General features: G+C 43.0%; 4 protein-coding genes, 1 non-coding gene and 3 pseudogenes across 5 annotated transcripts in view; 2 read left to right on the top strand and 6 right to left on the bottom strand.

The window, feature by feature from the left end:
• Positions 1 to 7,103: 7,103 nt before the first annotated feature.
• Positions 7,104 to 8,637, bottom strand: LOC110061446 (uncharacterized; annotated as a pseudogene).
• A 16,360-nt stretch (positions 8,638 to 24,997) lies between these two features.
• Positions 24,998 to 26,089, top strand: LOC149105737 (uncharacterized). The gene is made up of 2 exons (XM_089272381.1): positions 24,998 to 25,729; positions 25,880 to 26,089. Exons 1-2 carry the CDS (start codon positions 24,998 to 25,000, stop codon positions 26,087 to 26,089), a joined length of 942 nt encoding a protein of 313 aa, XP_089128507.1.
• Positions 26,090 to 26,216: 127 nt separating this feature from the next.
• Positions 26,217 to 29,497, bottom strand: LOC149105736 (uncharacterized; annotated as a pseudogene).
• Positions 26,217 to 31,688, bottom strand: LOC149105735 (uncharacterized; annotated as a pseudogene).
• On the bottom strand, positions 26,217 to 34,404 carry LOC149105734 (uncharacterized protein F54H12.2-like). Its single transcript, XM_089270519.1, has one exon. The coding sequence runs from the start codon at positions 34,299 to 34,301 to the stop codon at positions 32,913 to 32,915; it is 1,389 nt and encodes a 462-aa protein (XP_089126645.1). The 5' UTR covers positions 34,302 to 34,404; the 3' UTR covers positions 26,217 to 32,912.
• Positions 34,405 to 38,983: 4,579 nt separating this feature from the next.
• Positions 38,984 to 40,268, bottom strand: LOC149105733 (uncharacterized). The gene has a single exon (XM_089271203.1). The coding sequence runs from the start codon at positions 40,264 to 40,266 to the stop codon at positions 39,445 to 39,447; it is 822 nt and encodes a 273-aa protein (XP_089127329.1). The 5' UTR covers positions 40,267 to 40,268; the 3' UTR covers positions 38,984 to 39,444.
• Positions 40,269 to 42,323: 2,055 nt separating this feature from the next.
• Trnah-gug (transfer RNA histidin (anticodon GUG)) lies at positions 42,324 to 42,395 on the top strand. Its single transcript has one exon. It is a non-coding gene; the product is annotated as a tRNA-His (tRNA).
• A 28,116-nt stretch (positions 42,396 to 70,511) lies between these two features.
• The window catches only part of LOC110066942 (neurochondrin-like), a 25,175-nt gene continuing 23,597 nt past the window's right edge, over positions 70,512 to 72,089 (bottom strand). Inside the window, exon 3 of the mRNA XM_089271202.1 lies at positions 70,512 to 72,089. This exon is cut by the window's right edge and continues 10,089 nt beyond it. The gene's annotated coding sequence lies outside the window, so the exon portion shown is untranslated.

Below are 72,089 nucleotides of genomic sequence, written 5' to 3'. Positions count from 1 at the left end.
TTCAAATCAGAATGGCTCAAAAACTATACCCTTTGGTGCCGATTATACCTATATAGCCTATATGAGGGAATACCCCGGGTCACGTGGACACCAAACTGACAGTAAGTATTGGGTTATTCAAGGTTGCTATGTTGAATGGGAAATGATAGACAGCCACGATAGGTTGTCGAATAGAAGCAAAGATAGTTGTAGTCGTAAACCTCTCATTGGTGCCCATGATTGTGTACTCCAACTTGCCTTTTGTCCATTTGTGGTAGAAAGGCTGCATCTCTCCTGGCGCCCTTTCATTTTCCATGCTTATGATCAAGGAAGCATACAGTGACCGCTTAAAGATGGAGTACTTTGCCAAATCGTTTTGTAAAGATGAAGTCAAGTCATGGCTGGAGGCAAACGGGTTTTCAACAGCAACCATCGAAAGGATATCAGGTTAGTAGTACTTGAGTCGACATGCTTTCGCATTTACAACTGAACCGGAGTTGAAGCCCATGTCATTTCCTGTGCTCTTGTTCAATTAGTCATTTTTTTTAGATGATTTACTTGATGGAGGTGATATAGTTGCAGTATGCGAGGATGACAAAGAATGTTGTTTCTATTTCCCGGAGTTCAAGGAACAATCAAGATTCAAGGGTCTTGTCAAGGCAGAAACAGAGGAAAATCAGGTAAGAACATTTCTAACCTTGTGATTCTCATTTTCCTACGAAAGAGTCTGGATACAAACTTACTTCACTCTCAGAAATCTTTGAGAGCACTCTTCCAAAACGTGCATGTCAAATCTTTAGGCGGGAGGCTTCCAACGGAAAATTTAGTCACTGTGCGAATTCTTAGATTGATTTTCATTAGCCTTGGGGATTTTACTGCAAAGGAAAGTCATTTTGTGGATAGCCGATTCCCTTGTCTTAATAATTGGCACCACTTGTATCTAAAACGAGACAATTGATTGCATTGCCGTTTTATAATTTACTACTTAAGCTTAAGCTTACTTGCGGATCGTTTAAACTTGTTACCACAAACATCTCGTTTGTAACATTCTTGTACATTTACTTTCAGGTGAGCCTTTCCATTGTAGGTTCGAATTCTACACGCAACATATCGCCCATATGTACCGAGGGGAGTGTAGCATCTAGATCTGATAGCAGTGCTGATGGTTCTTCTAACTCGGGATTATTGGTAAGCTACCAAACACTATGAGAAACACGCTTACTCTGAACCACCTCCTTTCAAACCCTTTTTTGTACCCCCGCATGTTACCATTATCCCCTTTCTTTTTCTGTGTTATAAATTCTGTTTCCTATCGGCTCTCCTTCACTTTCTATCATTCATCCGACGCGTACTCTCTCCACCCAAAGTACTCAACCATGGATTTAGTATTTATCGCAGAGCTCGATGGCTTCCAACATGGACCTGGACCATTTCACCTGAAACGCATCGTCCTCTTTTCGATCCAGAGAGAAAGCCCAGCGACATATACCTTTACGACTGACTTCCTGTTTGACGACCCGGACCACGCGCAAACGACCGACAGATATGCCACCCGTCACCTCCACGGCCTACCAATGGCCTTGCCTGGAATCCCCTACGAGAACTGGACTGATGTCCTAACGGCGTATTTCAAGACAAGGGCATATCACTTTTTGGGACACACGGGAGATTCTACCGGTACAGCGCCACGAATTCTGCTCCTAGTCAAAGGTCAACAAAAAGGAGACCTATTGCAGTCTGTTACCCCAAGAAAGAATTCTCACCAATCTCGAAATCCAAGACCTCGAGGACTATGGCTGCCCAAGAGCACACACGCTCGTGGGCTGCCGCTTATCCACTGGGGCCCTTGCGGCCATTTTTGCAGCCTGGCTTCACGGACGATATACAGATTCACTACCTTCACTCTTGACAACTCTACCGGTACAATTTGAATACATCAACATACTCAAGGTATTGACTCTGTCAGAACCATCATAGACGTGTCATTGCATTTTTTTTTCTAAGACCCCTGACATATGTTGTGTATACTCTGGCCACAGTCTAATATATACTGTCTATCCGTCAGTTGTACATAGCTGGTCACTATGCGTTAGCCACGCCTGGCTTTATGATTTAGCATTTCTGATTGTTGTTAGTTTTTCTTGCAACTTTTTTGAAAACCAGGAGGTTTTCATTTTTAAGGTGGGAGGTGTCACGATAGGAAAAGGCACTCATTGCTGAGATTTTACAAGATTATGAGCTAGACCTTGAAACAAACATAGTCTGTAAACAGTTGTCCAGATGTAAAATTGGATGACATTAAACCTCCTGGTTTCCAGTAAAAAGGGCTTACTTTACATGACATTTACCTGCTCTTTTGCACTGGTAGAATTGTTCATTGGTTCTGTAAGTCTTGATATTTTGAGCTTGCTCAGATTAATGATAGTTTCAGTGTAAAAAATGCAGTTTTGGAAAGTTTAGATTTCGTATTTTCAAAACTCAAATCATTCATACTTTTCAAATGCAAAATAGTAGTTATTGTTGAAAGTATATCTGTGTAAACAGCCATACGTTTTGAACAGAATATATGTTTATCTTGTCAGAAGATTTCAATAGAACGGATGTCAGTAATTTCAACGGAACACATGTTGCATATTGCTAGTTAAGTGAGATTTTGAATCAGTGATCCAAAGACCATATGCTCTGATACAACAATGTACAGTACACAACACATGCGCTTTCAAAAGATGAACTTAGACTTTTTACTAGAATTCAGGCAGATGTCAGCTTTGTTACTTTAAATGAAGATTGGGGATAACCAATTGGATGTTCTCTAGTTATCAGCCTGCACGTGTCTTAGTTGTTAAAGTCTTTGCACTCATTTGTATAAGCGAACATCTGTGTTTACCTTAGACGATATATAAGCAATGCAAAAAGTGTTGTAAATCGATTACCAGGATTACCAACGTTTACTCGTATGCGTGTATTAGCTGTGAAGTACCAATGAAGTTTACTCTACAGTGAAGTTGTTGCTGTATTCCAGAAATCTCAGTGTTAAATTCCATTTGTAAAACAATAAAAATGCAAGCAAGATATAAATTCCCAACCATATTTATTCGTTGTAATAATGGGTGAGAAGATAATGGTAATGTTTTAAGAAATACGTGTTGGGTCATTCGAAATATAATATTGGAATATTTTAGGTGTTTAAAGAATGTTGCCTTTCATATCGTTGTTGATGTGTACGAAGGTGCTGCGTTTCCTAGGAACTAGTTCTTTAGCGAGATATGTGTAAAATATTTGACTGTTGTTACACTGGAAATAGTGCCATGTAATCTAAATATTCTGAATGTAGTATCTTCTCAAATAATTTGTTGGCCGATTCTTGGCAGGATGCCTTGGTACATTCATGTTCGGCGAGCACTGTTGCTGCACTACATGTTTTCGGTTCAGCTGTGTTGTCCAGCAACTCGTTTGTTTACTCGCAGGTGTCGATCAAGAAAATGAAATAAAAATTGAAATCTAGATTTTGGAAGCACTCTTTTTGGAATTAGTCATGTTAGAACTTATTTAACTTATTTAACTTATTTTTAGTCTCCTGTCCAATTTTTCAGTCAAACCTTGCCCTTTTTACTAACCTTTTCAGGGAGTTTGATAGCGATGTTTAATTACTTTATTCCTAGTTCACGCTTTGACCCAAATAAAGAAAAGATTCCTTACAATAGCAGCATCACCTCGTTAGAGGATGTTTGTACCAAGAGCACGTTCAGTTAATGAGATGGATAGTTTTAACTGGAAATCCCGCACACGAAGCTGGGAGTTTGCAAACCTATTTCTTGTAACACTTATATTGTATGAAATATTTAACAACAACTTTTATCTTTTAACTTAGCGTTATCCTAAACTTTTAATCGGTAAGAACGAAGATTGTAACTTTTACATTGCTCACGTTATCTTATTTAGGTCAACCACTTAAGAATAGTCGGCTAAAATCAAGGTAGGAAATGTTTTAGTCAACCTCGATAACCTCGAAGGAAAAGATGCTAAGTTGCTTGGTGCGCAGTCGCAATAGAACCTTATTCGAACTGCGCATGGCATTACGTTGGCTTAATTGACAGATTGACATTGATTTGATGGATGACGTGGTTGTCCCTTTAAAAGGAATGTGACGAGTTAGCTCCTCATAGTTGTAGTAGTTGCTGTAACCAGTCAAGAGTAGCAATAAGAGAACGTTGTGAGTATTGTACCGAAGTCATCAATAGTGGAAATAAAAAGAGAAGCAACCAAACAAGGACTGTTGAAGTGATCGGCTAATTTCTCCAAAGGTCGCTTCAACAAGTTAGTGGAAGAATCCGCGGGTTTTGCCCGTGTACGGCAAAAGTGTCAATCCAGTTTTGTGCATGCGAGGCCGTGGCCACAGTTTAATTACCCACTACAGGCCAGCAGTACGGTTGCCGTCTTCCTTGCCGCGGGCTTTACAACTAGCGGCCTACATCGCTCAAGTTCGACGTCCACCCAGAACGAAACTGGTGGGAGGATAGAAGGATAGCTCTTTAATCTGTTTGGTCATACGCCACGCTATTCCTACTTTTTCAGATTGAACTGAACATTGCGGACATTTCCGCGAAGTAGAGGCAGACGTAGTACGTCATTATAAAGGTCAAGTCGTTTCGGTACGCCAAGCCAGGACAAGATTCATTGCGTGAACCAAGTCGCCCTCTAGGACATCCACTTTACACCAGGCAAGTCAGGAACAGTCGACCCAGTGATTGCTTTGCGTCCAACTACCCTGCAATGGAATGTAAGACTGTTGTTAATACGTGATTTTATTTCTTTAGCCTTACATATCATTATCTAGCATTTTTCCTTTATTTCCCATATATAAATATATCTATATAGTTATCTCGCCATTACTAGTACTTATTTCTTTATGCTATTGCTGTGTCAGAGAATCGTGCCTCTTGTTTGAAAATGCCAAAGGGAGTGATAGGAATATTGGAGGTTGAAATTTATGCCCCCTAAGCCTGAACCTGCTAAACGTATTGTAACTTGTTCACAATCCAAAGCTAAAACTCAGGTTCCACAAACCCAGACTGATGGCGAATTTTGTGTTCGTCTCGATCCAACACATACATTGCCTATCATGGATGAAGCCCAAAAAGAGGAATTTAAAGCTTTGTTCAAAGAATTTGTGACTGCAGTGAGGGGCAAAATCGAGAAAGGGTCGCACACACAGCACACTAAACTCGATTTAATGCAGGCTAATTTTAATAAAAAGTCCACAGCTCATGGGTTAAAACCAGATAATTTTTATGGGAATCCGGTCGCAGACGCGTTGGCATGGTTGGACAATTTTCATCGCATAGCCAAATTAAATAATTGGTCGGACGAGTTACAACTTAATGCTTTTCCACTCTATTTGCGTGGCATTTCCCACGCCTGGTTTCCTACCTTAGCTGATGAAACTACGGGCAATTTAACTGTTCTTTTTGATGCGTTTTGTGCACGTTTTGCCTCTGGGCCGCAGGATTGGATTCTAAGCCAACAGTTAAGTGCACGTAAACACGCTCCAAACGAGCCCATCGATGATTACATTACTGATATTACACGGCTGAGCAAATGATTACAATTGTCTGACGCAGAAACAGTGAGATATTTTATGAGGAATTACAGGGCAAATCTGCATGATTACCAATCATGTAATGGAAACTGTCTACAGCCAACACCATCACCGTTTGACCGCATGCAACCACACTTTAATGAGCCCGCCTTTGCTTCAGACATATGCTGATGCTATACGAAGGAAAGGAAGTGCTTTGCCGAATTGCTTTGGTTTCATGCATGGTACAGTAAGACCCATTTGCAGACCACAAGAAAACCAAAGAATTGTATACAACAGACACAAAAGAGTTCATGGTTTGAAATATCAATCCGTTTCATTGCCCTGTGGTATGATAGCCAACATGTATGGACCAGTAGGTAATGAAAAGTTTCTTTGAGTCAAGTTGTAAGACCTTATAACCATCTCTCTCACTGTAAAGCTAATCAGAGGGACAAAATTAATGGGCGAAAGAAGTTTTTTAGACTGGAAGATATAAAGCAGTACAGGTATAGAAAAGAGATATTTTTTTGGAAATTATAAAAGATCAATATGTTCATTCTCTTCCAGAGGGCTGCAAACATGATGCTGGAATGCTAGCTGACTCTGGCCTTTTGCGAGACCTTGAACGGCATGCCTTTTCACCCACTGGTAACCCCATGGCCTTATATGGTGATCCGGCTTACCTCTTAAGAGTTCACCTTGTTGTGCCATATCGTGGGGCAGGTATCATTCTGTGGATGGAAGATTTTAACAACTCATTGAGTAGTGTCCGCACTTCAGTAGAGTGGCTTTTTGGAGATATTATTATTATTATTTTAAGTTTGTTGATTTTAAGAAAACTCAAAAGATATCATTGAGTGCAGTGGGAAAGATGTTCATTGTATGTGCAATTTTAAGGAGTGCCATGACTTGTTTGTATGGCAATTACACTTCAGATTTCTTTGACATTGACCCACCTACACTTCAAGATTATTTTGCACAGCAATGTAAATAAATTGTACCCAAAATTGAATTGAGTAATTAATTGATGTCAAGATAAACAAGGAATGAACAAGATGTAACAGTCTGTATCTGCTGCCTGTCAATAAACTGAATTGGTACTTATTTTTGTTTTTACGCTCTGTATAACAACTATAACTCTTTTATATCTCTGTATAACAACAACAATTTAGGATGAGGGTTCAAGATCAAAAGGATACAAGGTTATAAATCCTGAAGGGGTGGGGGTACTCCTATATGAAACAGACAGGGATGCTTGTCATCTTAGGGGTGTAGATTTTGAATGCTTGGTCTCGCTTAGCATATTTCGGCAAAACCCAATGTTTAAGTTGTTAGGGTCTCGTTTAGGGTTAATTGCAGAAAGAGATAAAAGCATATTTTTAGTAATTTTGGTATCTTTAAAGGGTCACAAGAAGCCTGAGCCTCGCTTAAACTAATCTTCTTTAGGGGTTTATTTGAAAATTTCCAGCGATCAGCCCTGTCTGTTTCGTAAGGGAGTCTCCCAGGGGTATCAGCATACCAAGGTAGAGCAGGGGAGAGGGACATCCCGAAAAAATACAAAGAAAATTTTAAAATTGTCCTGACAACCCCCACCCCACCCCAACCTATAAACCTTTTTTAATCATACAGAAACAAGGTCTAAAATCCTTGAACCTAACCAACTCAGGGTAAAACCTTTTCAGCTGCATTCAGCTAAATGATATTTTACTTAGTTTGTTTCTCTAAAAGCTTCAAAATGACTTGTGTTTGCTGTTGTTACATGGCAGCAAACATTTGAAATTGTTGTTACTGCTGGGCCATTATTTGGATCATTGCTTGCTGTTGCGTTTGAAACTCATCTTGCTTTGTACTCTCAACTTCAAGGCACTGCTTGTGCAATTCCAATTCTTCAGCTTTCCATTTCTGAACCATATCATTCTTCTCACGTAGGTATGCTACTGTGTCCCCACCACTCCTTCTTGTGATTTTTGGCTTGGGTGCATTCTCTGCATCCTTGTCTTCATTACCCTGCTTCCTTTTCTGTGTCGAACGCATGCTCTCCATTGCTCTACTCCTCATCTCAACAACTTTGACATTATCCACTCTTTTCCTGTCAGTTGCTAGGGTGTTTTCAGCATCAGCTTCCTTTTCTAGTATTTCTTCCAATGCTCTCTCAACATCATTCATGTCAGTCTCAATGCCACTGGCTTTCTCCTCTTCTTTTAACTTTTTCTTTAATTTTTCAATGAGTAGTGTGTAACACTCTCACCGAGCGCTTGGTAACTTTAAATCTTGGAATTTCCAAGGAGTTAAGATTACTGGCAATCTGATCCCTGATTTGCCCTCTTGCAATACTGCCCTTTTTAGCTTTGAAGGGTTCTAAAGCCAGAATTTCTTGACAGAGAGAGTGGTCAGGATCTTCTTTGAGAAAATAAAACATGGATGTTTTAAAAAGCATGGATCGAGGGAGGAAAAGAGAACAGTGAAACTTTTTTGGTACAAGGACTTGATGCTCCTTTATCTGTTTGTTGATTCTTAGTTGGACTATATTGATGAATTGTATGTGGATCACAATCATGGTTGTTTGATTATGAGTGATGTGTGATATGTAAAAAGAAATCTTATGTTTGCGATAAAGGGATGTAAAGAATTATTTTGATTTTTCTTTTCAAAAGAGTTATGGACAGGTCAGATATCCGATGCTATGTAGGGGGCCCCCCAGGGAGCTGATGTCACTCAGCTCTCTTTTAGTCGCACATGCCTGAACACTGACAGTCCACCACCTGAGTGAAGTGTGGAGCCATGGAAGAATATTCCACAACAGTAGCGGAAACCATGGGGAGTATTATGAAAGAGGAACATGGTTGCTCTGTTTGGTTTTCCTGGGGGAGACAAAAGAAGGGGCACTTGACCCAATAATAAAGATTTTAGAACATGAATTGCAGATATTAAAGAATTCAGAAACTGAATTGCAGCATAGAATAGACGGTAAAGAGTAGAAGGCTTTGCATAATTGAAGACCTCCTTGATTTTTGATAGAAAAAAATGGACCAATTCAACGTATGCAAGCAAAGTAGACCCTGCTGCTACCAGCCACTAAACACACTCACGGTAGACAAACACGAAAAAGTGGTTTGCCCTCTCAAAGGAGAAGTCCGAGAAAAATGGGGACTCAGTAGCGTGTGGTAGACTTGTTGTGGTCCCATTTATGCCAATCACTTTTATGAAGAAACCCTCAAATATGACCCAGTGTATTTCGAAGAACAAGCCCTGCAAACCTAACAAAGAAATCATGTGAAGCAAATAATAAAGGACCCTCTTCATTAGCGGGCAAAAAAATGTTTTTCAGTATCTGATCTACTGCATCATTTGTTGAGGAAGAAGAACAAGATGTTCCTGTGGAAAAGTTTTGCACAGCAGATGTTTGCAACAGGAGTTACAATACTCAGATAAGTGTGAACATTGCAAAACCTCAAATCCTTGGCGAATGAAGATGAGGAACAACTTTTACCTTGGGAGGGGAGTGGAACGCGAGAGGATTACCAATGCAACGAATGCCATCAATAGGTATTGGTGAGAGGGACGGCCTTATCATATGCACAATTGTGATATTGTTTTGTGGAGGACCTTGCCGTACCATGTGGATCTTTCCATCTGGTTTGAATTTTATACAAGACTCGCCATCTTCGTGTAGCAAAGGCGAAACGCTACCCGGTACATCCATGCTCACGTCAACTTGTCATGGATGACCATTACTCGGTCAATAAGACAGACAGTGTATGGAATGTTCAGTAGAAACATCCCCACGGAAGTAATGCTCTGTGTACGTGAAGTAAAGTTTAGGTTATTGTTCCTGTTATGGCTGCACTACGACGATAAGGATGAAGTGATGATTATCAGCAGATTGACTCTTCAATCATCTTTTTCACCCCCCATTTACCCTGAAGACATAGCTTGGGTGTAACATGTAACTTTTATGGTAACTCAGAAAACACGTAGAAAAAAAAGTTGTCTACTCTCCTGAAGTCTTTAAAGTCAATGAAATTGAATGTCTTGAGTTTTTTTTGGCTTGCATGATCCTCTTCAATCAAAGCTTGCCACGCCATTTTACTTGTCCCAGATCCAATTCCCTTCGAAGGGGCCTACCAACCCCAACTGTGGCCTTTCCGTGCTGTCATTGACCAATCCTCCATTTCTCTTTAATTCTTCCTGATAAACGCGTTCTCATACCTGTTCTTTAGGGGTGCCATTTCTCAGTTTTTCAGAATACTGTCAGTCACTTTCTCTAAATTCTTTTGTCCTTTTTTTTCATCTCTTTCTCGAATTTCGGCCGTCTGCCTCTCGATTTCTTTTTGCAGGGGTTTGAACAATTCCCTAGGTCGTGGATACCCTTCTCTAACTCCCAGGAATCTACCCTCTTCCATCCAAGCTTAAGTTTTGGCTTGGGCTTCTTGACCCACCCTTTGGAAGAAATCACAATGTTTGGGACATTTTAGGACTAATCTCTCACGATTCTTCTCTGACTGAGACACGGACATGACCAAGGGGAGTTTGCAGTAACACTTCACGATGTGTACGGGTTTGGCCTGGTAGAAGTTGTAGAGTTGACGCTTGGCTGACCCTAAGTAATACTCTACATGGTCCATACCACAGCTGACATAACAATGTTGGATGGGGCGCACTTGTAGTACTCCCAATGGCTGTTCTGAATTTTGGTCTCTCTTTTGTGAAGTACCCTTTGGATGCACAGGGCAAGAGTACAGGATCTGGGTGTCACTTCGGGTGGGTGGTGACGGATTCTTGAAGGTTTCTGTAGAGGTTTGGGGAGTACTAGAAGGGTCTTGTTTCCATTGCTGTGCAAGCCCGTCCAAAAAGACGTCAGGGTCAAAGATCTCCCCTTCCTCCAGGACACCTCCACTATTCCCCATTCTCCACAACGGGCGGGACTCCGTGAAATATAGATTGCTCTTTTACTTCTGAAAGTGTTGTGTTATTAAGTTTTAGAAAAAACTGCTGTTTTGGTTAATTTACTTGTGCTAAATTACTTTGAAATTAGAAGACTTCTGCACTTGTCGCATTTCTAAGTGTTACATTTTGTCAGTAGTTAATTTAGTTTTTCTATCATTTTGCTAAATAAGTTCAGCACCGAACTCATGCTAGCTGCTACTTCAATAGGATTAATTAACAACCTGTTGGCTGTTGAGCCATCGCGTTTTAAGTAGGAATACAGTTGTTAACACATCTAGTTCTTAAATTATTGTTTAGTTACTTAATTTGTAAAAGGTGTGATCGGGCAACGGGAAAGCGCTAGTTGATGCTTCGAAATTTATTAGCTATTCACTAGTTTAATTTTGTTCGGTACTTTTTAATTTAGTGTAATTTTAGTTGGAATTTTTCCCAATAAATAACAAACACTTCAACAGTAAAACTCTGGAGTTAAGTTTGAATTTTATTAGGTTGTGCTATTCTCAAAAGACTTCATGTTCTGTTGTAATTTACTTTTGACATCCTAGAGTTAGCACACTTATTAAACTCAATTAACAATAGAGGCATGTAAAATCCATATATAAACAACCACATTTATGTCCTTTGATTACAAATTAAGTTGGAATAACCTCCTGTTGGAACCAAGCTGACTTGTTGCTGTTTCTGTCTGTCCAGTTTGTAGTTAGATCCCGGTACCCAAGAGTGTAATGGCTCTTCCCTGCCAGCGAGTGCCTAGTTCTAGTTTAATTTTCCCTGCAAGTATGGTCGCAGTTGTCTCGTTATCAAGCATCCAGTCTTCGCCCAGTAAACAACGGGAAATGAAGTGTGATTGTGAAAACACAGCTGCCGTTGTTTACCGGTTATCAGTTTCAGTTTGCACATTGGCAAGAAGATGGTGAAATGAATGAAATTAGAAAGGAAATGACTGGTGACATTTTGTTTGGCGATCATTTTAGAGAAGTAGACAATTCTCTCCACATTAGGGTTATCCCTGGCACTGTTGCCAGTTCCAGTTTTGGTGAAGACCTCGACTCTCCACCTGCCAGGTGGTTAAATCTCTTGTGACCAGAGGACTCACCCACCGCGGTACAAAAGTCCCTTGCTTTCGCCAGCTGGCTTGATGAACATCTGGCGTAAAAATGCAATTCTTGGTCTTCAAGTTGCCAAGGACGGCTTTCAACTAGGCTGCAGGTAAACCCGTTTCCAGTTTCAGTTTGTACCCTGGTCACCCTGTTCTCCCCAAAAGAATTCAATGTTTTCCACTCCACTATTTCACATTTCCAGCCCCCTCTTCCTTGACAAAAGCATCTTCAAATCATTGAATATGGCCTATAATGTTCTCAAGGCTGATTTCACTTATCCCCTAGAATCTGTTACTGGGGATATGAATAACTTGCAAACTGAGTCATCACATACTCAGGGGCACTCAATTCTCCTTTATTCTGCTGTTGCCCTTGCCATTTTCAATTTTACTGTTTAAGTGGTACTTTGTTGTGTTTCCTGCCAACAGCGTTCAACCCTTGTTTAGCAGGGTCTTTTCTTGCATTGAATACAGGTGTGAAACAACAGGTACGGTACAAGATTACATGAACGGAATATGGTGCTTACTAATAGACAGCAAAAACAAAAACACCAAAAAATGCTACCATGAAATAAAATTTGAGAGAAGATCATAAGGCTGAAAACTGAAAAGGAAAAAAACATCAATTGTAACAAAATCCCAAATAGTGGCCTATGGAGCCCAAAACGGTTCATAAACAATGAAATCCCTGGAGTGGCCCTTAAACAATATTGATCATAATAACTTCCCCAAACAAGGCCTTTAAGTCCACTTAACACCTAAAACGCTACAATACCGTGTGTGTATCCTTATAGCTCTACTAGTCTCTAGCTAAATGGATCTTTAGTGTTTTTGAAACGTGTTTTCTTTGGTGAGGTTTTAAGGTTAGCTTTAGGTAGGCTTGTTTACATAGAAATTACAACGTTCTTTAAATAGGCTCAATTTTTGCAGTGGAGCAATCACACAGACAGATTTACTTTCGCTGTTCCATGCAGACAAACAGTACCTTATTACAAATTGTCCACCCAAAAAGCCTCTTATTCATCTTGGTGGCCCCTATTATCTGTCTACTACCAAAAAACATTTAATGCTGACATCGGATAACAATGGCTCTACGTCCTTTGGGAATTTATCACATCTATGTCATTATTCCTTTCCTTTTCAAAGGACTCGTTTCAGCAGCTGTGTTTCTTTGTACCTTGGGTTTCCCTCCTTTTGCAAAATAACACTGCATCTCCCGTACCCAATTTTTTTATTCCTACCCCACTACGCATTGATAATTCGACCCTTCAGTCCTTCGATACCACTTATGATACCCTTGACCAAAATTTGACCCGTCGCTTACAAGAAGTACGACAGGTTATTAAGGACATTTATCAAGTTTCCCACACGAGTTTGTTTCATGTGCTAATTTACCGTTGTCTTGCTTTTACCATCTGCAACTTTATTGTTTTGGTCGTGTTTTATTGCATATTGTTCAAAAAGCCCTCAGGCTCTGCCCTGCCGACTTCCCCTCCTCACCCTGTGGAAAACCATTTCTCTAGCCTCTCAGTCAACCTCAACCTCTTAAGCTCTAAAAAAAAAATACTGCTTTACGTTCTTTTATTCATTTATTTCCTTTGCCCTCCTTTTATGTGTGGAAGTGTGCCTTATCAACGTGTTCATGCAGGTCGTAAAATTCTTATATCTACTCCCAAATTAAACTTTTCAGTGTCTTTGTTCAGCATCTGCTCCCCTATTCATGTGTATTGTATTCGTTTTCCCCTATTCATGCCCAAACCTTACTTCCCCCATAAAACTTGCGTTCATTTGAGACCTATGTCACTATCAATTTCTTCCTTCTCTACGCTGCTATTTCATCTGTTACTGTAATTCAACAATGTCAGCTCTGTCATTCGTCGTGGAATGTGACGGTTTCCAGCACAGAGATGAGGACTTCTCAGTGAAGTGCCTGGCAGTGTCTTGTAGTCCTGCGGACCATGTACTTTCGCCTCTTTGACACCACGTTGTTGCTGTCCAGAGGATCCGAAGCATTAAGGACGTTTTGGTATCAGACAAGGCACCATAGTTTAGCCCTGGCATCGGCAGGCCTCCCACAAGAAATGGCCCTTTCCGTCCTACTGCATGAGGTCCTGAAGGCGTTTATCAACCTGCCAGAATGAGATCTTGCACCAGCCCAGGTTCTCATCTCGGTAAAGGGTAAGGAAAAGACCACCCTCGTCACGAACATTGTCAACGTCCCTGGGTTGCCCTACCGTTTCCTCGTTCGGAAGTTAGAGGATGTGGCTTGCCCAACAGCCAAGCAGTTGGTGCCCACGGATCCTGGCCCGCTTCTCACCCAGGAGAAGGCTCGTCCTCTCAGTACTTGGCTGCTCAGTGAGGGGCTGGATTGCGATCACGTCGGCCGGATATCCCCCTAAGGAAAAGCACTGTTCTCCACAGGTAACCATCTACAAGAAACTTAGAACTCTTAATTCTGTTCTTGACCTCACCCAGAGGTCTCGAGAGGTGGGAGAAATGCTACGAAGCAATAGGCGAAGTAGTCCCAACCGTTCTTTACCACGACCGTATTGTTATTGTCTTAAGTGTTTTTATGGAAATATTATGAATTGCTCGTTTCCGCCTTTAAAATCTATTTTGGTTTAGTAATAGGGAACTCACTGTTCCTAGTTTTGTTCACCAATATATTCATTGTTAGGATTTAGAATACATGTAATTACTTTCAGGTAGTATTATTATAACCGACCAAGAAAATATAGAAAAGCCAACAGGAGTTCCTTTACAGTTAACAACTAGAAATCTTAAGTTACTATTCTTCTTTGTACATTGCCGATTCTTTGTACACCTGAGCATGTGCAATGCCGTTTCGCTAACTTTCATTTAGAAGAAAAAAAGGTTGTTATAAGGTCATTAGAGTTTCTTTTCATTACTACTATCTTCCTTCCGTTTCCTCGGAAGCTAGCCAACTGAACTATATTTCAGTAATGAAGTTTTATTAGTTTCCTCGGAAGTTAGCCAGCTGAACTATTTTTTAGTAATGGAGTTTTATTACTCTCTATTTATGGGATAATGTTCACTTCCTGTTAGTCACACCAATTTTCTAAATATGTGGAAATTCCGTTGGGCCAAAAAATAATTCTTGCTTTACGTTCATTTATTTCTTTTGCCCTCATTTTATGTGTGGACGTGTGCCTTATCCACGTGTTCCCTCAGTTCAGCTGCAGTTCGTAAAATTTTTATATCTACTCGCAAATTAAACTTTTCGGTTTCTGTGTTCAGTATCTGCTCTCCTATTCATGTGTATTGTATTCATTTTCCCGTATTCATGTCCAAACCTTACATCCGCTATGAAATCGGGTCCATTTGAGATCAAGTCACTTTCAATTTTTTTTCTCTTGACACCACTACTTCATCCGTGTTATCTCTGTATTTTCAACAATGTCCGCTAGTTCGTTCGTTGTGGAATATGACAGTTTCCAACATGGAAATAACGACTTCTCCTTATAGTGCCTGGCCGTGACTTGTGGCCGTACGAGGACGACTTATTACCACATCTTCAACACTAACTCACGACTGTCCAAAGGACCAGACGCCTTACGGACATATTGATTCCAGACATTACACCATGGTCTCGCCCTAACCTCGGCAGGCCTCGCACACGTAATGGCCTCTCCAGTGCTAATGCATGCTGTCCTGGGGGCGTTTTACGACCTATCTGAACGAGGAGATATTGCCCCAGCCCAGGTTATCATGTGGGTGAAAGGTACGCAAAAGACATCACTAGTAATGCACCTTGTCAATGTACCTGGTTTGCCCTGCCCATTCCTAGTCCATAACTTGGAAGACGTGGCTTGCCATGTAGCCAAGCAGCTGGAACCTGCAGATCCTGGACCGCTCCTCACCCCGGATAAGGCCATACTCTTCAGCACCTGGCTGCTAACGGAGGGGCTGGATAGCGACCCAGTTGGAAGGTAAACCCTTTAAAGGCCAAGGACCTCTCGAGGTAAACATCCACGGCTGTACAAGGAACTTTGAACTCTTAATTCTGTTCTTTGTCCTGCCCGGAGGTCTCGAATTAAGGTGGGAGGAGTGCTACAAAGCAAGAGGTGAAGTAGTTTCAACCGTTCTTTACCGTGACCGCATTATTATTATTTTAAGTTAATATTTAGTGTTGTTGTGGAAATATTGTGAATTGCTCGCTTCCAAGCCTTTAAAATTTATTTTGGTTTAGTGATAGGGAACTCGCTGTTCCTAGTTTTGTTCACCAATATATTCATTGTTAGGATTTGGAATACATGTAATCACTTTCAGGTAGTATTATTATAACCGACAAGAAAATATAGAAAAGCCAACAGGAGCTCCTTTACAGTTAACAACTGGAAATTTAAAGTTACTATTCTTCTTTGTACATTGCCGATTCTTTGTACACCTGAACATGTGCAATGCCATTTCACTAACTTTCATTTAGAAGAAAAAAAGGTCGTTATCAGGTCATTAGAGTTTCTTTTCATTACTAACATCTACCTTCCGTTTCCTCGGAAGCTAGCCAGCTGAACTATATTTCAGTAATGAAGTTTTATTAGTTTTCTCGGAAGTTAGCCAGCTGAACTATTTTTTAGCAATTGAGTTTTATTACTTGCTATTTATGGGATAATGTTCCCTTTCTGTTAGTCACACCAATTTCCTAAATATGTGGAAATTCCGTTGGGCCATAGGTTCTTTTATTTATTTATTTCTTTTGCCCTCATTTTGCGTGTGGAAGTGCGCCTTATCCACGTGTTCCCTCAGTTCAGCTGCAGTTCGTAAAATTTTTATATCTACTCGTAAATTAAACTTTTCGGTTTCTGTGTTCAGTATCTGCTCTCCTATTCATGTGTATTGTATTCATTTCCCCCTATTCATGTCCAAAACCTATATCCCCTATAAAATGGGGTCCATTTGAGACCAAGTAACTTTCAATTTTTTTTCTCTTGACACCGCTATTTAATCCGTGTTATCTCTGTATTTTTAACAGTGTCCGCTCTTTCGTTCGTTGTGGAATATGACAGTTTCCAACATGGAAATGACGTCTTCTCCTTAAAGTGCCTGGCCGTGGCTCATGGCCGTACCAGGATGACTTATTACCATATCTTCGACACTAACTCACTACTGTCCGAAGGACCAGACGCCTTACGGACATATTGATTCCAGACATTACACCATGGTCTTGCCCTGGCCTCGGCAGGCCTCGCACAGGCAATGGCCTGTCCAGTGCTAATGCATGCCGTCCTGGGGGCGTTTTACGACCTGTCCGAATGGGGAGATGTTGCCCCAGCTAAGGTTATCATGTGGTTGAAAGGTATGCAAAGGACATCACTAGTAATGCACCTTGTCAATGTACCTGGTTTGCCTTGCCCATTCCTAGTCCGTAACTTGGAGGGCGTGGCTTGCCACACAGCCAAGCAGCTGGAACCTGCAGATCCTGGACCGCTCTTCACCCAGGAAAAGGCCGGACTCTTCAGCACCTGGCTGCTAACGGAGGGGCTGGATAGCGACCCAGCTGGAAGGCAAACCCGTTAAAGGCCAAGGACCTCTCGAGGTAAACATTTACGGCTTTACAAGGAACTTTGAACTCTTAATTCTGTTATTTGCCCTGCCCGGAGGTCTCGAATTAAGGTCGGAGGAGTGCTAAGGAGCAAGAGGTGAAGTAGTCCCAACCGTTCTTTACCGCGACTGCATTATTATCATTTTAAGTTAATATTTAGTGTTGTTGTGGAAATATTGTGAATTGCTCGCTTCCAAGCCTTTAAAATGTAATTTGGTTTAGTGATAGGGAACTCGCTGTTCCTAGTTTTGTTCACCAATATATTCATTGTTAGGATTTAGAATACATGTAATCACTTTCAGGTAGTATTATTATAACCGAACAGAAAATATGGAAAAGCCAACAGGAGCTCCTTTACAGTTAACAACTAGAAATCTTAAGTTATCATTCTTCTTGTACATTGCCGATTCTTTGCACACCTGAACATGTGCAATGCCGTTTCACTAACTTTCATTTAGAAAAGAAAAAGGTCGTTATCAGGTCATTAGAGTTTCTTTTCATTACTAATATCTACCTTCCATTTCCTCGGAAGGTAGCCAACTGAACTATATTTCAGTAATGAAGTTTTATTAGTTTTCTCGGAAGTTAGCCAGCTGAACTATTTTTTAGTAATGGAGTTTTATTACTTTGTATTTATGGGATAATGTTCCCTTTCTGTTAGTCACACCAATTTCCTAAATATGTAGAAATTCCGTTGGGCCAAAAAAAAATATTGCTTTACGTTTGTTTATTTCTATTGCCCTCATTTTGTGTGTGGAAGTGTGCCTTATCCACGTGTTCTCTCAGTTCAGCTGCAGTTCCTACAATTTTAATATCTACCCGTGAATTAAACTTTTCAGTTTCTGTGTTGAGCATCTGCTCTCCTATTCATGTGTATTGTATTCATTTTCCCCTATTCAAGCCCCAACCTTAAATCCCCTGTAAAATCGGGTCCATTTGAGACCAAGTCACTTTTAATTTTTTTGCTTTTGATGCCACTATTTCATGTGTTTTCAACATTGTCCGCTCTTTCATTCATTGTGCAATGCAATGGTTTCCAACATGGAAATGACAACTTCTTAAACTGCCTGGCTGTGGCTTGTGGCCGTACCAGGACGACTTATTACTATATCTTTGACACTAACTCACCACTGTCCAAAAGACCAGACGCCTTACGGACCTATCAATTCCAGATGTTGCACCATTGTCTCGCCCTGGCCTCGGCAGGCCTCCCACAGGCAATGGCCTGTCCAGTGCTAATGCATGCCATCCTGGAGGTATTTTACGACCTGCCCGAATGGGGAGATGTCGCCCCAGCCCAGGTTATCGTCTGGGTAAAAGGTATGCAAAAGACATCACTAGTCATGAGTAGTAAAGCACGCTTACCTGGGCCCTAACCAATCAGGAGGCAGGGATGATACCACGTGACCACTATTTTCCCATACATTCTCTTAAATTTGTAAATCCAAGATGGCCGCCGGGGGTTAAAAATGGTACGCATGCGCAGATGGGACAACCTGAAATCGAGGTTGTGACGCGCATGTCCAAATAAGGCGATAGACAGGAAGTGAGTTTCAAAATTGATTTTTTATTGATTTTACAGGAAGTGAAAAATTACAAAGGTGTGTATCCGTATGGAAACGACATGAAAGTGTTCGTGTCTACGACGCGTTTGTCGAAGACGAGTCCGTAGCGTTTGGTTCGTGTGATGACTTTGAGATGTTTGGTGGCTGGGTTTCTCCAGAAGAAGTTGGGGTTGACGACATTGATGTTGCGCCGTTCGTCCTCGAGAGGTTGTGTGAGTTCGTCGAGGAGATTTTGTCGCATGACGTCGTAATTGAGTTGGCGTGATCCTCGTACATTGAGTGAGAAGCCTCGTACTTTGCAGCAGACTTTACCTTGGTGGGTTCTGTATCCGTAATTCTTGGGTCCAGCGGAGGTGAAATCTGTGATGAAATCGCCGTCGTCGAGTTCGTTGGTCATCTCTCCCAGGTAATCGCCTAGCGGTACATCGGCTTGTCCTGGTTTGTGCGAGTAGATGACGGAATCGGTGTCAAAGTAGAGAACTTGTTGTTTTAACAGTTCCAGGTAGCTGTATAATTTGAGCCGAGCCCAGCAGGTGGTGAAAGCGGCGACGAAGATGTTGATTCGTCTGTTATCGGGTTGATTGTCTTTGAGTTCGGCGTAGACGACCTCTAGCGCTTCGTCGTTGGCGATTCTGACTTGTCGTATGTCGTTGAAGGGATTGGAAACGAGGTCGAAGAGTTGCCTTGCGTCGTAGACGACTTGGGTGGTGGGTTTGTGTAGGTTTTCGCCGAACTTGCCCCAGAAGGAGTTGAGCATGAGTTTGGCGGTGGCTTTGCGTCCGGGGTTTTTCTGGATCATGGCCGGATCGAGAGCGATACCTTCTTTCTGGTAGTATTGTTGCACGTACCGTGCCTTGTCTTCGGGGGTGTGGCACCAGTTCGGGTAGCCAGCGGATTCCTGTTTGATTTTTAGCCAGGTGTTCACGTAATTGGCGAAGAGTCCTTTACGGCGTTGTTCGGGTGGGAAATGGTGGACTTCGTGGATCTTGATGAGCGTGTATCCCATGACAACGGCTTTCTGGATTTCGGGTGTGCACCAGGTCCCTTGTAGCGTGCGTTGTTCGGTCGTGTGAGGGCATTGGTGCGATTTCTTAAGGAGGGGTTGGGTCATTTCGTGTTCCACGCACAAACGGCAGAGTGGGAAGGTGAGTTTACCCCTGTGTCGAAAGGGTAGAACGGGATGGTAAAGTTCGTGAGGTGGTAGTATGTCCACTTTGGCTATGCCAAAGTAGTGATGGATGTCTTGATCTTGAGGGTTGACGATGACTTGCGGGTGTCCTATGGGGTATACGCATTCCTTGTTGACCCAGGGGTAGAGCGACGTCACGTCGACGTACTTGGTTTGTTCTCCTTGAGCCACGTCGGTCACGTGATGTAGTTTGACGGCGTTCGTGCGTCCCCCGAAGAAGGCTTCTCTGGGATTGAGGGGGTGGACGATTTCGAACGTGGCTAGGAACTGGCGTAGACCAGGGTCGGTTTTGTTTTCTAGGTCCCAGTCGCATTCCCACTTGACGCAGAGCTGGTAGCCTTGGCGACTGAGAAGGTCGTGTTTGAGGAGTGTGAACTCGTAGACTTCCTGTAGGGTGCGATCGGCGTGGTAGATGGGATATCTGTCACGGTTTCGAGGGAAACAACGAGGGCATCCGTGCCATAGGCATCCGTGGAATTCGTAGACAGTTCGAGTGGTCGGATCGTACCTGTCCACGAGATGATTGGCTAGTCGGATTTCACCTCCGTTTCTCACGGTGCGTATGCGATCGCCTTGGTCCGTGTGTTGCAGCGAGTGTTCTTGCCAGGCTAGCCATTTCAGGGCTTTGACGGACTGATTGGATCGGGCGCCGTGCCATCCTCGCGGGGGTCTGGAGGCGATGGTGTTGGGTGGGACGAGTTTCTTGCGCCAGAATCGGTTGCAGGCGGAGGCGATGGTGGTGCATTTCTCCATGGGGTCAAAGTTGGCTTTTTCTTTGAATTCTTGCCGGAACTTTTGACAGCCTGCTTTGAGGAGTTTGACGTCCGACTCGCAGTAGGCTTCCATTTCTTGCCGTAAGACGAAATGGTAGTTGTCGTTGACTTTCTCTTGGTACCACTGTTCGAATTCGGCTTTCTTTTTGGCGGACATGCCGTCGGGATCGTACATGTCTCGCGGGGGCATGGGACCTTCGTACGCTTGGTTTTCTAGAGTGTTGAACTTGTGCGGGAAGAATCCTTTGCACAGTTCGTGGATTCCGAAGGTGGAGGGAAAGTGGGCCAGCGGGAATGGGAGAAAGCATAGGGAATCTTTGAAGGTCAGTCTGTCGGATCGCAGGGACAGTATCTTGGTGCCGATGGTGATTTGGTCTGTGACTTCTCGATGCGTGGCGTAACAGTGTTGCAGGATGAACATCCCGTCGTAGCCTTTGAGATTGTGAAAGAGGACGATGACCTCCCGATCGTCTCCGTCCACGTCGATGGCGAGGGATTCGAGGTGGTCGAACATGTCGGCGGTGCAGTTGGGCCCGTAGAAGGAGCAGAATTGCTTGTCATCGTCTTCCAGGCAGAGTAGAATGGGGGTCTGATTCCCTTCGGCGTCGGTGATGGCTTTGTAGTCGCAGTGCACTTGAAGGGGCGGATCTCGGTCCACCAGGACGCGCGTGTCTGGATCGTCGGGTCCGGGTTCTTCGAAGGGTCGCCCTCTGACTTGGTCGCGCGACACGCGTTTCTGTTTGGGCTCGTCTTCGTCTTCGGGGAGGCGTTGGATTAACATCGGTGCGTCGACAGAAAGACTGGTTCTTTGCAGATGTGGCATTCACCCCATCCGCACTTGTGATCGGGAGTACGGTGGTCCCCTCCTCGTACGGTCCTGCGTTTGGTTTCGTAGACGTGACAACAGTCCAGACACTTTTTGTAAGTGTCGCAGATGGAGGGGGTGGTCGAGCTCCGCCGTTGCGAGTGGTCGTTGTAGCAATGGTCTCCGAAGAATTTTCTGTGGCACGATTGGCATAGGGAGGTGGGTTCGGGAAACTTGCCTCGCGCTAGGGGTCGTTTTTTTTCGATGAAATCGGGGCAGTCCTTTCATTTGCAGGCGGGACACCATTTACCGTGGCAGGGATGATTTTTGAAGTCGTCGTGGTCGTAGCCTCGATTGCATTCGTCGCAGAAGTAGGATTTGTTGATGAACCCGTTAAACGAGTTGCATCCGTCGTAATGACTGTCTTCTTTGATGAGACGAATGATCTTGTCCGAGGGTTCGGGTCCCGCGTAGATGAGCATGTGCGCAGGGTCGATGGAAAGGACTTTGAGCTGGTAGCCAGGTAACGCGGCCTGAAACCGTTGCAGTTCGGGAATGCCACAACGTCCTTCGGGGACGTTGGCTCGACGGTGGAGTTCTTTGGCCAATCGCTCTTGGACGGGTCGCCCCTGTTTGAGGTTGTGGTAATCTTGGTCTCGCGTATTCATTTCGGCGTCTACCAGGGCTTTCATGGTGACGATGGTGCGAGCGCAGCATAGATTTCTTAGTTTTTGATGGTTACGCGCGACCGTTTGACGATTCCCCGTACGGCGGCGCAACTCGGTTTGTATCGTTTTCCGTTCCAGTGCCCTGGACCTGGGGTGCGTATGAAAGTGGTTTCCATGGTAAACGTGTCGTCGGGGGTGAATTCTTTGTTGGAGTTGAGTTTGGCCGCGAGAGACTGGAGATAAGTGTCTAGTCTTTCACTCCCTTCTTCGAATTCGCGCACGGTGAAGGTGGTGGATTGAAAGGCGTGCGTGAAGGCACTGGACTGCATGGTGAAATGGACCGTGGAGTTGGGTGTCAGGGTAGGATCCTGAGCGATTTGTTGCTCGATGGATCGTTGAAGGGCCTGAGTGAATTCTTGGCCTAGATTGTCCCTGGGAGTCACGTCTCTGTGTTGTCTGAGCGTGGCTTCGAATCGTTGTTTGTTGAGGATGTTTCTCCAGTGACGTCGAGCGCCTATGGGTCTTAATTCAAATTCTAGGAGGGGTCTTGTATTACCACCACCACCTCCGGTTTGGAGCATCACTCGATCGAGAGCCGGATCAAAGATCCAGTCATCGTCATCGTCGAAGGGGAAGGCTTCGTCTGTTCTGTGAAGACAATAAACACAACGTTTTTTATTGGTCAGTTTTTACTGCCAGGTCTCCAAGCAAAGTGGTGTTTAACAAAAACGCTTTTATATCTGCTATGTTATTCATCGTGTCTAGGAAATCACGTCCTAAATGGATTATCTTTTCCTCGTTACACTTGTTGACATAATGTCCATGGTAAGACGAGTGAAAATAGATATTCTTGTTGACATAATGTCTATTTACATCATTGGGTATCACGCGTACTTCTACGTGTCCGTAACCCCATTGTCTTTTCACTATACCGTATTCTACTATTTCTTCGTGAAGTTCGTTCAATAGTTTATTGTTCCTTCGATCGCGTATACACTGCCAGGTTGCTAGGTCAATCACGTAACACTTTAGTTCTTCCGGTAACCAATCCCAGTAACTCTATGAAAAGAAGGTGAGGCTTTGGTCAGTTTTTTAATCCCAGGCTACCAAGCAAATTGTCTGACAATGACGCTTTTTTAAGAGACAGAGCACGTTTGTAAAACCATATCCTAAATAGAGTTTCCTTTTCTCGTTACGCGCGTTGACATAATAACCATAGAAAGCTTTCTGTCTTTTGATTTGTATGTGGCCGTAGCCCCATAGTCTTTTCAGTTCGGCATAATCCAAGATTCTTCTGAGAAGTCGACTCAATGGTTCATTGTTCCTCCGATTGCGTATGCACTGCCAGGTTGCTAGGTCAATCACGTAACACTTTAGTTCTTCCGGTAACCAATCCCAGTAACTCTATGTAAAGAAGGTGACGAACAAGGCGTCGTGAGAATTTGTAACCACAAAACACAACGAAACAAAATCTCAAGTCCAAACGGAGATAGAATTCTAGAATAAAGGAGGCGACGACGAGTCTCAGTTCCATGGGTCACTTGTCCAGGGAAGCCAATAGCATACTTAGAATACACGGTGTGTGACAGATCGTGCAGTGCAACTTCTCGTGGGTCCCCCCTTGTTCACCAGCTGCTCATCGAGTGCCCTTACGAAGCAATCAAAATGCACGTGGTAACGACAGCACTTGGTACGACAGCAGATTTCGGTTCTGAGGATGACTTTCTTACATAGGGTGCACGTTATACTCACTGCTTCTTCATGTTGATCCATCTGTTGGTTCATCTCCTCGTCGGTCAGCTCTTGTGCCATGATTTTTTTCCAGCGCTCGATACAAGTCAAAAACTCAGAGTGACTTGAACGGTTCGAACCGATCTTTTTTATACCTACGGTGAAACGGGGTCCAGTCTCCGACTGAGAGAGGGATAGGGGGTAACCCCCCACTCGACCCGCCCCCAGTCTCCGACCGAGTGGGGGTATACCCCCCTATCCCCTGGGTCTGGTTAACACGTGACTTGGTCTCGATCTGTGATTGGTTGGACAGATCTTCATAAGGCGAATCCGCGCCGTCCCCGATCTTCACATGACTAGTTTCACGTGGAATGCTTCAATGTGGCTTACATGACGACATTGCGAAATCACCCAATTTTAAGTCAAAATGGCGGCGTTTTGTTGAGCGAGCGAGCGATGTGCATCATTTCAACGTCCTGAAGATGTTTTCGGAAGCGGACAACATTCCTAAAGGTATTTGAAGTAAATACGAATGTAATTTTACGGTTAGCAAGAAATTAGAAGCGAAAATTTTAGGTAAGTGAGCTTGCATGACCTTCGCCATGTGCTACTCAAATTCAAATTCAAATTCCCTTCGGACCGCCGTTTTTCCGTTTGCAATCTCAAATAATTCTTGAATTATGTGTCTTGAATCGTTTTTGGGATCGTAGAGCTCAGGAACTTTGGAAAAAAGCTTCGTTTTGTTGAGTAAACACACTTTTCGAAAAGACGCGTAACTCGATTCGAGTTAATATTCAGCTGGCTGTTGCCATGGTGACGGAAATGCGAGATTTTGTTTTTTTTGTTTTTTTTGTGAAGTTTAATTTATTTAAATTTTTTAAAAATTACTACTAGCTTCCATGAAGGAAAACTTTTTTTCTAGAGAGTATTTTTTATGCTCTTTTAAATGAGATATAGTAGATATAGTAGATATAGAGATATAGAGATATATAGATATATAGAGATATAGAGATATATAGAGATATAGTAGATAGATAGAGCACGATTATTCTCCACGCCCATTTTAGAACTTGTATGAGCGTCCATTACGGAAGACCATGCCTGCCCGCTCCGCTGAAGCATTGAAACGACAGAGAGTGAGAAGAAGAGAGTTCGTGCGAGAGTGGAAGAAAAGAAATCCGGAGAAAGTTCGCGAGCAGAAAAGACGGTATCGTGCACAAAAACGGTACAAGATGCGTGACATGGTGCGCGACGCGTTGAATTGTTATAGGGAATGCAAACGTCGCTCCCGTTTACCTGCAACACGACAGTGGGAAGAGCATGATTACGATCCGGATGAAATTCTTCGGGGTTTGTTGGGAGTTCGGGTTGAGCTGACGGATTTCAGGAAAACAATACCACCGTCCAACACCACGACCACCGCCGCTAAGAGCACTACCACTGCAACACGACAGTGGGAAGAGCATGATTACGATCCGGATGAAATTCTTCGGGGTTTGTTTGCAGGTCGGGTTGAGCTGACGGATTTCAGGGGAACACTAATGCCATCCAACACCACGACCATCGCCGCTAAGAGCACGATCACCATTACCACTGCAACACTACCACCAACCAACACTAGTACCACCATTACCACTGCAACACTACCACCAACCAACACTAGTAGCACCATTACCACTGCAGCACCACAGGCATTACCCCCACCGCAACGCCGTGGGAGGGTGGTGTCTTATTTCCCCACCGCCGCTAAGAGCATGACCACCGCCGCTAAGAGCACGACGACTGCCGCTAAGAGCACGACCACCGCCGCTAAGAGCATGACCACCGCCGCTAAGAGCACGACCACCGCCACTAAGAGCACGACCACCGCCGCTAAGAGCACTACCACCAATACCACTGCAGCACCACAGGCATTACCCCCACCGCAACGCCGTGGGAGGCAGTTGTCTTATTCCTCCTCCTCCTCCTCTGACTCTGAGCCTGATGAAGGGTTGGTAGCAGAGTTAGAACGCATGTTAGCGGAACCCGAGGATCCTGTAAAACGGAGACTTGAAAAGATCAGGAAAAATAGGAAGGAAGCAGAAGAAAACAGAGTAAGACGAATGCAAGAAAGACGGAAAACAGAAAAAATGATAACTGAAATAGCTGCTGAGCTTGATAAGATGTCGTTTATGTTACGACATGGGTAGATGGTTTCAACAATTTGAACGCGAGGATAAGGTAGAGCAGGCTACTCAGTTTGAATATTCTCGCAATGTATACATTACCGCCGAACTTATGAATCAGTTGGAACACTATTTATAGGACAAGAGACTCTTTTTTGAAAAACAACAAAGCGTGTGTAACTTTAATTACAACAATAAAAGGTTTTACAATTTCCAACGTTTCTTGGTCTGCATGATTTTCTTAACAATGCGTTCTGTCATGGTTTTACGCCCGGGTAATTTGTCGATGGCCTGGATCATCTTGGTGTCGGCATCCCATTTGTCCTGTAAGTTCTTGGCCCTGGAATAGTCAATGTCGTGTTGTTTGGCTAGTCGGTCCAGACGGTTGATCCCGGGGTCTCCACGCGCCAGACGTTTCTTCAGTTTGGTACCAGGTCCCATGTACTGATAACCGGGCCAATGAAACTTGATCCCAGTCTTGGCCAACCATTTTTGGATGTTGATCCCATACCCTCGTTGACGTCGACGTCGGGTACTTCTCCTCGGGGGTGGAGGTGCCTTTTTCCTCTTCTTAATCCGAGTCATAGTCCAGTCCCCTTCTCCAGGGGTCTTCGAAATCTTCCCACCCTGCTTGTAACTTTTCTGCGGCTGACGGTTTGGCCTTCTTGTACTTCTTTGACTTGCCTTTGGGACTGTAACCACTGTCGTCGTAGTCGATACCGAGTGATTTCAGTACACGTCTGGCTCTATCGGAGATAGGTGCTTTTTTCTTGGACGATAGCGGAGTTTTACCTAGCGTGACCTGTTCGAATGGACTGAAGGGTTTGGGGGTTTTCTTCTCCTTTTTAAAACCTGACGTGGAGGGTATGGGGGTTTTCAGCTCCTTTTTCAGTCCTGTCGTAGAAAGGGGTTGTGGCGGGATGATCACGGGGGCTGCGGCTGGTTGGTTGACTCCCTTGAGGATCTGTTTCAACAGAGTTTTGACGGGTGCGTCGACCATGCCTTCGGGTTCTGTCGTTCCCTGGTACGAGATGAGACCGCTTTTACCCGTCCGTATTCGTTTCACCACTTTCCCTTCCTCGGAGGCGATGGGTTTGGTCATCTTGACAGCCATGCTGTCGGGGATGCGTTTGTCGTTCAGGATGAGATGTTCTTCGGCGGCCAGACGTCCGGCTTTGTTCAACAAGGCATTCTGGCTGATCTTACCCTTGTAATAATCTTGCAGACGATTGAATTCTTGAACGGGCACCATCATGACTTCGTTCATACCTGCTGACTCAAGGTCGTGTCAGGAAACTCGGACAATTCTCTCAAGGCCGTCTCGTAACAGTCTTGCCAGTACCATATGGATTCGTCTTTCTTTTCCAACTCGAGTTCGAGACTTCAAACGGTTCCCTTGCCTTTACCGCACTCCCTGCACAACTCGATGCACCCACCGGGCGGCGTGGTATCTCGTTTCGTTTGACAGGTTTGGCAGAACTCACCGAACTTTAAAGCCATGTATTCTTGATACAGGTCGTGGTACCTCTTGTTCAAGAACTCATACGAGTCTTTCCATCGGGCTTCGCGACGATTGGCGTCTTGCAACAACTGCACAAGTTTAGGAATGGTATTGTTGGACTCGTCTTCTCTCGGCGGGAAATTGGGTATGACGTCGATCCCCTCCAGCGGGTAACCGTCCTCACTGCGTCCTTTCACCATACACAACATGCTTTGAAACAACCGTGCAAACCGCTCCAGAACCCCGCTCCGTTTTGGGTGAGGAGATGTTCTCTTCGACGCTTTAGAGAGTTTTTGCGTCTACCCACTTCGCGCAGAACCCTTTTATGTCTTTTCAGTTTCCCATAAGTCGTTGCGTTGATGGGGATCCTCTTTTTCAGCAAATTGAGAACCATCTCGCTGATGGCATTGATCTGATCTTTGTCGGCGAATTGCAACATCTGTTGACGTTTGTTCCGATTGGCTTCTTTCAGGACGCGCGTCAGGAAAGGACGTTGTCGTCGTAACCGCTTCATCGTGGACTTATGCGTACGATCGGATTGGTGTACTCTTTTTATTACATGATGCAGCAACCTGAGTTTCGTTTCCCGTAACCTTTGTGAACAACCCAACTGTTGAAACCTCGGGTACCTCCACGTCTCTTATACTCTTGGTACTCGCGTTTGATACTAGCCACCCGATGTTTGGCCTTTTGATGATCGACGGGTTTCCTGATGGCGTTTATCATATCCTTGGTGACCCTGAATCCCTGCTTGAAGTCCACGAGGATGGGAGCCACACCTCCCTTTTGAGTCTTTCTCCTCTTTTTGGTACGCGACAACGAGGCTTTTCTCTTAGCCATCCTTCCAACGTGCAGTCTCTTTTTTGTCTGAGTCCGAATGGATGAGTCACATCTTTATACTATTAGCCACCATTTTGAAAATCTGAGGTAAATTGAGCTTCGGAGAAATTTTGTTCGAGGCTCGTGCGACTCTCTTGGATTTTGATAGACCTCTCAGACCTTTGTTTACACCTTTGTGAAGCACGAATGAAAACATTCCACCTTTCTGTCTCCTTCTTCGTCTCCTCCTCCTTCGGGCTGTCATGGTGACGAGTGAAGTGGACGACGACTAGTCTCGTCCTTTTATTTTTTCACATGATGGAGCATCGGAACTCTTCGCCCTTGTGTGGAATTTTTTCACCTCGTGTCATTCGTTCCTGCATCCTTTTGGTATGCGCCCGTTCTTGTTTGGCTCTCAGGCTTTCTATGCCTTTGGTGATACCCCAAGCCGCCTTGGGTAAACCCGCCACCACAGTGCCGATCCTTCTCCCCTTTGGTACCGTCTTCTTTTAGTGGTTTTAGCGGTTTTACGCCTTCTCGAAGACGCTTTCTTTCTCCTTGACCTCTTGGGCATGTTGGTTCTGAATGAAGAGGTTGGCCGCAATGTCATTTTTTTATAGCGGCACGTGACGAAATCGTAGGGCGTAGTCTCGAACGTATCGGTCGTACGTGGGAGATGTGAAATCCGTCACCACATCGTCCAACGTTTGCATCTTGGTCAAAAACCCATCCAATTCCTCCACGCCACCCAGAGCATAGTTCCTGAATTCTGTCAGCGTCTTTTCGTACGTCGTGTAAGCGAATTGGGCCATGTCCACCTTGAACGAATACTTCTTGAAATCGTTCCATCCTTTCAGTAAGGTGGCGAAAGCCGTCAATCATACCACCGTGTACCCGTCTTTCCACACGGATCCCACGACGATACTAACGGCCACCGTCAGTAAGGCCAGTCCGTTGAGAATGGCGTTACACAACTTGTAGTAACCGAACATCTGTCTTCGACACCATCAATACTTGTGGTAGAAAGCGTACAAGACGTCCAAACGTTTCAGGGAATCCAAATCCACCACGGTGTTGAAAGGTTCATCCAATAAACAGACCGAAGTACTCATGACTCTTCTCTAACCAGTGCCAAACGTAGTCTGACTTTCTGTCGGGACGTTCGATCCTTTTAGCTTGTTGCTTGTATTCCCAGATCTCGTCCTTGAAGGCGGTTTCCACGGATTGGTTCAGGATGTCCTGGACTTGTCGGTAACTATCGCACTCGTCCACGATACGTTTCATGTCTTCGTGATCCATGCTGGTCGCGTCCCAGTAAGAGCGAGAGCATCGGCATAGATGCAAAAAGTAGGGGCACCACTCGACTTCACTCCTCAACATCTTGATTCGAATGGTTTTTCATCGACGAGGGGGTCGTCTTTTCTTAAGTCTCACGAGTCTTCGGATCCCGCGACCCACGCCCACACCACCAATGGCAGCGGTCGTTCCAGCTCGGATGCCTGTTTTCACGGCGTGACCACCCAACGCTTTGCCAATCCCAAGGCAGCCCCTTTACCAATGGGTAACATCGCAGACAGGGCATTCGCAAGAGCACTGCCCCATTGCTTTCTCCTTTTCGGTCAACGACGGCGTCTTCTCATGGTTGTTGTTGTTCTCAGTTACGTACACTGGTCGAATTGCGTGTGACGGTAGGACGTTGTCCGTTTTTATAGGTGGTCGTAATCGTGTTGGTGGTCGTGATGCCCGCAATGCGACGACCCGCGGCCGTCTGTTGTTGTTGGCGTAAAATCTCTTCCAATTGTTGCTGCATCTGGGCTTGGTCGAGAACACGGTCTCCTCGCCTCCTTCTTCTTCCTCCTAGACCCGATCGAATCGACGAAGGCGGTGTGGAGTCACTACCACTTCCGCCTCCACCTCCTCCGCCTCCGCCTCCACCTCTGCCTCCACCTCTGCCTCTGCCTCTGCCTCTTCCACCGCCGCTACCACTAGCGCTACTTCGTCTGCGGCTTCCGGAATCACTGGAGGACGTCGGTGTATTTTGACGTGGGACGCGTCTCGGTCGTTTCCCTCCTCGAACGGCTCGTGCCAAAGGTGTGGACATTGTTATCCTGGGTGCCCCGACACCTGCCGTGACATTGGGCGCGACACGGATCCAGCACTGCCGACACCCACCGTGACGTTGGTCTGCGGTGCACCCGAGCCAGCGGTTTCTACTCCGACGGGCGAGACATTGGGTAGGGGCGGTGTCGCCAGTGACGATCGCGGTGAAGGAGGAGTGTTCAGACTCGTACCCACACCCGCGGCAGGCGGAATCGGAGTACTCGTCCGAGCCAGTGTCCCCCAAGGCGAATAATCTTCCAGAGCCGAGAAGTTGAAATCGTCACTACCATAAGAGCTCATTTTTATCCATGTACCTTTCTCTTTCTATCTTCTTCTCGGCGAGTTCTCGTTGTTTATGAACCAAATAATCGAAACCTTCACCATTATATGCGTTTATGATGGACCGTACTTGACGGTAACTCTCGCATTCCGTGACCTGTCTCATCGGTTCGTAGTCCAGCTCGTGGGGATTCATGATGTATTTGAGCCTGTTTTTACACAGGTGAATGAATAGCGGAAACCACTCGACCTTGCTCCTCAACATGATGGGGTTGCAAACTGATGGCATCGGACGAATCCTTCGTCTTTTAACACATGGCTGAGGACACGTTGATCGTCCTGACTGGCTTGATGAAGATCCAATAGCATCTAACCGTAAGGTCGATCGGTGACCTTGCGAAACGTGTCCAACACCTCTTGCCATTGCGTGGGAAACGATTGCAGAAGTAAATTCCGTATCCCCAACTGATCCCGAGGGTTCTTGAAGGCCGTGATGTAATGTGCGTTGCGGGAAATGGTCTTGGCGAATTTTCCGTTGGGGAATAGATCCTGACACAGGTAGATCACCGTGATGTTCCGATGATGCGAATGTTTGGTGAAGAGATCCAACACACGCTTGTCGTTACCACCCTCGTCCATCAGATCGTCCAGGACCAACACGCCCCCTCCAGGAAACCATCGGGGTAACTGTTCGCTGTCGGGGATGCCTTCGTAAAACTTGACTCCACCCTTCTTGAGCTTTTGGAAACCGTCTTGCCACGATCCGTAGCAGTAATGAATACTCTTCGGTGTCTGTTGGAACAAGTCGCCGTTCTCGAAGAGCAGTTTGGTCGTGAACACTGTCTTGCCGCACCCCGATGGACCCACTATCAACAAACTCGACGGCGTGTGAAATTGAAACGCTTTGCGTCGTTCCATCATCATGAAATGGTCCAGGGTCTCGAGACGTTCCGTTTTTATCGGAACAACTTGGCCAATGGGGTCTTGACGGCAGGGATGCGTTTCAACAGACCCAATAGGGTGACCTTACGATTGAAACAGATGGGTTTTTTCTTGGCCCGACTCCTGATCTTGGCCATGGCCCTCTTGGCAGCGGCTCTCTTGGGACGTCCTTTTTTCTTGGCAGGCGCCGATCTCTTTTTTCGAGGTTTTTTCTTGGCGAATTTACTCAAGTCTCCGAACTTGTCTTCGTACCAATGCCTCTTTTTCATTCTTCTTTTCCTATCTTCCTTCTCGGAAAGCTTCGGCATGGCAGGGGCGGCTCTCTTGCGTTTCCTACGCGTGGTCACCGTCGCCGGTAATGCACCGGTGTCCAGTACGGACGGCGGTTGAAAAGACACTTGTCTTCTGGCGGGTTGAAGTATTTTCAGATTGAGTTGTCGTTTTGGCGGTTGGTTTTTCTTGAAATGAGCCTCACTGGGTTGAGGCGTCTTTCCACCCGCTTTTCCATAGCGTTTTTCTAACCTGGCTATCACGTCGTCCAAATGTCTATGCCCTTGAAACTGAAGAGCCATGACTACCACACAACCTCTTTTTCAAAAATGAACCTCTTTTATTTCGAACAGCTTACTTTATAACAAATGACGCACTCCTCGGGAGGAACCGCTCGTGTCCTGGTGACACGGGGTTTTACAAATCTTGCGCCAGGCCAACTCGTCCACGATCAGACGTTCTACCATGTGTCCTACTTTACGATCGTTCTCCACAAACTCGTTTTTCTTAAAACGATTCAAGAACTCGTTCATGTCCCGACCTTCGGCTCGGTCGATCAGGAACATCAAGGCGTAACCGCCGCAACTCTGGCTGAACAGGGACTGCAGACTCTTGCCGTTGTGAATCTGGTACTTGAAATGACGATCCAACCATTCTTGGATCGGTTCGGCGGTTCCGTACGCGTCCAACGGTAGACCGTAACTGTCCAGGATCTCGCACTTGTTCTTGTCGGCCCACAAAGCGATCCAATGCACGCCCGGTTTGTCGTGAGGGTCCGTGTTCACGATGTAAGCGGTCGGTCCTTCTTGAGGGACTGTCCTTGGAAGCCGATCGCAAGGGACCGTGCCGTAAAAGACAGAGCGTAGGGACGGATTCGTCCGGGCCAAATGATCCAATTGTATATTATTCAAGGCTACTTTCTGCATTTTTTTTTTCTCATTGGTACACGTCGTAGATGACGACTCGGTTCTCGTTGATCTCCAGCAAATTCTCGAATTCGCCGTACAACAAGATGGTCAGGTTTTCTCCAGGATTGGCTCCGAAATCGATCACCAGATGCAGTTCACCTTCTTGCTTGGGGTTCAACACTGGACTGTCCAAACATCCATTGGCCGTGTTGTCAAATACAAACATGTTGCATCTCTTGCCGTCCCCCCAATCCACTTTTCGGACCATGTTTCCTTTTCCCCTGCACAACGCTCCTGAGGCTTGGAGGAATCTGTAGTAACCTCTCTGATCTTTACTGTCCCCATTGTGATCGAGCTCCAAGGTCTCGTAGGGGTATTCTTCACCTCTCACCAATTGTTTGATGGAAGCCAGACTGAATTTTCCGAAATTGAACGGATTGATCGTCACAGTTCCGTTGAAGGCAGTTTGTTTCATCAACAACACCACTAACCGATTAGGTAGCTTACTGTGGAAAGGATTGCTGCACTCGAAATGACGATTGTCGTTGGGATGCGAGTAAGTGCGAATTTCACTTCTCACCGTGGGGTAAGTGGCCACTCTTCCTCCTTTCAGGCTGGTCATTATCTCTCGGTACACCGAGGGAGTCACTCTCACTTGAGACAGGAACAATCTCACTTTCACGTCGGCTTCAGTCAGTCTCAGAGTATCAGCACCATTCCATCGGATGGTCCACAGGGCTGGGGCATTGAAGTACATGTTGATCTGGATCTGCACGCCAGGTAACAGTAATTTGCTGAGATGAAACACTTCCAGGAAAGGTTTGAACCTCAAAGTCACGGCTTCTCCGTCCAGAAACTGGGATCGTCCCTGGACCAAATTCTTGAGATCTTGGGTTAAAGCAGTATATTCAGCGTGAGGAGTAGTAAAATCCATCGCATTGGCTGTCAATTCATCGGCATCTCCGTCGTCGGGTACACCGAGACAGTTGTACCATCCGCTGGGTGTCAGGATCGATTCACCGTCGTCTCGGTCGTGGTTCAACAGGGTCTCGATGTAAGCTTTGAGGTGGTAAGTATCCGTCTGAGGGCTGATGAGAGTCCCATTCAATCTCACATTGATCTGTTTGAAGAGGGTGTGAGCCAGATTGTTGGCGAGTCCCAGGACATCCGCTGTCAACAGATTCGTCGCGTCACTTTTCTTAACGGTCAATTCCACTTCGAAGAAACTCTCGTTCAAGTCGATAAAGTCTTCTTGTGGATCGACTTGGAAGGTCACTGGATTGATCCCTGTATTGAACGGGTTAATTCTCACCAACCGTCGAGACGACATGCTGACATCCGTGGGAGGGGTACTGAACATGTTCAGACGAGGGTTACGAACCCCCGCCGACCGGGCATGAGCCACGAGGTCCGTCATCGTCTACGTCGTCGTCGTCTTCGTCTCCTTCTCAGGGCCGACTGCACCCAACGATAGTTCGGGCGTTTTGATCGGGACAGGAAGATCGATCCGCCTTTATACGTTCGTCGTATTGGGATAAGCCTCACGCGCCTCGAGTAAATGGGATTCATACTCCAAAGAGGTCTTTTCTCACTTTTTTCGCCAATGCCCGTTTGATCTCTTGCGTCGCTTTACGTTTCACGGCCCGTGTCGCTCCTCTCTTGACCCCAGCGAGTCCACCTCTCCAATTGGGCTTTCCTCCCTTGCCGCCCGAATTTAAACCTTTCAGACCTTCCGTGGCCGTCTCGGTGATAAAGTCTCGGAGAATGCTGGGACCTCGTTTCTTGACACCTCTCCAAGCCATGCCGAATCCGTCTCCAGATTGCCTCATTTTATCGGGATGAAATCGTACCAACGTTCCACCGATCATTCTTTCTTAAAGTGTAACGTCACGATCGTATTGCCGTCTCCAAAGGTCGTCAGTTCTCCAGTTGTCTCAGCCACTTGCACCTCTATTATGTCAATGAGGTCTTTGCGCACGGGAATATATTGAATGTGGTAAGGTTCGAAATACTGAACACCCGCACCTCTTCGAATCAAGTTGACCTCTCTCAGTAAATCCGTGACTTGATTTCCCACCACGCCACTTCTAGCCACGTCCGAGTAGACGAACAAGGAACGCGAACTGCTTCCCACCAAGACCTCGAAAGCCTTGTTCAGGTTCAGAAAATGCCAATTGGAATAGATGCTGAGTTTCAAATATTTTTGACCCTTAATAGGTAATGAGACAGACCAAAACACAGGAAAGCCATCATCATCATGTAAGTCAGACACGACGCCAATATCAGGAATTTTATCTTCAAAAAATTCAATCTGTAAGTTAGGTCCCAGACTGTAATTATCTCCATCCTTCTTGATCCATCCCAATTTCTCAGCCAAACCGACGTTGAACCACAAGGCCGGCTGGTCACTGTAGGGCCTTAAGATGTCCTTATTGTCTGTAACAAGGTCTTCGCCTTCCCACTTGAACTTGACGTAGATTCTTTTACCATCACTGTTGAAGTATTGGGATCCCAATTTAGGACCATTATTCGCGTAGATGCGTTGTCGCTCGAAATAAGCGATCATGGATTTCATGAATCCAACACCACTCACGTTGTAAAATACCTCCTTGAGGTCTTCAGTGTCGAATGAGGCTCTTCCCACCGTATAGATGTTCGAAGTAGGTTGATCAACTCGTCGCCATAATGTGAAAGCCAATACAACCTTAGCTTCACCTTCTTCATTAGACAGGGATGAGATCGTCACTCTCGCGTCAGGTAGAGAGATGCTACTCATTCCCACTCTCCATCCTCCGTCTCCATTCAGGCGTAAGGGGTGTGGTAACCTGATCTTGAAATGGTTCGACTTGTTGTCCGGGAACTCGCTCTTACTGCTGTGACTGGGTAAGCTGACGTAAAAATCACTCATCCTTTCTTGAAATGCAACGTGATCGTGGTCACGCCCGACGCAAAGTCCACCAGTCGTCCGTCGTTCTCAGATACCTGCGTCTCTACAATGTCCAAAAAGGTCGTGCGCACCGGTAGATATAGGATGTGTCTCGGTTGAAGGTCGATCACGTCAGGATCGTAACGAACCTGTTTCAACAGGTCCGTGACTTGATTCCCCGTCACCATACTCTGTCCCACATTCGAATACACGAACAAGGAACGACGCTCGTGACCGAACGCCTCTTCGTAACTGCGATCCAAATCTGTGAACACCCAATTGATGAAACAACTCAAATGAAGGTGTCGGGGTCGATCTTGTAAAATGTCTCGTCCCCGTCATTCTGAGCTATGATCAAGTCCGTGGCCGTGGGTACGACTTCCTTGGGAAATTCTTTCCTCAGGTGGGGTCCCAAGACGTAACCCGGTTGTCAGTTTTGCAAGGTTCCCATTTTGACCCGTTTCATCTTCTTGGCCAATTCGATGCCGATGTTCATCTGCGGGTAGACGCGTTTACCGTTGATCAGGAGGCTGAGGCACGTTCTCGAATTGTCCAGGACGCATTCTCCATGCTCGGCCCGATGCATGACCGTGTACAGCAATTCGGTGGGATCGTCGGGTTTGCTCTTTTTCTTGTACATCGTCACATCGGCATCCGTTCGATCTCTCATCCTACGCATGTATCGATCTCGTATCGCGTTCATCAACTCGGTACCGGTCCTCGGCGTGAACTCCAAATCGCCCTCTCGCGTCGCTGAAGAGACCCGACTGTATAGGTTTATGGAGGCGTTCACCATGTCGATCCACCAGATTTCAAACAGAAGAGAATCTTTCAAGTCCATCTTTCGCGTCGCGGACGGAAACGAGAGGTCGCTGATACCCACTTTCCATCCCGGCTCTCTCAACTGCAACGGGTTTGGTAGACGTTTCTTGAAACCGTGGGCCTTGTTGTCCGGGAACTCGCTCGTGCTGGCATTGCTCATCAGTTGCACGTAAAAGTTGTCGACAGACTCATTCATCCTTAAAGTGTAATGTCACCGACGTCACGCCCGAGGTAAAGTCCACCAGTCTTCCGTCGTTCTCGGCCAATTGCACCTCCACTATATCCAAGACGTTGCTGCGCACGGGTTTATATTGAATCTGAGTCGGTTCGTACGTCGTCTTGAGTGAGTCGTGGGGGACTTCTCTCAAGATATCCGTGACTCGATTCCCCGTGATGGTGCTACGACCCACATTCGAATACAGGTACATGGGACTGCGAGGCGGAGGGAGGTCCGGATGAACGACGACTCCGCGCTGATAGGTCTTGGCGTATTTCCTCGTCCAAGTAACATAAGCGCCAGTTGCAATAGGGACTGAGCTGTAACGTCCCGTGGCTGTCCAAATTCCAAAATTCACGAGATCGATTGCTGTCATGGTTGGTCCAGTCTTTCTTGAAATCAGTCGGGACTTTGTCGTTGGGAAAGATCTTGATCATATTCACGTTCAAGTGAACGGAGTAATACGATTCCTCGCGAATCAAACCCAACTTCTTGACCAGTTTAGTACCAAAATACACTCTGGGACGTTTTCTGTCTCCGGACTCGGCGAGGAACGTGTCGGTGTTGTCGATAATCAAATCGTTCCCCTCCCATCGGAACACGGGGTAATATTTTTTCCCGTTCGGTGCTTGTAGACTTTCGTTGGCGTGATCCATGTAATGATACAGGCGTTCGTGAAAACGATTGATGAGGTATTGCATGAGAGATCTGCCACTCGTCACTTTGTGTCGGTCACGGTTCAGTTCCTTTCCGCTGACGTAAAATGTGACGGGGTAACGATATGGACTCCACGTAATCCCGTCGTCTAGCAACCTGAACGTTTCAATGGTCCAGTCCATACCGAACACGTAGTCGTCGTCGTCAAAGTCGTGCGCTTGAGAGACTGGTACTTGATGCGGTCGTGACGGAGGAATCGGGTAAGACACGCTCGCCAATCCACTTTCCATTCCTTGTCGGATTCAAACAGGAGCGGATACGGCAGACGGTTCTTGAAACTGTGGGCCTTGTTGTCCGTGAACTCGCTCGTACTGGCATTGCTCATCAACTGCACGTAAAAGTCTTTCATTTTTTCGTCTCTGGCTTTTGGGTCACGTACAAGCCTTTTTTATCCACCCAACTGTCGTACTTGACTGGCCAACCTTTCCAACGCACCAAGACTTTATCCCCTTTTCGTTTGACGATCTTGTCGATGCGGAACAGATCGTCATCTTTCACGTCCACCTTTTGCAAATCTTGCACGTAAAACGTACCCTCGACCGCCGTGCCGTCCCATTCTTCCACCTTGTACGTGGTGACCTTCCCAGGACGCACTCGGCGTATCACAAACACCTCCTCGGTCCACCCGGGTAAATACCCTTTCTTGAATCGACGGAACTTCTTGTTCAGTCTCACACGATCCCCGACTTTGAGTTGCGGTTTCTTCAATTTCCCTTTTTTCTTTTTTCCGTAAAGAGTCTCCCACACGTCCTCGCTATTGGCTAAAGTCACTTGATCGGGAGCCATCTTGATACTGCGATGATACGATCGATTGTACCCTCGGACCAGATCTTGTAACACGGGCACATACGTCATCGTATTCTTCACGGTGAAGTACCGGTACAAACGTTCTTTCAGGGTCCGATTGAACCGTTCCACTACACTGGATTTTGTATCCCCGCGCGTCGAAAAATGATGAATGCCTTTCTGCTTCATCAAATCCTGAAACGTCTTGTTGTAGAATTCCTTCCCGTCGTCCGTCTGGAGATTGATGGGTTTTCTACCTCCTTTCAAGATCTTTGCCATGGCTTCCGTCACCGCTTTACCCGTCTTGCTCTTCAAGGGCTGGACCCAGGCGTGCTTGGAAAACACGTCCACCACCGTCAAGAGATAACGATACCCTTTATTGTACCTCGAAATATTGATCACCTCGATCAGGTCAGCCGTCCACTGCTCGTCGATGCCGAACACCACCACCGGGACCGTGGGAAACCGACGTCTGGGTTTGTGCAACGTGTACCCCAAATCCCGTTGCAGGACCTCGCGAGCACGTCATACCGAGATCTTATTGGCCTGGGCGAATCGCGTCAGACCGCCCAGACTACCGGGTCTGGAAGGATCCCGGTACTGTCCCAGTAACGTCCCGGTCGAAAGTGGCTTTTGCTTCTTCTTTTGACCTTTCTTCATAGTCGATAAAGTTTGTACACGCACTGTCTCCACAACTCGAAACGTTGCTCCCGTACCTCGAGATAGTTCTTAAATGAATCGGGTTGCCGTTTCAACCACAAGATATAAACGACAAAACGCATCACGTTGGGTTCGACATCGGTATAGTCAAACACCTCCAAGGGCGAATCGCTGAAATGGTAGGGGATGGGTTCACCCTTACCGTATCACTCGTAGACACTAGTGCACTTGGAACACAAGGTCGTCCAACACCATCGATCGGCTATGGTCGTACACATTCTCGAGATCAAGCAACTCAAGACATGAGACATAATGATTTGAACCCAATTTTTATTTCCACTTTCTTATATGTACAAAAACGTCGTGCCTGATTGGTTCTTACGTAAAAATCGACTCTGATTGGATAACACGAAAAAGAAGGCGAAAAAAGACTTAGTCTGAATCTGAAAAGTAATGAGCATAGTTCGTGTTCTTACATTCTTGACCGTACTCATTATCACAGTCTTCCTCATAGGTATCCATGGCATAATATTTACAATTTCTCCAATCACATTTACCGGGTCTCCACTTCAGGGCTTCCTCCTCGTCCCCCTTCACATAGAATGCTTGACGCATACTCTCTCTACACTCACCACACAGGTCATCCTCGTCCGCTTCAAGGGCACGGAAGAAAAACCGATCCTTCCACAGATCACGCTGACGCATGATATCGTAGATCAACTCTTCCAACTTCAGACACGTTTCCTTGTGAGCGCACCTGTTGAAAGTCAGTATCTCCTCCACCCTGGGACTCTGGTCTGACTCCCTCACCCGTCGTGACAGGTCGCGAGCGAACCGCAAGGGTTCAAACAGATCACGGATGACATCGCTCATCATGTACGTGAGGTGATCTGTGGCGATCAAACAGGCACGCTCGGCGTCCAGGGTGGGATCCCGACAATGAATGAATTTGAATTGACCGCTACCACTTCTGTACATCACGCGACACCACTCACCACAGAACAAAAACACGTGTTCGTTCTTCTTCATCATCTCCAAAATCGTACCACCCCAGTCAGGACGACGTCTCATCAAGAGCTCAAAAGACCACAGACTATCGGGTATTTGACCTAACGGTTCGAAGAGATTGTCAAAAATGTACAGGTCCACCTTGACATCCGGAATGGCATCGAGATCTCTTAAAGTGTGTACCTTCTGATCCACGATCTGCTCCACGAGGTCCCGAATCTGGTTCGAGTTGCTATAGTAAGTCATCTTGAAACCCACCCTCAGACAAACTCGTTAAACTTCTTTCCTTTTCGATCCGCTCGCTTCGTGATCTCCAAGCCCGACAAATGAGGATAGCAACTACGGTCGCACCAGTCAATCAAGTGCCTCTGGAGCCTATAGTACAAAGGAGAGACAAGACGTAACTCCAATTCAATTATCCTCCCGTGTAACGGTCTTTCGCCTTCTTTTTTGATTGTATCCAAAACGTCAGAAGCTCGATTCAACTGCTGTCTCAGATCTTCAAGGATCTCTTCAAAGTCCTTGTCAGTCAAAATCCTACAGGTCATCACCGCGTCAAGAGCAAGTCGAGAATGATTCGCTGCGTCCAACGGGCTCCTTTGATACCTGCGTCGTGGATCCACTTTCACTCCGTACTTTCCCGGATCACGTGCCCACTTCAGATCCCGCCAATCGGAACGAAGACCGTCACATGATCCCATCACACCACACGTCACTGATTGGTCGTCAAAAACGTCCATAAAGTCGAACCACGCATTCCATCACGAGTCTCTTTTCAGCAGAAGTCGTCATGGATTCACACGTCGAACCCGTCAGGAAAAAGAAAAAATCGTCCAAAAAGAAACTGGAACTGCTCTTACCCAAGAGAGTGGAAGGAGAAGTAGGAGGTAAACAACTACAATCCACTTTAGATAGATGGTTATTCAAAAAACCTCGTGCCAGACTCCGTTTCAACGAACGCGTCCTCTTCAAAGAAATCACCCTGGACTCGGTCAGTTGGACCACCGTCCCTCTCAAAGGCTTCTCGCGACCCTGGAGCGCCTTTTCGATCCAACGCCAAGAAGTCAAAAGCCAAATGAAAAGTAACCATGACAAGCGAAGGCAAAGACCGACCCCCAAGAACGTGCGAAAAAGCACCCACATCCTAGAAACCATGCGACGTGAAAACACCTTGTTGGGATACTAACTCGTTCTCTATCTTCACAGAGTCAAAGCTACCTGCCATTCAAGGCGGATGCATGACCGTGATCAGAGACTCACCTCCTTGAACCGTGCAAGTCCTGGAAGCCATGGGACTCGACAAATTCAAGAAAGACGACCTCGTAGAAGTATCACCTGAAGTGGATGACCGAGGAGAATTCACCGAAGTCCAAGTGTTGGAGGAATTCGACCCCGATCAGTTCCTGAACCAACTGAAACCACAAGATCCCACTTGCCCGCATTGTATGGTACCCATGGAATATGGAAGCGTGCGAACCCCAGACGGTGGTACCTGGTGGGAGTATTACCGATGCCCCTCTTCCAGATTCTACACCAAGTGTTATGTGACCTGTGGCGTCAAAGAGGTGGGCACTTACCTGAGACGCGTCGAAGAACAGACCCACCCCTGCTACAGGAACATCGACCCGGCTCGTTTCCGATGTCTATGCAGCAAGTCCCTGGTCTTAGCCACCTCCCACTCCCAGTCCAACCCAGACAGGCTCTATCTCAAGTGTCCCAAGCGTACCTGCAAGTTCTTTCAATGGATCGACGAATACCCACGAGGAGTCGCCGAAGCCATACTGATCAATGGACAGGCCCCAAACTAAGAAAAAGACAGACAGTTTTTTGTAAAAACACACTCTGATTTTTATTTCACACTATTTACACGTTGGGTAATTTGTCCTCTGCGTCGATCATGGCTCGCATCGTTACTTGATCACAATGGTTGAAAGTACTATAATAATCGTTTATTGATTGATATCCCGAAGAAAAAGAGGGCGCCGGTCAATAGGACCGTGCACACGTCCCACCCTGTAATAAGTGGAATGACCAATAAAAAGTTGTTTTTGTTCTATTTTCAGACTCCATGTCTCGATTTCCTAACCCTCAATGTCTATGGTGCAAGGAAGGATACACTTTCAAACACAGTATCAGAGACTACTTCCTGACACCCTGTTGCGACCAATTCTTTCACGGAACCTGTAAAGCCCTCCACACTGAGCGGTTGAAACCCTCCGAAAGACTCTGCCCTCATTGCAAAGCCGTGAATTTCGGACTGCCTCCCGATGACAATCCCAAAACCAAGTCCTAAAGAGGTAAGCGCTTCGATGGTCTAATGGTTAAGACGTTGAGTTGTGGCCTCAAAGACCCAGGTTCGATTCCTGGTCGGGGCATTAAATTTTTTCTTTTTTCTTTTTAGAGACCCCTGGCCTGTAAAATCCGTTTGGACGAACCCCACCCCGACGAAAAAATCACACAACAAACCATGTACATTCTCTCGTTAAAGGATCTTTATTAGTGTTACAGGCATGAATAAAAATGTTTTTTCACTCCTCTGATTCTGGTGGTGGTGGTGATTTTTTTACAATTTGTTTGATAAATGCTCGGTACGCCAACTCGTCTCGGTCCTCCCAACTGCTCTTCCACGCTTCCCATCCGTCCTCAAATCCATCCGACAACTTCTCCAAACACACAGGGTCTTTAAACGAGATGGACTGGTCATCAAACATCTTCTCAGACAGCATGCTTCTGAACCTCATCACCTCATCCGCCAGCTTCACCACCTCTTTCCTCAGAACGACATCCATAGCGTGAGAAACGGCGCATTTCATTATCTTTCCAAGAATACCGTCATGAACAGCATCCATCACCCTCGCGGCAAGTTCTTCTATCTTCTCCTCTTCAGAAACACTATTCACCTTCGTCTCGCTCTCCTCTGAAGACATCTTCTAGTCGCCTAGCTCAAAACAACAATACTCACTCGACACTCACGCAAACCCTTTTATTCCCATCCGAACCTCGATTTCATGCACGTGACAGCCTCGATCTCATGGATTGGCTATCGCCTTATTTGGACATGCGCGTCACAACCTCGATTTCAGGTTGTCCCATCTGCGCATGCGTACCATTTTTAACCCCCGGCAGCCATCTTGGATTTACAAATTTAAGAGAATGTATGGGAAAATAGTGGTCACGTGGTATCATCCCTGCCTCCTGATTGGTTAGGGCCCAGGTAAGCGTGCTATACTACTGTCATGCACCTTGTCAACGTCCCTGGCTTGCCCTGCCCATTCCTAGTCTGTAACTTGGAGGACGCGGCTTGCCACGCAGCCAAGCAGCTGGAACCTGCAGATCCTGGATTGCTCCTCACGCAGGAAAAGGCCGGACTCTTCAGCACCTGGCTGCTAAGAGAGGGGCTGGATAGTGACCCAGTTGGAAAGCAAACCCTTTCAAGGCCAGGGACCTCTCGAGGTAAACATCTATGGCTTTACAAGGAACTTAGAACTCTTAATTCCATTCTTTGCCTCGCCCAGAGGTCTCGAGTTAAGGTGGGAAAAATGCTACACTGCACTAGGTAAAGTAGTCCCAACCATTCTTTACTGCGACCACATTATTATTATTTTAAGTTAATATGGAGTATTGTTGTGGAAATATTGTGAATTGCTCGCTTCCAAGCCTTTCAAATCTATTTTGGTTTAGTAATAATGAACTCGTTGTTCCTAGTTTTGTTCACCAATATATTCATTGTAAGGATTTAGAATACATGTAATCGCTTTCAGGTAGTATTATTATAACTGACAAGAAAATATAGAAAAGCCAACAGGAGTAAAACAATAAAAATGCAAACAAGATATAAATTCCCAACCATATTTATTCGTTGTGATAATGGCTAAAAAGTTAATGGTAATGTTTTGAGAAATAGGTGTTGGGTCATTCGAAATATAATATTGGAATATTTTAGGTGTATAAAAAATGTTGCCTTATCGTTGTTGATGTGTACGCAGGTGCTGCGTTTCCTAGGAACTAGTTCTTCAGTGAAATATGCATAAATTACTTGACCGTTGTTAAACTGGAAATGGTGCCATGTAATCTAACTATTTTGAAAATTTAGTGTCTACTTCAATAATTTGTAGCCGATTCTTGGTAGGATGCCTTGGTACATTCATGTTCTGCGAGCACCGTTGCTGCACTGCATGTTTTCGGTTTAGCTGCGTTGTCCAGCAACTCGTTTGTTTACGCGCGGGTGTCGATCGAAAAAATGAAGTAAAAATTGAAATCTGGATTTTGGAAGCGCTCTTTTTGGAAGTAGTCGCGTTAGACTCCTTAACTTATTTTCAGTCTCCTGTCCAATTTTTCAGTCAAACCTTGCCCTTTTTACTGAACTTTTCAAGGAGTTTGATAACGACGTTTAAATTAATTTATTCCTAATTCACACTTCTACCCAAATAAAGAAAAGATTCCTAACAATAGCAGCGGCACCTCATTAGAGGATGTTTGTACCAAGAGCACGTCCAGTTAATGAGATGGATAGTTTTAACTGGAAATCCCGCCCACGAAGCTGGGAGTTTGTAAACCTATTTCTTGTAACACTTATGTTGTATGAAATATTTAACAACAACGTTTATCTTTCAACTTAGTGTTATCCTAAACTTTTAATCGGTAAGAACGAAGATTGTAACTTTTATATTGCTCACGTTACCTTATTTAGGTCAGCCACTTTAGAATAGTCGGTTAAAATCAAGGTAGAAAACGTTTTAGTCAACCTCGATAACCTCGAAGGAAAATATGCTAAGTAGCTTGGTGCGCAGTCGCAACAGAACCTTATTTGAACTGCGCATGATATTACGTTAGCCTAATTGACAGATTGACATTGAATTGATGGATGACGTGGTTGTCCATTTAAAAGGAACGTGACGAATTAACTCCTTGTAGTTGTAGTAATTGCTGTAACCAGTCAAGAGCAACAAGTAAGAGAACGTTGTGAGTATTGTACCCAAGTCATCAATAGTGGAAATAAAAAGAGAAGCAACCAAACAAAGAGTGTTGGAGTGATCAGCTAATTTCCCCAAAGGTCGCTTCAACAAGCTTTACAGTTAACAACTAGAAATCTTAAGTTATTATTTTTCTTTGTACAGTGCCAATTCTTTGTACACCTGAACATATACAATGCCGTTTCACTAACTTTCATTTAGAAGAAAAAAAGGTCGTTATCAGGTCATTAGAGTTTCTTTTCGTTACTAATATCTAATTTCCGCTTGCTCGGAAGCTAGCCAGCTGAACTATATTTCAGTAATGAAGTTTTATTAGTTTCCTCAGAAGTTAGCCAGCTGAACTATTTTTTAGTAATGGAGTTTTATTACTTTCTATTTATGGGATAATGTTCCCTTTCTGTTAGTCACACCAATTTCCTAAATATGTGGAAATTCCATTGGGCCAAAAAAAATTTTGCCTTAGGTTCTTTTATTTATTTCTTTTGCCCTCATTTTGTGTGTGCAAGTGCGCCTTATCCACGTGTTCCCTCAGTTCAGCTGCAGTTCCTAAAATTTTCATATCTACTTGTAAATTAAACTTTTCGGTTTCTGTGTTGAGTATCTGCTCTCCTATTCATGTGTATTGTATTCATTTTCACCTATTCATGTCCAAACCTTACATCCCCTATAAAATCAGGTCTATTTGAGATCACTTTCACTTTTTTTTCTCTTGACACCGCTATTTAATCCGTGTTATCTCGGTATTTTCAACAATGTCCGCTCTTTCGTTTGTTGTGGAATGCGACGGTTTCCAAGTTGGAAATGACAACTTCTCCTTAAAGTGCCTGGCCGTGGTTTGGGGCCGTACGAGGACGACTTATTACCATATCTTCTACACTAACTCACTACTGTCCAAAGGACCAGACGCCTTACGGACATATTGATTCCAGACATTACACCATGGTCTTGCCCTGGCCTCGGCAGGCCTCGCGCAGGCAATGGCCCATCCAGTGCTAATGCATGCCGTCCTGGGGGCGTTTTACGACCTGTCCGAATGGGGAGATGTTGCTCCAGCCCAGGTTATCATGTGAGTGAAAGGTATGCAAAAGACATCACTAGTATTTTCAACAATGTCCGCTCTTTCGTTCGTTGTGGAATGCGACGGTTTCCAAGTTGGAAATGACAACTTCTGGTAAACATTGGGAGACAGAGCTTTTCAGGTAGCTGCTCCTTTCCTATGGAATAAGCTGCCAAGGTCCGCGTGCGAAGCAACGAACTTAGAATCTTTTAAGACTTTAATTAAGACATTTTTATTTAAGGAATCATTTCAGTTATCTTAGCATATCTATATCTTCATTTGTAATTATCTTTTACCCATTTAATTAAATATGTTTTATGATTCTGATAGGAAGATTTGTAAAATTTTAGTTATTAATTACTTTTGTGATGCGCTTTTGAATATTTTATAGAAAAGGCGCAATACAAATAATAAATGTTATTGTTATTGTTATTGTTAGTAATGCACCTTGTCAATGTCCCTGTTTTACGACCTATCTGAACGAGGAGATGTTGCCCCAGCCCAGGTTATCATGTGGGTGAAAGGTACGCAAAAGACATCACTAGTAATGCACCTTGTCAATGTACCTGGTTTGCCCTGCCCATTCCTAGTCCATAACTTGGAAGACGTGGCTTGCCATGTAGCCAAGCAGCTGGAACCTGCAGATCCTGGACCGCTCCTCACCCCGGATAAGGCCATACTCTTCAGCACCTGGCTGCTAACGGAGGGGCTGGATAGCGACCCAGTTGGAAGGTAAACCCTTTAAAGACCAAGGACCTCTCGAGGTAAACATCTACGGCTGTACAAGGAACTTTGAACTCTTAATTCTGTTCTTTGCCCTGCCCGGAGGTCTCGAATTAAGGTGGGAGGAGTGCTATGGAGCAAGAGGTGAAGTAGTTTCAACCGTTCTTTACCGTGACCGCATTATTATTATTTTAAGTTAATATTTAGTGTCGTTGTGGAAATATTGTGAGTTGCTTGCTTCCAAGCCTTTAAAATGTATTTTGGTTTAGTGATAGGGAACTTGTTGTTCCTAGTTTTGTTCACCAATCTGTTCATTGTTAGGATTCAGAATGCATGTAATAGCTTTAAGGAAACATTATAACCGACAAGAAAATATAGAAAAGCCAAGAGGAGCTCCTTTACAGTTAACAACTAGGAATTCTTTTTTGTACATTGCCGATTGTTTGTACACCTGAACGTGTGCAATGACGTTTCACTAATTTTCATTTTGAAGACAAATAGCTATCAGGTCATTCGCGTTTCTTTTATTATTAAAATCTATGTTCTGATCCCTCGAAAGCCAGCCAGCAAGGCAGTTAAAAAAGGGAATACAATGGCCCTGCAGATTCTAGCTGACGGAGTTTGGGGTGGCAATGACAGTGAATTCGCAACATAGCACCGACTCTATGTCCACAGGTTTTGGTTGACTTCTCCTGGAGTGCCTCAAGATCACACCACGGAAGAACTCTTCTACGATAGCTGATCATGTAGTGATAAGGTCAGCAGTATGGTCATCAAATTTGTTGGCATTAATTCCAATGATACCTCAAGCAATAAACACATAACTTGAGAGAGGGAAATTAGCTACATTCACAATCTAAATGAATGCAGTCCCCTCAAAATTCCAACCCCACTCACTTATCCAAATCAAGGCTGGTAATTAACTATGTAATTTTTACATGCCCTTTTTTTCCAGGAAAAAACTTGTGACTATTCATAGAACAGAGTACAGACAAGAAGCTGTGTTGTGTCTTGGAGCAAAACCTAATTGTGAACTTCCCTTTTTTGGTTCCATTTAAAAAATAAAAAATCTGCACTGTGGCCCAGTATCTTATCTTGGAAGATTATTTAACCCCATATCTGCTACATTACATGATGGACGAGGCAACCTGTAGAAGTCCAAAGACTTGCGAAGAGATTGAACTTCTGTATGTGGCAGGGTATCAGTACCTGGCCAAGCCTTTGTCTATCCTTGCTTGCAATTTGGTCCTATTTTGTAACCTTCAAATTAACCGCTATAAAACCACAGATCTTGTCGAGGCTTTCCACAATTGTTCCTGATCTCGCCAGAATCGTTAGTTCCTGTCCTTGTGTTTTCAAGTGTTCTCTTTTTACACCTATGGCTTGTTTACCAATCATCGCCCGAGCCGATGGCTTTCACCATGCCGGTGGAGATTTTTTCTACAAGGCGTTGGTGTTAGTCGACACGAGGACCGGTTTGTATCAGCTACGCCGATTTGAGTCGCCTGACCTCTTGGCTCACGACCGCGATCACTTACTGACCTACCGAGTCCAGTCCGCACAACACGGCTGGCACCAAAACTCCGCTGGATTGCCACAATGTGCCGTTGAAACACCGCTCCTGACTTTCTTGCAGGATGCGCTTCTCAACGCATTGGAAGTGGGGCACCCAGTACCTACGTCGATCGTTCTTTGGACGAAAGGCCACGAAATGTTAACTCGCTTCTCCATGCTGTCCTTGGCCCTGGCGCCGTTGCCAGTCCCCTTGTTGGTCAAAAACTTGGAGGACCTTGATTGCCCCCCTGCTCGATCTCTCACAGAGCTAAACCCCGACGAAACGCCCACCACCGTTTCCAAGGCCTTGGCCTTTGCCAGATGGATGGAGGACCAACATTTGGCCTAACTCCCATCTCCAAATCGCCGCGGACGGCTCAAATTAAGGCCGTAGGAGTGTTACGAGGAAATTGTAAGGAACTTTGGAAATTCACCGTAAGAACATTATATCTCGGTTTGCTGCGTATTGTCAGCTGTCTGTCTCTTTCTTAGTCAGTTTTATTCGTTTCATGCAACAGGATAATTGTGTTTTGCCTCTTCACAATTTAGTATTGATTATTCACCTAAACGTATTGTCTTTTCGCTTAATTTTAGTATTAGCTATTTTAGGGTTCGCTTCGCTTTGTTTAACTATATTTAGGATTCCCTTCGCTTTGTGTAACTATATTTTGGGATTCGCTTCGCTTGTTGAAATTATATTTATTCAATTTGATGTTTCCATAGTTAGCATGTTAAAAGAATACACACAAAAGCCAACAGCACCTATTTAGCCAAAAATAACCTGTTGAACTATTATTTTGTTCATGTAATATTCGAAATTACAAAAAGGCGTGATTTAAAATAATAGCTGGTTCTTTTAACTTCCGAACTTTTTGTGTCACTTATTTTTAGTAATAGCGGTTGTTTTGGTTTATTACCGTAGCTAATTACTTAAGAGTTCCGCGCTTGTCGCATTTCTAAAATGTGTTACATATTCTCAGTATTTAATTTAGTTTTCGGAGTGTTTTACTAAATGAGTCTCTTGCCGATCTCGCCTCTGCTGTTCACTTGAATAGGATTAATTAACTACCTGTTGGTCGCTGACTTATCGCGTTTTAATTGTGAATATATTTGCTGACACATCCAGTTTCTTTAATTAATGTTTTAGTTTCTTAATATATTTGAGGTGCCATTGGTCAGCAAGAAACCGCTCGTTAACACTTCAAAATTTATCACTATTCACTAGTTTTAATTTCGTTCGGTAGTTTTAATTTAGTATAATTTTAGTTGTAACTTTCTCCGCCAAGCAACGAACACTTTTAACAATAACTCGGAAAGTTAAGTTAGAATTTTTATCAGGTTGCGCTATCCTCAAAGGACTTGTAATCACTTTTCACATTCTGGTGTTTGCGCTCTTATTATACTCTGTTAACAGTAGACGCTTGTACAAATCGTATATAAACAACCGAACTTGTTATGCTTTTTCGATTACAAACTAATTCGGAATAAATTGCTGTTGGAACCAAGCCGAGTTGTTGCTGTTGCTGTCCGTCCAGTTCGTGGTTAGATCCCGGTACCCTAGAGTGTAACGGCTCTTCCTTGCAAGCGAGTGCCCCGTTTGAGTCTAATTTTCCCCGCAAGTTTCGTCGCAGTCGTCTCGTATCTCAAGTTCGAAGTTCGCCCGTTTTCCCGTACGCCCACAAGGAAAAACCTACCGTTACATGAAGGAACTGGAAGAGCTTGATGTGGGAAACAACAAACTGACAGTTTTATCATCACACATGAAACATCTCAATAAACTGTAGTACTGATATGAGCATAGGAAGGTTGTCATTGATCCCTGAAGCCGTTCCTGACTTGACTTAATTGGAGGAACTTGACTTGTCAGTTAATTATATGGAAAGAGTTACTGTACCAACACGTACTAGCAACCTGACAAACCTCAAAAGGCTGAAATTATTCCACAACCACTTCCTCACCACTGGTAAATAAAATAAACTGATTGAGCTAAGTGCAAGTAGAAAAGAGTTCTCAGTTCTACCTTGAAACATTTCACACCTCAAGAAAATCTGGCGACTGGGCTTGAGTAATAACCAGAAACTAATTTTTGTAAGCTTTGGTCATCCTTACCACAAGTTGAGTGATATTTGGCACTCTCACAATGGGTGCATTTTCAAATCATGAGTTTATTTCCCTGTACACAATGGAAGTACACAAAGCCTTGACCTCTTTGTTATACTTAACTGAGACTGATGACCTTTTACGACATCTGGCACACATTTCTCGCAAGAACTGGGTTAGCTATGCCGACCTTCCTCGCTTTCTGACTGCCGATTTGTCAATCAAGCTTGCCTCTGTCCCTTCCCTGCAAACACTCTTGACGCTTTAAGAGATGGTTTTCCACTGCTCAGAACCTTTGATTGACTACCACCTTGTCAACTCCAGAAACCTTCAATTACATCTTTTGTTCACTCTTGTAACATTGGATCAAGGTACTGCTATTTGCATAATGGAATCGTTAGTCCCATCGTCTTATCAAATTAACGGCAACTGTTTTGGCGGAACAATAACGCGGCATGATCTGGTCTTACTGACCTGTGATAACAAAAGGTATGTTCTCAAACAAGCCGAGCTAGACCTATGCTTCAAAGAAGACACCCCACTTCTGTGCCCAGCTGATGTCCTGTCCACTGTGGAAAACCTGTTGTGGCTTGGTCTCAAGTGGACACCCCAAACTAAGCTTTCTTTTCACCATGCCCATTCCCCGTTGCCCAAGTGTCATAACTTAAGACCACTTGTTCATCTCGGGGGGCATTATTATTTGTCCACCATTTTAAACAACATTTCTATTCACACTAACAACAGTTCAAGGTTATTAAGGTTACTGCCATTCCGCATTTATCATTTCCCATGTAATGTATGGTTTTCACACCAACGTACCGGGTGGGGACGTTGCCCCAAGCGACTGAGTTTTCAATTTCCTTTGTTCCATAACGGGCAATTTTAGTTCGTACCTTGGGTTTCCCTCCCCTTCCAAAATAACACTACATCTCCCATACCCAATTTTGTCATTCCTACACCGTTGCGCATTGATAATTCGACTCTTCAGTCCCTCAATACCACTTATGACACCCTAGACCAAGATTTGACCCGTCGGCTACAAAAAGTACAACAGGATATCAAGGACATTCATCAAGTTTCCCACCAGAGTTTGTTTACAGTGCTAATTTTACCTTTGTCTTGCTTTTACCATCTGCAACTTTATTGTTTTGGTCATTTTTTTAACACATACTGTCCAAAAAGCCCTCAGGTCCTGTCCCGCCGATGTCTCCTCCTTGCCCTCTGGAAAGCATTCCCCTTACCTCTCAATCAACCTCAACCTCTTAAGCACGGCAATCACTGCCTTGCGTTCTTTTTATTTTTATATTTTTTCCCCATTTCGCCCTCATCTTTGCATATGGGAGTGTCCCTTAGCTCACATGTTCCGTCAGTTCAGCTGCAGTTGGTGAAATTTTCATATCTACCCACGAATTAAACTTTTCGGTTTCTGTGTTCAGCATCTGTTCCCCTATTCATGTGTATTGTGTTCATTTCCTGCTATTCATGGCCGATCTCATTCTTTCCATCCCCTATAAAATCATGTTCATCTGAGAGCTAGTCACTACCAATTTCTTCGTTCTCTACGCTGCTATTTCATCCATTTACTGTATTTCGACAATGTCAGCTCTTTCGTTCGTTGTCGAATGTGATAGTTTCCAACGCGGAACTGATGACTTCCACTTAAAGTGCCTGGCAGTGGCTTGTGGCCGTACAAGGACTACTTATTACTGCATTTTCGACACAAGTTCGTTGCTGTCTAAGGGACCGGAAGCCTTTAAGACGTATCTTCACTAAACGTTGCACCATGGTCTGGCCCTGGCCTCGGCAGGCCTCCCGCAGGGAATGGCCAGTTCAGTGCTAATGCACGCTGTGCTGGAGGTGTTTATCGTCCTATCAGAAAGAGGAGATCTTGCACCAGCCCAGGTTCTCATCTGGTAAAAGGTACGACTAAAACATCCTTTGTCACACACCTGGTCAATGTTCCTGGGTTGCCTTGTGCTTTTATAGTTTGAAACTTGGAGGACGTGGCATGTCCCACAGCTAAGCAGTTGGAACCCGTAGATCCTTGCCCGCTCCTCACCTAAGAAAAAGCTTGCCTTTTCAGCACCTGGCTGCTCACCGAGGGGCTGGATAGAGACCCTGTCGGACGACGAACCCTCTAGTGCACGGCCTGATCTCCCGAGGTAAACCACTTACGACCGCATGAGGAACTCATAGAACTCTTAATTCCATTCTTTATCTTGCCCGGAGGTCTTGAATTAAGATGGGAGGAATGCTACGGAGCAATAGGCGAAGTAGTCCCAACCGTTCTTTACCGCGACCGCATTATTGTTATTTTAAGTTCACTCCAAGTATTGTTATGAAAATATTGTAAATTGCTTGCTTCCAAGCCCTTAAAATGTAATTTGGTTTAGTAATAGGGAGCTTGTGGATCTCAGTTTTGTTCACCAGTTTGTTCATTGTTGGGATTTGGAATGCATGTAATCGCTTTCAAGAAATATTATAACCGACAAGAAAATATAGAAAAAAAACCAATGTTAGCCTCTTTTCGGTTACCAACTAGAAATCTTAAGTTACTGTTCTACTTTGTACATTGCCGATTCTTTGTGCACATGAACCTGTGCAACGCTGTTTCACTAACTTTCATTTAGAAAACAAATAGTTCATTATCAGGTCATCATTAAAATCTACCTTCTGTTTCCTCAGAAGCTAGCCAGCTGAACTATTTTAATTCCCTAGGTTTGTTCTATCTTAATTTCAACCTGTGAATTTTAATCTTAGCTCTCTATTTTTAATTTTGGGAACTTCGTAGTGTTGATTAGAATTCGCTATCTTAATTAAGTACTTTTCTCTCGTATTGTTTGGTAGAAGTTACATTATCATATCGTAAACACTTGACATGTAAAGGATGAGATACAAGCAAGTACGTTTGTAAAGCTTTTTCGATTACATGGATCACGATTGCGATTACGCTTATAACGTCGATTACAAAGATCATTGTTGTCGAGTGCACAATAAACTACTGTTGGATCAAGTTGTCTCTTCCTTGACATCCATAGTGAAGACCATTGAAGTAGATCCTCGTGTACCAGGAAATCGTGATGAATTTCCGTTCCCGCAGGCAAGCAGTGCTCTCCAGAGTTAGATTCCCCCAGTTGTCAGTTCAAGTGTCCGTTCAGTCTGAAATTTTCAGTGTTTGCAGGAAAAACTCATCACAAACGGACATGCACTTCTGTACCTTCTAAAAGATACATTTCTCTTTACGTTCCGGACTAGCTCCTACAACCCCAAAACTTTTTAAGAGTTGTGTCTTCATTGGGAATAACCTCCCAAACCCCCAACTCCACCTGGATAGGGAGACTTTTAATAACATGTCTGGTAGTGTGCAGTACCCCATGTGTTTACCTAGCTCATCTGCACTTCAAGAAATTCTAATATCCACCTGTGAGTTAAACTTTTCGGTTTTTGTATTTTGCATCTGCTTACCAATTCATGTATATTTTATCCATTTCCCACTATTCATGCCCATTTCTATTCTTTACATCCCCTATAAAATCATGTTCATTTGAGACCTAGTCACTACCAATTTGTTTGTTCTCGATGCCGCTGTTTATCTGTTAATCTTGCAACAATCAGTCAAGTCCACTCTTTCCTTCATTGTGAAATGTGATGGGCTCCAGCATGGAACCGCAACTTTTTAATAAAGTGTCTAGCAGTGACTTGTGGCCAAACACGGACCACTTACTATCATCTCTAGAATATGTCCCATTAATAAACCGACCAGATGCCTCGCGTATGCAACGATATCAAACAATGCACCATGTTTTGGCCCTGGCGGCGGCAGATCTTCCACAAGGCATGGCCCATTCTGTCATAACGCACACAGCAGATTTTAAAGCGAGTGATCCAGTGATAGTTACTTATGAACTCATCAAGTCTGATTTAGAGGCTGAAGTGGAACAGGACCTACCCACACCCTTTGACTCAGACGCACAGGTCCCCCACAATGTAGACACTACTCAAACAATAGAATGCACTCCAGGCCCTGTTGTCATCTCCGCTTATACTCCTGACAACTGGGACATTGTTTGACGGTTAAGCACAAAATAGACACAGGATTGTCCTCCTATGTTTTAGGTCTTATCACAGCTCTCCCACTAACAAGGAAGGAATAGAAAAACAAATCGGCGAGATGCTGGACATCAGTGTCCCCTTGGGCTGCCCCAGTGGTATTAGTTAGGAAATCTGATGATGCTATGTGCTTTTGTGTAGACTACAGAAACCTAAATAAAATAACTAGAAAAGAAAGCCTTCCCTCACCAAGAATTTCAGAAGCCTTAGATGCTACCAGATTTATCTCGTATGTAAAATCAATACAAGCTTCGCTTGAAATGATTTTTATATTTGTTATATTTTAACATACTTAACAAAAGTTAAGGAAGTAATCAAACAGTTGTAGGTATTTCTGTATATAGTGGAGGAGGGAGAATATCTCAGCCGAGGAGCTCAGGTCAAGCACATTTCTACAAATTATAAAGGAGAAAGGGCTTTAGATTTGAGGAGAGGGTTGACAAAAGTTCTTGAAGCTGTTACTGACCTGATTGAATTGGAGGAACTTCAGTTGTCAGGTAATTATATGAAAGAATTACCACCAAGTAGAAACAAGATAAAAGATCTCAAAAGGCTAAAATTATTCCTTAACCAGTTGAGAGAACTTCCTAGCTGTATTTGTGAATTGAGTAACCTGGCCGTGCTTAGTGTGAGTAACAACCAGTTGTCTGTTCTACCTTCAAACATTAAACACCTCAAGAAACTCCAAAACCTGTATCTGAGTGACAACTAGTTGACCACATTGCCTGATGAGATTGGTGAACTGAAGGAGCTGGTAGAGCTTAATGGAATGAGTGATTAATATAACATTACTTTGCAACGAGTTGGTGTAAATTCCATCAATTAGCAAAATGACTATGTGAAAGGCAACAATCATTTCATATTATTAAATACATTTTTGTTTAATGAAGCAAAAAAAAAATAGTTTTGAAGTTACCTTGGCAACTGACCTTGGCTGGCAAAATATTTTGAAGTAACTTTAGCAACTGATCACGGCTGTAGCCAATCAATAAGTGCCAAATTTCTTGCCAGCTGGCACAAAATGCATTCATACTCGACCAGCTGGCAAGAATCATGTCAAAAACTGAAGTCTGTCTGGAAATTTGGCAGAAGTAGACAATATGCCTTCTTTGGACCTGCGGACTGCCAGATGTGAGGCCACATATGAAAAGATACAAGAGTCCATCATTATCATAGAATCTTTAATGGGGAGCGAGGAGGAAGCCTTTACCTTCAACTTTCAAGACGCAGTCTTAAGCCTTGCTTCTTTGGACAGGTCGGCAGTCAAACACAGAATCTCTACAATAATGGATATTTTAATAGAATACAAGAAAATGTTGAAGAATGAGAAGTCACGCAGGCGATTGGCAAGGCAGATCATGACATAGCACGAACCGAGGATGAAGAAAGAGCAGCTGTTAGTGAGCAGAATAAATCAGAGAATGGGACATCATTCCTGTCTTTAAAAGAAAGTTATCCAATGGGGCAAACATTAGTGCATGGTTTAACTGACACTACATAAGCAGACTACTGTTAGTGTTTGGATTTCATTTTTGTGACAAGCATTGAAGTAAACAACTCAGTGACTACTAGTTTACATACAACTTCAGTCAAAGGTTAGGTGCCAACATTGTTGTATCTTGTCTGAACAGAAAGCAATCATTTAGTAAGTGTCTTGTTCTGAGGTGGTTCCTCCACTCGTTTAACATACAAAAGAGTTGAGAGCTGTGGCAGGAAAGCAACGTAAACCCTGAAATCAACAGATAAACATGGCCAGTTGCTCATGTAAGAGTTTGCATCAAAATGATCCTGACAATTCATGCAATTTGCTTTATTGTCAGGGCATTCTCTGTGCTCTGTGCACTCCCTGTAGCAGTAGACTTAAGATGAGAGCAGTGAAGAGTCGTCATAGTAATATCTGAACATGCCAGAAAGAGAAACAGTGGGAAAACGCTCTTCAGGGTTAGGCTTACCACTGTCTAGTTTCTCGAACCTCCTAGAATGTGACTCGTCTTAGGCGGTATTTTACATACGCCACTGGCCTTGTAACATGTCCTTTTACTCGCAACGGACAGGTCTAGGAACATGTCCCTCCACATTACGCTTTTCAATTCCACTGTTCTAAAATTCTCATTTTTCTTATATTCCCTGGCAAGATGTTTCAACACACAAATTTACACTTGCTGTACCTGGCATCTCTATTCCTAAAGATTTTACTCTATATAATTCCACATTACAGTATTTGGACCAAACCTATGATTCTTTAGATCGCGATTTGACGTTACATCAGGCCCAATTTAACCTCAATGTCCATAATCTTGATGTTAGCAGCACTACAACTGTTAACAATATTTTCACCTACACCACCTTTGCATTTACAGTACTAAATTTCATTGCCCTCTTGGTTCTTTTCGGTCGTTTTCAATAGCTGTCTTCCACTTCCAGCTACAACCCACAAGTCTCATTAGCTATTCCTTTATCCTCCCATACCGATATATCCACTTTGGACTGACACTTTTCCCCAACAACACTTCTTACAAAATAAAAGGTCCACCTTTACCATGCTCCATCTCTCGAGCTTAACTTTATTGAATTTTGCACCTTTGAATTTCCCGTTATAAAGTTGCCACATTACACATTCTCTTGGCCTTGCTGTCCTTTATTCACTTTACTATTTATACCAGTCCATTTTTCTATTTCGCTACCTTTTCTTAGTGCTGTCACCCCGTGCTCCTTGCCTTCCCCTTCTCAACAGAATGTTGGCCCCAAACTATTTGGATCTCACCATCACTATCGATGGCTTCCAGCACAGAGAAGAAGACTTCGTTCTCAAAGCTATGGCCATCGTAAGCCACCACACACAATGGACAAAAACATACAATTCGGATTTCCTCCTCAAGCAGCCCAAAGCTAACTTGATAACGTATCACAGACAGACTGCACTCCATGGCCATCCACAGCTAAAGTAGGGAGCAGCGCAGTTTTCTGCCCCAAAACACCTACTGACGCCCTGTGCAGTCTGCAACACCACTGGTTGGACACCAAGAAGATGCCTGTACCAGCCCTTCATCTCTGGACAAAGGGCATCCAGAATTGCCACTTCCTGGAAGTGTTACTATCTCAGGGTACATGAATTAACAATCTGGATGACCTCACTTACCCCTCCATCAAGACGTTTGCCCTGCCTACTGAGCACTAGAAATTCGAAACATTGGCCTCTTGATTCTAAGCAAAACACTAATCCCAAGAGCGGATCCCGGACCACAGGAAGACATTCTAAACATTATTACCTTAAGTTATTTCACTTGTTTTTCTTGAACTTTTTGAATTCATAATTTTCCAAGTCATAGTTTGCCTATCTTCTTTGGACTTCCGAGGTCATTGTATTTCAGCTTGTTTGGTTTATGCGGCAGTCCAGGCACAAAAAAATACAATACAAAATTAGAAAACGTTAAAACCAACAACAAAAAAACTTTCTTTTTGCCTTGCTGTTGTAATTGATGATATTACTTTGATTGTAGTTTTAATTTTAATTGCTTGACTCAGGAGAGTTTCAAGCTAAGGTTGGAGTTTGTGAGGAGAGGAAATCAGATAACTTAGTATGTTTTACATAATTGCTTTTGCTATCAGAAATTACAGAAATCTAACATAGATACATTTGTTTTAGTTCATTTTGCATTTCTAAGTTACAGGTTTCTGTTCGAGTTCATTAACTGTAACAGACACATGCAATTTTGTTGTAAGATCATAACTGTAATAAGCGCTGAACTGTAATTACTGTTAAACAATAAAAATGCAAGCAATGATGCGTTACACATATTTATTTATTTCCTACTTTAAACAATAAGGGAAACTTATTTTTGGTGTTGGAAACTTATAATACTTACAGATATAAATTATTGTCTTGGGATATTTTTAAAACGAATTCGAGGGTTTATCATGGAAAAAGATAACGTTGGTAAACTGGAAACTAAGTTGGGCATTACGGCCACCCGTAACTCACCTACCTGTCAGTTATTTTGGTAAGCGCGACCGTAATCCAATTAGGATTCTCGATATTGTCTTAGTTCTCTCATACGCTAATTAATTGTAGAACTATAATTTAAGTAGAAGTAAAATATATCCATCGAACAGCGAGAACCAATGCTAGATATCCGTTACCTTTCACTAGTACTTTTTAGGCACCTGCCAGTTTTAGCTTTCCACCTGTTGTTTTAGTCGCCCGCGCGTTGCGCGTCACTAGACAAGGCTATGATCTTATTTTCATTACTCAGACCTTTGAATGCTTCGCTAGATTTCGACCTAGCCCAAAATGTCCCTTTCTCGTCTATCTCATTAGCTATTCATTCCCATAACCAATCCGTCTAGTCAAAAGCACGTTTAATTATTACTGAAGTTTTACTGAGGTAACCACCGATACCCTCCATTGGTTCTGTGCCTGGAAATCCACACCTAGAGTGGTAGATTTAGCTTAATTTAGCACTGATGTAAAGCGTTAGATAACTTCCTGTAAACTAGCTAACAAAAAGAGTTGTAAAACTGTAAAAAGTCAGAGAGAGTTTTAGAGATTGCTGAAAGCTGGTGTTGAAAAATGATGTGAAGCTGAAGTTAAACATTAAATCCAGAGCCAACCATACTTGGTGAGTGTTGATTAGTAACCATCCTGAAGAGTGTTGGACTGGGAAGCTAATTCCCTACGAAAACCTGGTCCAACAAGGTGGTGGAGAATCCGGGTATTAACGATCGCCTTGTTTATGACTGGCCGTGGCCGGGGAGTTTTTCAACAGTCAAGACCGACGCTACGGTTACCACATTCTTGCCCACGAGTCCTACAGCTCGCAGCTTACGCCTGTTATTGGGAACGCCAAGCGACGTTTTGGACAAGGCCACGACGGCGGTAAAAAGGAGGTTAGTCAAACTCAATAACCAACAAAACAAACCAACCATAGTTTATTGAACTGAACATTGCGCAGTTATCGCGACGACTTAGTGAGGACGCGCACCGCCTTGGGGAGCTTTCCAGGAAAACCGAGACCAGTCAAGCAGGACAACCGAGACCAGTCAAGCAAGAACGGAGTGACAAAAAAAGAAGACAGCCAAGAAGCGATTTGAAAGAAGAATTAATGTAAGACTGTTATTCCAGTGACTGTTTTAATTTCTATTTATCTCACTTCTAATTATATGTTTGTAGTCATAATTAGCTATTAATAGCACTTATTTATTATTGTCATCAATTATGGCGCCATCGCAATCTTATGTCCGAGCACTCTGAGAAGGAGTAATAAGAACAGTGACTAATGACGCTTTATGCCACCCAAGGCTTCAAGTTCTAAGGCTAAGGCTAAAACTACAACTGCTAAGGCTGCGACACGATCTCAGTCAAAATCTAAGTTTTAGTTCGTTTTGCATTTCTAGGTTAGAGATTACTGTTCCAGTTCATTAACCTTAACAAACACCTGCTGTTTTGTGTAAGATCATAACTGTAGTTAGAGTTGAACTGTAATTGCTACCTGCAATAGTCTTTGGTTAAACTGTTTTCTACCTGTATTGCTTTGGAAGTTATTAATCTTGTAAACGATGAATTCCGTTATAGCCAATCGAGCCTTCTGAAATGTATGAGATAATGTTTAATTAAGACTTTTTTATAGTTTTACATAATCCTTTATAATTGTGCTTTCGGCTTAAATAGTCGCGCCTTGTAAAATATTCTTTGGTTACGTTCTGAGTACGTTAGGGGATTAAACTCTACTGTTGGACCCAAGTACTGCGTATTCTCTGTTTCCCGTTGGATTGTTTTGCTGTAACAGATCCTGAGTCCTCTAGGAGTCTGACAAACTCCGTCGCTGCAAGCATGTTTCCCTCTGGATTGTGGTAACAAGGATAACACCTTAAGCCGCCCAAAAAAACCTGCTATCACAGAAGAGTGCTGAAGTCAAAGTTGTTTCCCCAAACTTTGCTTTAACAATTCCATGAAGACTGCCAACTTTACAGTTTATTTCTCTAATGGAAGAAAACCAACTTCTGTACTACTTCATCATTTAATGTAGACTGGCTGTCACAAGTCACATTGCCCACTTTCTTGAAATTTCTTATTGTTCATAACTTCTGTCAGCCACATGGATATTTTTGCAGTCACCATGAGTGTGAAGACATCTTGCAATGTGGTAAACTCATGTACTCTTTTCCTGTGATTATGATTTGGCATTTTATTAATTGTTACTATTACCATCATCATGGTTTTTCTGTTTTTGTGGATGCTGGTAGGCACCATTCTAAAGAGGGGAATAATATGTTGGCACACATTTTAAGATATTTTTTGGATTTACTTGGTATTTGTTCAGTTGGAATTTTCTTCATTTGATATTTATTCAAACTACATTAATTCAATTTATGGGTATTTTCTTTTAACTCAGTGTTTCATTTACTCCAGATATTTCCCCTGCGAACAACATAGCTCACAGGGGAAGACCAGGATCATAGACCAGGATCATAGCTAGCTCCTTGACAATCTACTTTCATTTCTACAGGTAAACATACCAAGATATGATCATTAAATCTCTCTTTTTTGGGCTACTCAAACCATTGAAATCAACCATTTTATGGATAACAAAGATGTTTGATTTAGTTTTTGTAAATTATAGTTTTCTGACATAATATGAGTGCAACTTAAGCCAGCATAACCTGAAAAACCTTAATGAGGAGACTCAATAAATCTTACACTGTTAAACCACAACATCTGCTTTGCGACAGAAGGAATTAGGTGAAAATTTCATCTGCAATGGAATTCTCCAGAATTCATGGAATTAAGTTGTTTTGATGTTCAAAGTTGTATAGCTAGAGGGTAAAGCTTAAGAGATGAATAATCAGCCATATTTTCATTATCCCAAGGTAATCTCTCTAAAGCTATATTTTGACAACTTCCAGTTTCGGAAACTTGGGAAGGTCTTGAAATTGTCAATCCCGTGCTGTAGGTTTTACCCACAGGTTACCTGTCTCTTAACTTCATTCTCTCTTAGCAAAAAGTCATGCACATCTCAGCAAACTGTGTTTATCACAGGATATCTGTTATGAAATGAAGTAAGATCACAGAACAGCTCCTGCAATGATCTGTTTTAGTTCAGGGGTCCTTATCTTATTTTGACAACTGCAGGGAGAGGCCTTATTCAACAAAACAAACTTAAATCGAAGTTTGTCACCTCATTTATTGCACAGAAAGTGAAAATGTGAGTTCTACTCATAAACCATAAGTGAGAGCTACATTGAGTTAAGGTACCTGTAGCTTGGATATGTTGAAGATAAATTAGGCTTGTTAAGATTATTAACATATTTGGACGAGCACAGATCAATCACTCCTGCAAAAATCTGATGGTAGGCTCAGGCATTTGCATTTAAAATCTCTCCTAAAACTAAAAAGCTTGCTGCAGCCTACTATTGATATGAATGAAAATGACGACATGCTTTTTAATTTGTATTCTTTATCCAATGACAGTAATTGCTTTAAATGTTGTGATTTTTGTCGTAAGAAGCTTGAAATCACTTGATGCTTCTCCTCGATTGATTTGAATTAAGGTGTTGATGTGTTTGTAGATACTTTAACAAAAGTTTTAAAAGCAAGCATTTAAACAGTTGTATATCTACACTGTATATAGGAATATTTCAGCAGTGGAACTCAGGAAGTTAATTTCCACAAATGAAGAAGGAGAAGAGGTTTGGGTATGGGCATAGGAGGGTTGTCAAAAGTTCCTGAAGCTGATTATGACCTGACTGAATCGGAGCACCTTGACTTGTCTGGTAATTATCTGGAAGAATTACCAACAAGTATTAACAAGCTGAAAAATCTCAAAACCCTGACATTAGACAACAACCAGTTTAGAGATCTTCAATTTCCACACACCATTTGCGAGTTGAGTAACCTGATCATGCTTAGTGTGAGTAACAACCAGTTGTCTGTTCTACCTTCAAACATTGAACGCCTCAAAGAACTGAAAAGACTCTACTTGTACAATAACAATGTATTTTGGTTTAGTAATAGGGAACTTGTTAATCTTAGTTTTGTTCACCAATTCATTCACTTTTGGGATTTAGAATGCATATATCGCTTTCAAGAAATATAACCAACAGGAAAATATGGAAAAGCCAACAGTAGCCTCTTTAAAAACTAGGAATCTCGAGTTATTGTTCTACTTTGTACACTGTCTATTCTTTGTACACCTCGACATGTGCAACGCTGTTTCTTTAACTGTCATTTAGAAGACAAATAGTTTCCTTTCGGGTCATTTGAGTTTCCTTTCATTATTAAAATCTACCTTCCGTTCCCTTGGAAGCTAGCTAACTGAACTATTTTTCGGTAAAGAAATTTTATTAGTTTCTTCTCAGGTTAGCCAATTTAATATAATTTCAAGCTGTGAATTTTAATCGTAGCTCTTTATTTTTAATTCTAAAAACTTTGTGGTGTTGATTAGAATTCGCTATCTTTATCAAAGTAATTTCTGCTCATAGAGAATACTAGAAGTTGCACTGTCATATTGTAAACACTTGATGTGTAAAGGATGATATATATGCAAGTGCGTTTGTAAAGCTTTTTTGACTACAACGTCAATTATGTCGACGATTACGATTAGTATTGACGAGTGCAGAATAAACTACCGTTGGACCAAGTTACCGCCCTTCCTTGACGTCCGTAGTGAAGACCATTGAAGTAGATCCTCATGTATCAGGAAATCGTAACGAATTTCCATAACCGTAGCCAAGCAGTGCTCTCCAGAGTTAGGTTCCCCCAGTTGTCAGTTCAAGTGTCTGTTCAGTCAGAAATTTATAGGGCTTGCAGGAAAAACCTATCGTCACATCATTATTTTAGGGACTTTCCAGCTGTGTTTACTGTTGCCATGGTTAGTTTCTTTTTGGCATCAATCGAGATAATGAAATAAAATCAATGTCTAGTTTTTGGAAGTGCTCTTCCTGGAAATAGTCATTCCGCATTCCATAACTTATCAGGATTTTGCTGTCTAATTTTTCAGCCAAACTTTGCTTGTTTAGTCGTCCTTTTGTACATTGAAATGTGGCCGTTTAATTAAAATTCACGAACACTTCGCACGCTTTGCACAAAATGAAAAGAAACATGTCCTTGCTGCCGATAACACTGTGGCTACTCCTTGAATATGTTTGAACTCAAGAGTCTGACAAACTCCGTCGCTGCAAGCGTGTTTCCCTCTGGATTGTTGTAACAAGGATAACATCTTAAGCGGCCCAGAAAACCTGTTATCACATTGGTTGAGATTCAGCGTAGTTACAGCAAGCTTTCTGGAGAGAGTCAGAGAAATAGATGAATGTAACCCCTTGGTTTTTCAAGAAGAAGAGTAAGCCGTATTACGTGAGAAGCCAGACCCGCGCTTTGTTCACCTTAATATTTATGCAAGTCCCGCTTCCCATTTCGCTACCTTTGCTTAGTGCTGTTAGCCTAGTGTGATCTCTCCGCGTGTTCTTCAAGTCCTTTATCTGTTTGCTTCCTGGACTATCATGGCAGTACTGCGACTTCAAGTAAACGATGGAACTTCATTCCTCGTTCACCGGCTACATAACACTGCTTTGGATATTGCCGCGATTAGTGAGATGGTCGCGGGAAAACTGCGTTCTCCACTGGTGTTTTGCCCCAGATGCCCTGAGGGTCACCATCCCGAAGAAACCATTTGCTTTCCTCCCCAGGCAGTGGATAGCACCACCCTGGCCATCATGGTCCAGCTCCTGGAAGGACGCACCATTCAACCCAAGCATTTTCCCTTTCCTCAAGTCTGCGCCGTGGCGCAATACCTGATCATAGAGGAAGATTATTTGGCGCCATACCTACTGCATTACATGACAGACGAGGAAACCTGTCAAAGTCCCTCCACATTCAAGGGAATTGAAAGTCTGTACGTGGCCCGATATCACAACCTGGCCAAGCATTTATATATCCTTGCCTGCAGTCACTCGCCACCACAGACTCTCCAGATGGCCTATGAGATCTTCCCAGATCTATTTCAAGAGACAGACTTCTTTTAAGGATAGCAGACTTACTCATAATTTTCTTTATATACATCTAGTCGTTTCGCTATCAATAGGGTGGTATATTTCGCTTTTACTTTTTTCGTTTTCGCTCTTTTTGCTTTCCAATTTGAACCCCACAAGGCCACTATATTTCGGCTTGTTCGGTTTATGCCGCGGTTAAGGCACAAAAAACAAATAGAAAATTCAACAAAACATTTAAAACAACAATAATACGCGACGATGTATATTTATCTAAAGCCCTCGTTATAGCTTTCTTAAATGTTTAAATTATTCCTTGCCCCGCTGTTTACATTGATGCTACTATTACTTTGATTGTACTTTTAAATTTCTATTGCTTGACTTAGGAGAGTTTCAAGCTAAGGTTGGAGGAATGTGAGGAGAGAAAATCAGATAATTTAGTATGTTTTACATATTTGCTTTCGCTATCAGAAAATATAGAAAGCCAACGTAGATACATTAGTTTTAGTTCGTTTTGCATTTCTAAATTAGGGATTACTGTTCCAATTCATTAACCTTAACAAACACCTGCTGTTTTGTGTAAGATCATAACTGTAGTTAGAGTTGAACTGTAATTGCTACCTGCAATAGCCTTTTGTTAAACTGTTTCCTACCTGTATTGTTTTGGAAGTTATTAATCTTGTAAACGATGAATTCCGTTATAGCCAATCGAGCCTTCAGAAATGTATGAGATAATGTTTAGTTAAGACTTTTTAATAGCTTTACGTAATTCTTTGCAATTGTGCTTTCGGCTTAAATAGTCACGTTTTGTAAAATATTCTTTGGTTACGTTCTGAGTACGTTAGGGGATTAAACTCTACTGTTGGACCCAAGTACTGCGTATTCTCTGTTTCCCGTTGGATTGTTATGCTGTAACAGATCCTGAGTCCTCTAGGAGTCTGACAAACTCCGTCGCTGCAAGCACGTTTCCCTCTGGATTGTTGTAACAAGGATAACACCTTAAGCCGCCCAAAAAAACTGCTATCACAGAAGAGTGCTGAAGTCAAAGTTGTTTCCCCAAACTTTGCTTTAACAATTCCATGAAGACTGCCAACTTTACAGTTTATTTCTCTAATGGAAGAAAACCAACTTCTGTACTTCTTCATCATTTAATGTAGACTGGCTGTCACAAGTCACATTGCCCACTTTCTTGAAATTCCTAATTGTTCATAACTTCTGTCAGCCACATGGATATTTTTGCAGTCACCATGAGGGTGAAGACATCTTGCACTGTGGTAAACTCATGTACTCTTTTCCTGTGATTATGATTTGGCATTTTATTAATTGTTACTATTACAATCATCATGGGTTTTCGTTGTTTTTGTGGATGCTGGTAGGCACCATTCTAAAGAGGGGAATAATATGTTGGCACACATTTTAAGATATTTTTTGGATTTACTTGGTATTTGTTCAGTTGGAATTTTCTTCATTTGATATTTATTCAAACAACATTTCTTCAATTTATGGGTATTTCTTTTAACTCAGTGTTTCATTTACTCCAGAAATTTCCCCTGCGAACAACATAGCTCACAGGAGAAGACCAGGACCATACACCAATATCATAGCTAGCTGCTTGACAATCTACTTTCATTTCTACAGGTAAACATACCAAGATATGATTATTAAATCTCTCTTCTTTTTGGCAACTCAAACCGTTGAAATCAACCATTTTATGGATAACAAAGATGTTTGATTTAGTTTTTGTAAATTACAGTTTTCTGACATGAGTGCAACTTAAGCCAGCATAACCTGAAAACCTTAATGAGGAGACTCAATAAATCTTACACTGTTAAACCACAACATCTGCTTCGCGACAGAAGGAATTAGGTGAAAATTTCATCTGCGATGGAATTCTCCAGAATTCATGGAATTAAGTTGTTTCGATGTTCAAAGTTGTATCTTTTTTTTAAGCTGAAGTTCTCAGCTAGAGGGTAAAGCTTAAGAGATGAACAATCAGCCATATTTTCATTATCCCAAGGTAATCTCTCTAAAGCTATATTTTGATAACTTCCAGTTTCGGAAACTTGGGAAGGTCTTGAAATTGTCAATCCCGTGCTGTAGGTTTTACCCACAGGTTACCTGTCTCTTAACTTCATTCTCTCTTAGCAAAAAGCCATGCACATCTCAGTAACCTGTGTTTATCACAGGATATCTGTTATGAAATGAAGTAAGATCACAGAACAGCTCCTGCAATGATCTGTTTTAGTTCAGGGGTCCTTATCTTATTTTGACAACTGCAGGGAGAGGCCTTATTCAACAAAACAAACTTAAATCGAAGTTTGTCACCTCATTTATTGCACAGAAAGTGAAAATGTGAGTTCTACTCATAAACCATAAGTGAGAGCTACGTTGAGTTAAGGTACCTGTAGCTTGGATATGTTGAAGATAAATTAGGCTTGTTAAGATTATTAACATATTTGGACGAGCACAGATCAATCACTCCTGCAAAAATCTGATGGTAGGCTCAGGCATTTGCATTTAAAATCTCTCCTAAAACTAAAAAGCTTCTTGCAGCCTACTATTGATATGAATGAAAATGATGACATTCTTTTTAATTTGTATTCTTTATCCAATGACAGTAATTGCTTTAAATGTTGTGATTTTTGTCGTAAGAAGCTTGAAATCACTTGATGCTTCTCCTCGATTGATTTGAATTAAGGTGTTGATGTGTTTGTAGATACTTTAACAAAAGTTTTAAAAGCAAGCATTTAAACAGTTGTATATCTACATTGTATATAGGAATATTTCAGCAGTGGAACTTAGGAAGTTAATTTCCACAAATGAAGAAGGAGAAGAGGTTTGGGTATGGGCATAGGAGGGTTGTCAAAAGTTCCTGAAGCTGATTATGACCTGACTGAATCGGAGCACCTTGACTTGTCTGGTAATTATCTGGAAGAATTACCAACAAGTATTAACAAGCTGACAAATCTCAAAACCCTGACATCAGACAACAACCAGTTGAGAGATCTTCAATTTTCACACACCATTTGCGAGTTGAGTAACCTGATCATGCTTAGTGTGAGTAACAACCAGTTGTCTGTTCTACCTTCAAACATTGAACGCCTCAAAGAACTGAAAAGACTCTACTTGTACAATAACAATGTATTTTGGTTTAATAATAGGGAACTTGTTAATCTTAGTTTTGTTCACCAATTCATTCACTTTTGGGATTTAGAATGCATATATCGCTTTCAAGAAATATAACCAACAGGAAAATATGGAAAAGCCAACAGTAGCCTCTTTAAAAACTAGGAATCTCGAGTTATCATTCTACTTTGTACATTGCCTATTCTTTGTACACCTCGACATGTGCAACGCTGTTTCTTTAACTGTCATTTAGAAGACAAATAGTTTACTATCGGCTCATTTGAGTTTCCTTTCATTATTAAAATCTACCTTCCGTTCCCTTGGAAGCTAGCCAACTGAACTATTTTTCAATAAAGAAATTTTATTAGTTTCTTCTCAAGTTAGCCAATTTAATATAATTTCAAGCTGTGAATTTTAATCGTAGCTCTTTATTTTTAATTCTAAAAACTTTGTGGTGTTGATTAGAATTCGCTATCTTAATCAAAGTAATTTCTGCTCATACAGAATACTAGAAGTTGCACTGTCATATTGTAAACACTTGATGTGAAAGGATGATATATATGCAAGTGCGTTTGTAAAGCTTTTTTGACGACAACGTCAATTACGTCGACGATTACGATTAGTATTGGCGAGTGCAGAATAAACTACCGTTGGACCAAGTTACCGCCCTTCCTTGACGTCCGTAGTGAAGACCATTGAAGTAGATCCTCATGTACCAGGAAATCGCAACGAATTTCCATTCCCGCAGCCAAGCAGTGCTCTCCAGAGTTAATGAAATAAAATCAATGTCTAGTTTTTGGAAGTGCTCTTCCTGGAAATAGTCATTCCGCATTCCATAACTTATCAGGATTTTGCTGTCTAATTTTTCAGCCAAACTTTGCTTGTTTAGTCGTCCTTTTGTACATTGAAATTTGGCCGTTTAATTAAAATTCACTAACACTTCGCACGCTTTGCACAAAATGAAAAGAAACATGTCCTTGCTGCAGATAACACTGTGGCTACTCCTTGAATATGTTTGAACTCAAGAGTCTGACAAACTCCGTCGCTGCAAGCGTGTTTCCCTCTGGATTGTTGTAACAAGGATAACATCTTAAGCGGCCCAGAAAACCTGTTATCACATTGGTAGAGATTCAGCGTAGTTACAGCAAGCTTTCTGGAGAGAGTCAGAGAAATAGATGAATGTAACCCCTTGTTTTTTCAAGAAGAAGAGTAAGCCGCATTACTTGAGAAGCCAGACCCGCGCTTTATTCACCTTAATATTTATGCAAGTCCCGCTTCCCATTTCGCTACCTTTGCTTAGTGCTGTTAGCCTAGTGTGATCTCTCCGCGTGTTCTTCAAGTCCTTTATCAGTTCGCTTCCTGGACTATCATGACAGTACTGCGACTTCAAGTAAACGATGGAACTTCATTCCTCGTTCACCGGCTACATAACACTGCTTTGGATATTGCCGCGATTAGTGAGATGGTCGCGGGAAAACTGCGTTCTCCACTGGTGTTTTGCCCCAGATGCCCTGAGGGTCACCATCCCGAAGAAACCATTTGCTTTCCTCCCCAGGCAGTGGATAGCACCACCCTGGCCATCATGGTCCAGCTCCTGGAAGGACGCACCATTCAACCCAAGCATTTTCCCTTTCCTTAAGTCTGCGCCATGGCGCAATATCTGATTATAGAGGAAGATTATTTGGCACCATACCTACTGGATTACATGACAGACGAGGAAACCTGTCAAAGTCCCTCCACATTCAAGGGAATTGAAAGTCTGTACGTGGCCCGATATCACAACCTGGCCAAGCATTTATATATCCTTGCCTGCAGTCACTCGCCACCACAGACTCTCCAGATGGCCTATGAGATCTTCCCAGATCTATTTCAAGAGACAGACTTCTTTTGGGGATAGCAGACTTACTCATAATTTTCTTTATATACATCTAGTCGTTTCGCTATCAATAGGTGGTATATTTCGCTTTTACTTTTTTCGTTTTCGCTCTTTTTGCTTACCAATTTGAACCCCACAAGGCCACTATATTTCGGCTTGTTTGGTTTATGCCGCGGTTCAGGCACAAAAATCAAATAGAAAATTCAACAAAACATTTAAAACAACAATACGCAACGATGTATATTTATCTATAGCCATCGTTATAGCTTTCTTTAATGTTTAAATTATTCCTTGCCCCGCTGTTTACATTGATGCTGCTATTACTTTGATTGTACTTTTAAATTTTTATTGCTTGACTCGGGAGAGTTTCAAGCTAAGGTTGTATTGTTTTGGAAGTTATTAATCTTGTAAACGATGAATTCCGTTATAGCCAATCGAGCCTTCTGAAATGTATGAGATAATGTTTAGTTAAGACCTTTTAATAGCTTTACATAATCCTTTAGAATTGTGCTTTCGGCTTAAATAGTCACATCTTGTAAAGTATTCTTTGGTTACGTTCTGAGTACGTTAGGGGATTAAACTCTACTGTTGGACCCAAGTACTGCGTATTCTCTGTTTCCCGTTGGATTGTTATGCTGTAACAGATCCAGAGTCCTCTAGGAGTCTGACAAACTCCGTCGCTGCAAGCATGTTTCCCTCTGTTTCCCCAAACTTTGCTTTAACAATTCCATGAACACTGCCAACTTTACAGTTTATTTCTCTAATGGAAGAAAACCAACTTCTGTACTTCTTCATCATTTAATGTAGACAGGCTGTCACAAGTCACATTGCCCACTTTCTTGAAATTCTTAACTGTTCATAACTTCTGTCAGCCACATGGATATTTTTGCAGTCACCATGAGGGTGAAGACATCTTGCAATGTGGTAAACTCGTGTACTCTTTTCCTGTGATTTGGCGTTTTATTAATTGTTACTATTACCATCATCATGGTTTTTCTTTGTTTTTGTGGATGCTGGTAGGCACCATTCTAAAGAGGGGAATAATATGTTGGCACACATTTTAAGATATGTTTTGGATTTACTTGGTATTTGTTCAGTTGGAATTTTCTTCATTTGATATTTATTCAAACAACATTTATTCAATTTATGGGTATTTTTTTTAACTCGGTGTTTCATTTACTCCAGAAATTTCCCCTGCGAACAACATAGCTCACAGGGGAAGACCAGGATCATAGACCAAGATCATAGCTAGCTGCTTGACCATCTACTTTCATTTCTACAGGTAAACATACCAAGATATGATTATTAAATCTCTCTTTTTTTGGCAACTCAAACCGTTGAAATCAACCATTTTATGGATAACAAAGATGTTTGATTTAGTTTTTGTAAATTATAGTTTTCTGACATAATATGAGTGCAACTTAAGCCAGCATAACCTGAAAACCTTAATGAGGAGACTCCATAAATCTTACACTGTTAAACCACATGTGCTTTGCGACAGAAGGAATTAGGTGAAAATTTCATCTGCAATGGAATTCTCCAGAATTCATGGAATTACGTTGTTTTGATGTTCAAAGTTGTATCTTTTTTTAAGCTGAAGTTTTCAGCTAGAGGGTGAAGCTTAAGAGATGAATAATCAGCCATATTTTCATTATCCCAAGGTAATCTCTCTAAAGCTATATTTTGATAACTTCCAGTTTCGGAAACTTGGGAAGGTCTTGAAATTGTCAATCCCGTGCTGTAGGTTTTACACACAGGTTACCTGTCTCTTAACTTCATTCTCTCTTAGCAAAAAGTCATGCACATCTCAGCAAACTGTGTTTATCACAGGATATCTGTTATGAAATGAAGTAAGATCACAGAACAGCTCCTGCAATGATCTGTTTTAGTTCAGGGGTCCTTATCTTATTTTGACAACTGCAGGGAGAGGCCTTATTCAACAAAACAAACTTAAATCGAAGTTTGTCACCTCATTTATTGCACAGAAAGTGAAAATGTGAGTTCTACTCATAAACCATAAGTGAGAGCTACATTGAGTTAAGGTACCTGTAGCTTGGATATGTTGAAGATAAATTAGGCTTGTTAAGATTATTAACATATTTGGACGAGCACAGATCAATCACTCCTGCAAAAATCTGATGGTAGGCTCAGGCATTTGCATTTAAAATCTCTCCTAAAACTAAAAAGCTTGCTGCAGCCTACTATTGATATGAATGAAAATGATGACATTCTTTTTAATTTGTATTCTTTATCCAATGACAGTAATTGCTTTAAATGTTGTGATTTTTGTCGTAAGAAGCTTGAAATCACTTGATGCTTCTCCTCGATTGAGTTGAATTAAGGTGTTGATGTGTTTGTAGATACTTTAACAAAAGTTTTAAAAGTAAGCATTTAAACAGTTGTATATCTACACTGTATATAGGAATATTTCAGCAGTGGAACTTAGGAAGTTAATTTCCACAAATGAAGAAGGAGAAGAGGTTTGGGTATGGGCATAGGAGGGTTGTCAAAAGTTCCTGAAGCTGATTATGACCTGACTGAATCGGAGCACCTTGACTTGTCTGGTAAT

Source organism: Orbicella faveolata, unplaced genomic scaffold (assembly GCF_042242905.1).
Source record: "Orbicella faveolata isolate gen_17 unplaced genomic scaffold, um_ofav_v1 contig_34, whole genome shotgun sequence".
Classification (NCBI taxonomy): domain Eukaryota; kingdom Metazoa; phylum Cnidaria; class Anthozoa; order Scleractinia; family Merulinidae; genus Orbicella; species Orbicella faveolata.
The sequence above is the reverse complement of the archived record's forward strand: the minus strand, read 5'-3'. Positions and strand labels throughout refer to the sequence as shown.

Excerpts from the sequence above, each read along its gene's own strand:
- LOC149105737 (XM_089272381.1), top strand. The coding sequence starts at position 24,998 with ATGCCTGCCCGCTCCGCTGAAGCATTGAAACGACAGAGAGTGAGAAGA. Across the intron at positions 25,730-25,879 it reads CTAAGAGCATGACCACCGCC|CCTGATGAAGGGTTGGTAGC; the intron begins GCTAAGAGCACG and ends TCTGACTCTGAG.
- LOC149105734 (XM_089270519.1), bottom strand. The coding sequence starts at position 34,301 with ATGACGGACCTCGTGGCTCATGCCCGGTCGGCGGGGGTTCGTAACCCT.
- LOC149105733 (XM_089271203.1), bottom strand. The coding sequence starts at position 40,266 with ATGACTTACTATAGCAACTCGAACCAGATTCGGGACCTCGTGGAGCAG.